Raw genomic sequence first — 62,520 nt, 5'->3', positions numbered from 1 at the left:
TTTTTTGAGACGGAGTCTTGCTCTGTCGCCCAGGCTGGAGTGCAGTGGCGCGATCTCGGCTCACTGCAAGCTCCGCCTCCCAGGTTCACGCCATTCTCCTGCCTCAGCCTCCGAGTAGCTGGGACTACAGGCGCCCGCCACCACGCCCGGCTAGTTTTTTGTATTTTTAGTAGAGACGGGGTTTCACCATGTTAGCCAGGATGGTCTCGATCTCCTGACCTCGTGATCCACCCGCCTCGGCCTCCCAAAGTGCTGGGATTACAGGCTTGAGCCACCGCGCCCGGCCTCCCAGTACTCTTGTGAACAAAGTATGCCTCAAGACTTTGGTGAAGGGAACGTCTTCAGGATCCTGCCAGGCAGGGATAGGTTGGGAAAAGGGATAACATAAACATATTTGGTAATTTGTTCCAGAATTCTCTTAAATTCCTTTCTCCACATTATACAAAAGCATTTCTGTCATCTCAGCTTTTAGAATAGATAGGCCAATATTATGTTCAGCTTTCTCTATGAAAAACATGCCCAGCTGCTAAACATAGGACATGAAATCCAAAATCTGTGGTAGGTGCATTCGTATCAATAAATACTGCCAGACCTTAAATGACACCTTTCTCTTCTTGATTGAACACTCAGTATTTTCCTAAGAATTCCTCATGTTTTTTCCGATGACTGTGTAAGTCTCCTCGTCTGTGTGCTTCCTGTTTGCTTCCTAGTGTGATATGATGTACCCAAAATAAACTGATAAATTATTGAGAAAAATATTTAACTTCAACCTAATCAAGTTTCCAGACCTAACTTCCAGCTTCCAGGAAGATTAAAAAACATAGAACTTTCTACCAACTAATTGGCTTGAGCCCCTCAAAAAGTCATTGTCACGAGGAGAAAAAAAAAAAAGTGAGAGACACTGTTCGAAACTAAAGGAAACCGAATAGACATAATAACCAAATGCAATGCATAAAGCTACACTGTATCTTGGTTTAAAAAGAAAAGCATCAAAAGACATTCTTGGGATAAATGGCAAAATTGAAAATGGACAGATTTTAGGTGATATAAAATTTCAGGGTGCAGGCTGGGTGCAGCGGCTCACGCCTGTAATCCCAGCACTTTGGGAGGCTGAGGTGGGCGGATTGCTTGAGGTCAGGAGTTTGAGACCAGCCTGGCCAACATGGTGAAACCTGGCCTCTACTAAAAATACAAAAATTAGCTGGGTGTGGTGGCACACACCTGTAGTGCCAGCTACTCCGGAGGCTGAGGCAGGAGAATTGCTTGAACCTGGGAGGCAGAGGTTGCAATGAACTGAGATCGCCCCGCTGCACTCAAGCCTGGGCCCCAGAGCGAGACTCTGTCTCAAAAAAAAAGAAAAGAAAAATGTTTTTCAATCTTCCTAGAAGCTGGAAGTTAGGTCTAGAAACTTGATTAGGTTGAAGTTAAATATTTTTGTTAAGAATGTCACAGTTTATTTTGGGTACAACATATCACACTAGGAAGCAAACAGGAAGCACACAGAGGAGGAGACTTACACAGTCATCGGAAAAAACATGAGGAATTCTTAGGAAAATACTGAGTGCTCAGTCAAGAAGGGAAAGATGTCATTTAAGGTCTGGTGGTATTTACTGATACGAATGCACCTACCACAGATTTTGGATTTAATGTCCTATGTTTAGCCACTGTGCCCGGTCAACTGTAGTTTGATCATTCCCATTACTGTATAGTATTCTATTGTAGGAATATACTATAATCTATCCATTTTCCTGCTGATGGGCATTTGGATTGTTTCCAGTTTGGAGCTATTATGAATGCTTCCAGAATATTCTTGTGCATATCTTTTAATGCTCAAGTACATCTATTTCCACTTGGTATATACCTAGGAGCAGAATTGTTGGGTCATAGGGTTGTCTATCTAGCCAATGATACAATTAAACCATTCTCCAAGTAGTCATGTCAATTTACACTCCTACTAGTTTCTGTTGCTCCACATTCTTGCCAACACTTAGAATGATCTTTTATTTTAGCCATTCTGGTAGGTATTTCATGATGTCTCGTGATTTGTTTTGTTTTGTTTTGTTTTAATTTCCCTAACTACTAATGAGATTCAGCATTTCTTCAACGTTAGTCATTCTTCAAAGTCTTCAGTGTTAGTCTTCTTGAAGTGCCTATTCTGGTCTCTATTGCATATTTTTCTAATACATTGTCTTTTTCTTATTTTGCTGGCATTCTTCATATATTCTGGATACAATGCCTTTATCATATGTGTTTCAAATATCTTATCTTACTCTGTGGCAAGCCTTTCTGCTCTCTTAGTGGAATCATAAATGTTCTTAATTTTAATCTAATCAACTTTATCTATCTTTCCTTTATGATTAGTGCTTTTTAATTCCTAAGGCTTCTCCACACGGGCATGAAGATAGTCTCTCCTATTATCTTTCAGGAGCTTAATTTTTTTAAGTTTCACGCTAGATCTACAATCTATGTAGAATTTATTTATTTATGTATTTTGTTGATTTATTGAGATGGAGTCTTGCTCTCTCGCCCAGGCTGGAGTGCAGTGGTGTGATCTCAGCTCACTGCAACCTCTGCTTCCTGGGTTTAAACGATCATCTCGCCTCAGCCTCCTGAGTAGCTGGGATAACAGGCGCGTGCTACCACACCTGGCTAGTTTTTGTATTTTTAGTAGAGATGTGGTTCACCATGTTGGCCAGATTGGTCTCAAATTCCTGGCCTCAAGTGATCCATCCTCCTTAGCCTCCCAAAGTGCTGGGATTACAAGCGTGAGCCACTGTGCCCGGCCTAGAATTCATTTATTGTTATGATATGAGGTAGGGGTCAACTTTCACTTTTTCTCTATGCTTATCTAATGTCCCAGTGTCCGTTCTTAAAAAGACTACCCTTGGCCGGGCGCGGTGGCTCAAGCTTGTAATCCCAGCACTTTGGGAGGCCAAGACGGGCGGATCACGAGGTCGGGAGATCGAGACCATCCTGGCTAACACGGTGAAACCCCGTCTCTACTAAAAAATACAAAAAACTAGCCGGGCGAGGTGGCGGGCTCCTGTAGTCCCAGCTACTCGGGAGGCTGAGGCAGGAGAATGGCGTAAACCCGGGAGGCGGAGCTTGCAGTGAGCTGAGATCCGGCCACAGCACTCCAGCCTGGGCGACAGAGCCAGACTCCGTCTCAAAAAAAAAAAAAAAAAAAAAAAAAAGACTACCCTTAATCCATTGCATTGCATTGCCCCCTTCATAAATCAATATGTGCCCGGGGCTGTTTCTGGGTCCTGTATTCTATTTCAGTGGTTTATATGTCTATCCTGCACTGATTCCACACTGTCTTAATTACTGTAGTTTCATAAGAAATCTTAAAATCTGGTAGTGGAATCCTTTCAAATGTATTCTTTTATTTATTTACGTATTTATTTATTTTTAGATGGAGTTTCGCTCTTGTTGCCCAGGCTGGATTGCAATGGTACCATCTTGGCTCACCGCAACCTCTGCCTCCCAGGTTCAAGCAATTCTCTTACCTCAGCCTCCCGAGTAGCTGGGATTACAGGCATGTGCCACCACGCCTGGCTAATTTTGTATTTTTAGTAGAAACGAGGTTTCTCCATGTTGGTCAGGCTGACCTCAAACTCCTGACCTCAGGTGATCCACCCGCCTCGACCTCCCAAAGTGCTGGGATTAGAGGTGTGAGCCACAGTGCCCTGCCCAAATTTATTCTTTCTTTTTCCAAGATTGTCATGGCTATTCTAGATCCTTTGCATTTCCATATAAATTTTGGAATCAGCTTTTGAATTTCCACAAAAAAAAAAAACAAACCTGGTGGAGAATTTTCACACAATTACGATGGATTCTTTTTCCATGAAGTTCTATAAATTTGTACTATGAGGCTTTAAGAATGCATACTGGTTTAGAACTGTAATATTTTCCTTGTGCACTGAACATTTTATTACTACATAGAGTTCTTTTCTAATACAGGATGAGTATCCCTTATCCAAAACGCTTGACCAGAAATGTTTCAGATTTTGGATTTTTTCATATTTAGGAATATTTACATATGCATAATGATAATGAGCTATCCTGGGAACAGGACACAAGTCTAAATATAAAATTCATTTATTTCATATACATCCTATACACATAGACTGAAGGTAATTTTATATAATGTTTTAAATAATTTTGTGCATGAAACAAAGTTTTGACTGTGACCCCATCACATGAGGTCAGGTGTGGAATTTTTCACTTGTGGTGTCACGTTAGTGCTGATATTTTAGAGCATTTCGGATTTTGAGTTTTCAGGTTAGGATGCTCAACCTGTAATGCTTTTTGTCTGAAAGTCTATTTTGAAAATATAAATATAAATGATATAAAGGATCCCCATTTACTTTTGGTTTTGCATTTGCCTGATCTTGCTTGTTCCATTCCTTTATTTTAAACATTTTCCTATCCTTATGCTTCAGGAACAACTCAAAGAGACCTTCACTAAAGAAACTTCCAAAGGATCTACTTCAGGTGAAGGAAAGTGATCTTAAAGAAAGGTCGAGATGCCGGAAGGAATGGATTTTTACTTTATTTTACTATTTTATTATTTTATTTTATTTTATTTATTTGAGATAGGGTCTCACTCTTTCACTCAGGCTGGAATGCAGTGGGGAGATCTCAGCTCATTGAAGCCACAACCTCTGGGCTCAAGCAATCCTCCCACCATAGCCTCCCAAGGAGCTGGGACCACAAGCACACGCCACCACATTCAGCTAACTTTTTTAGAGAATGGTTTTTGCCACGATGCCCAGGCTGGTCTCAAACTCCTAAGACTCAAGTGATTGGCCTGCCTCAGCCCCCCAAAGTGCTGGTATTACAGGTGTGAACCACTGCACCCGGCTAGGAATGGGTTTTTAAATTTAATTTTATTTTATTTTGGGACAGAGTCTCGCTCTGTCACCCAGGCTGGAGTGCAGTGGCGAGATCTTGGCTAACTGCAACGTCTGCCTCCCGGGTTCAAGCGATTCTCCTGCCTCAGCCTCCCGAGTAACTGGGACTACAGGCGAACACCACCCCGCATAGCAAATTTTTGTGGGGTTTTTTTTTTTTTTTTTTTGAGACGGAGTCTCGCTCTGTCGCCCAGGCTGGAGTGCAGTGGCGGATCTCAGCTCACTGCAAGCTCCGCCTCCCGGGTTCACGCCATTCTCCTGCCTCAGCCTCCCGAGTAGCTGGGACTACAGGCGCCCGCCACCTCGCCCGGCTAGCTTTTTGTATTTTTTAGTAGAGACGGGGTTTCACCGTGTTAGCCAGGATGGTCTCGATCTCCTGACCTCGTGATCTACCCACCTCGGCCTCCCAAAGTCTGGGATTACTGGCCCGGCCTTTTTTATTTATTTACATTTATTTATTTTTTTATTTAAGATGGAGTTTCGCTCTTGTTGCCCAGGCTGGAGTGCAATGGTGCGATCTTGGCTCACTGCAACCTTCACCTCATGGGTTCAAGCGGTTCTCCTTTCTCAGCGTCCCGAGTAACTGGGACTACCACCTGCCACCACGCCTGGCTCATTTTTGTATTTTTAGTAGAGACAGGGTTTCACCATCTTGGCCAGGATGGTCTCAAACCTCTGACCTCATGATCCACCCGCCTCGGTCTCCCAAAGTGCTGGGATTACAGGCGTGACCCACCGCACACAGCTAGGAATGGATTTTAAAAGTGCAATCTGACAATGTCAGTATTCCAAATGGATTTATTCCATTTACATTGTATTTTTTGTATTTAGACTTGTTTCAATCATACTACTTTTTAATTCAGTTTAGTCCACTTTTCTGAGCTTTAAAAAAAAAAAAAAAATTATTACCCTGCCTTTTTCTTGGGGGACAAGAGGATGGTTGATATTTTTGCTTATTTGCATTTTCTAATTTTTCCCTCTTTATTGGCTTGGAATTTACGTACTCTGTTTCTGTTCTTAAATCTTACGAGGTATATTTAATTTTATAGCGCCTGTTTCTCTACTTTACAACTGCTTCAATTCACCCTTCAACTCGCTATAATCTGGTTTCTGGCCCTACCATTCCAACTGAAGTTTACCGTTTCCAAATGCTAAATTCAGTAGTCCTTTTACCAATCCTTATCTCTCTAGATTTTCCTGCTGATTTGATGTTTGTGATCATCCCTTTTCCTAGATAGTATAGTTCCTAGGGTTCCTTGACATTGTACTTTTCTAGAGTTTTGTTTTGCATAACTTTCTGACTATTCCTCCTCATCCCCATTCCACCTCCTCTCCTTCTTGGGCCTTTCCTCCTTAACTTCTATTAAAAATAAATATTTCCCCACAAATTGTCCCAGCCCACTGCTGTTATTTTACAAACCCACCTTATGTGATTCCCTTCCATCTCCTATGGTATCAGTTACCACCTCCATGGGCTAACTCACAAATTAATTTCTCCAGCCTGACCTCTTCCTTGAACTTCAGACTCTTAAATCCAATTTAAATCCAGGTCAGCCAGACCTGGATATAACACAGGCAACACAATTTCAACAAGCCTAAAACCAAACTCCTAATTATCTACTTCTTCCTTCCTAGAGAAAAGCCAGCTTCTCTTCCTTCTGTAATTCTTTTACATAATCTAGAAACATGGGAGATTTGACTGCTTCCTCCCTCTCCATCCCACATCTTATCCAATACTGACACCTCCCAACTCTACCTCCTAAAGCACCTTGTCTAGCCCTCGGGCCACAGTCTGCATGCGGCCCAGGATGGCTTTGAATGAGGCCCAACACAAATTCATAAAACATTATGAGGGCCGGGCTTGGTGGCTCATGCCTGTAATCCTAACACTTTGGGAGGCTGAGGTGGGTGGATTGCCTGAGCTCAGGAGTTCGAGACCAGCCTGGGCAACACAGTGAAACCCTGTCTCTACTAAAATACAAAAGAAATTAGCCGGGTGTGGCGGCATGCGCCTGTAGTCCCAGCTACTCGGGAGGCTGAGGCAGGAGAATTGCTGGAACCTGGGAGGCAGAGGTTGCAGTGAGCCGAGAGTCAGCCGGGGCGACAGAGTGAGACTCCATCTCTACAAAACAAACAAACAAAACAACAACAACAAAAAACTATGTTTTTTTTTTTTCTTAGCTCATCAGATATCACATTTTATCAGTATTTTACATGTGGCCCAAGACAATTCTTCCAATGTGACCCAGGGAAGCCAAAAGATAGGACACTCCTGTCCTAAAGTATTCTTCTGGTTGCTTTTCCCCAAATAGTATTCTATGGTTATTAGATATACCAGAGAAATTGACTCCATGGTAAAATAAGTATTGGTAAGTGCTAGAAAACTACAAAAAAAGTCTACTACAGGACTTTTCAAAGAGATTACTTTGTAGATATTATATTCTAGATATGAAGTGATATAACCTAGTCTTTTCCAAGACAAATAAAATGCTTATTTTATTTAGCATTTCTGTAGAACACCTTTTAGCATCTCACATGCCTCATGATCAAGCATTAACTGCTACTCTAAGCCCCTCCATTCTCCCCTACCCCCACCACCACAGCCCTAGGTCAGCTCTTGCCATTTCTGGTTCCCTACCTCTGGTCTTGTTTCCTCAAATGTGCTGTTCACAGTGATGCAAGAGTGAGCTATCTAAGACTCAAATCTACCAAGTCTCTCTACCACTTACACTTTGGGCTAAGCTCCTTCATAGGGTGTGGAAAGGCCCCCCAACCTAGTCCAGCTCCACCTCTCCCACAGCGCACCACACTTACATCATACCCTAGAAATACGTTTGTACCTCTCAAAATGTTCCATGCTCTTGTAGGTTTCTATATCCTTATTCACATGACACTATTTGTCTGGAATATTCTTCTCCACACCAATTCACTGGTTAACTGCTACTTCTCCCTTTAAGACTCAGCTCAAGTGCCACTCTCTTCAGGAAGGTTTCCTGAATGGGCTAAGTCCCCCCTCACCTCAGCTCCCATTATTCACCTGTATGGGAAATTACAGGCCGGACACAGTGCCTCATGCCTGTAATCCCAACACTATGGGAGGACAATGTGGGAGGATCACAGGAACTCGCCTGGGCAACATAGGGAGACCTTGTCTCTACAAAAAAATAAAATAAAATTAGCCCAGTGTGGTGGTGCACACCTTCGGTCCCAGCTACTTGGGGAGGCTGAAGTTGGGAGGATTGTGTAAGCCCAGGAGGTCAAGGCTGCAGTGACCCATGATCACACCACTGCACTCTAGCTTGGGTGACAGAGCGAGACTCTGTCTCAGAAACAAAAACGGAAAAAAGAAATTATAAATTTGCTGCCCCATGAGACCAAGAGCTTCTTAACCAGAAACTATCTCAGATTCATCTTATTCATCCTTCTCAACCTCTAAACGCTGATGGGTTCCCAGACTCAGTTCTCTTCTATTTTCTCAAGTGACTTCAACCACTCTCATGGCTTTACATAACACCCGTATCCTCACGACTCCCAAACTAACGCCCCCAAACTATTTCCAACTCTTTCCAGATCTCTACGGACTGGCTGCGTATTCAGGTCTCAGTCCAAATGTAACCTTCTCGTGACCACTCCATCCAAATGGCCCCATACCCACTCTCTCCCCCTGTCTTATACTGTCTGAATTAGATCTATTTGTTTATTATCCATTTCTCCTACCACATTACCCTATGAGATTGGAGAGTTTTTATTCACTGCTTTGTCTCTAGAGCCTAAAACAGTGTTTGGCACATTACTGACACTTATTAAATGTTTGTCAAATGAGCTACTGCCTAACACAGATCTGGCATGCAATACCTGCTAATACCTGAGTGCTTACTAAGTGCCCAATAGTGTGCTAAATATACCACAGGAACTGCTTATTATCCTAACTATTACCATCATACCCATTTTACCCGGAGACACAGGAGTTCAGTAGTTTGCTCAGCGTAGGAAGGGATAGGAACACTGGCAGCCTGACCCAGAGCTGACTTTCCTAGTCACTGAGCTGTCCTCCCACTTACATCTGTAAGGACTCAAAGCGTGTACTCAAAGGAAAGAAGGGAGGAAGGGTCCAAAGATCACATCTGTTGAGAGCAGAAAGGGAGTCAAAGGGAGAGAAGGAAACAGACCAAAGACGGTCTTCTTCCTTTTGTATTTCGTACTGCCCCCAGGAATGAGTGTCCTGTTTCTCATTCCTGACACTGATTTGGAAAGCCCAGTTCCGACAGCTCAGAGAGGGGTGAGTTACCTTTACCAGCTAAAGCTACTGCTCTCTCGGCAGAGAGGAATTTCAACTCACTACTTAATTGCCATGGCATAGGGAAAGAACAAGGGGCTGGAAATCCAGACACTTGCGAGGCTACTGCCGGCTCTGCCCAGGGTTCTCTAGTGGACATCAGCCAACCATGTCCTTTCTCCGTGTCTCAGTTTCTCCATCTGTGGGGGAAAGGCATGCCGCTCTGATGTTCTGACTCTAGCAGGTGCTGATCTTCGGAGTTCCCTCAGTTCACAGCTCTAGACGCCAGTGGAGAGAGGCCCCCTTTCTGACTGCTGGAGCCTGGGCCTCGCCCTTGGGTATGAGAAGTACAGAATTTTCCAAAATACAGTAAGTGAAAGAATTGCCTTTGGAAAACAGAAAACCTGAGTGTAACGCACCCTCCTCCAAGAGTGACGCACAGTAATGGCCAAGCAAACAGTCCTTCCCTGCAATATTTATTAAGGAATTTACACATACACAGGAGAAAGGCAGCCAGGAACTGTAGTTCCCACACATGAAATCTTTTAAGCAAAGTTTTCTTGTCTGAATTTTCAAGTGGGGTGAACAATGACTGAGAGGAAAGCTGTCCCGGCCTCTGCCTCGTACACCTGGGAACGGTGGGGAAACAGAGCACCCGGATACACAGGCATGAAAGAGTCATCAGCAGACTGGGAGAAGGGAAGGGAGAAAGGGAGTTATCAATGACATGGCATTTTTTAAACTGTAAGAAAAACACAACAGTTTTAGGCTGCTGATAAATTAACTCCTCTCTGTTGTAAACCTAAAACTAAACAAAAACAAAAATACCCAGAGCAGATGGGGAGAGGATGGGAGGCAGAACACACATACACACACACACACACATACACACACTCTCACGTGCACACACAAGCAGTACACGTTAAGCTCTGCATTCCCACTCTAGGGGTTTGTCCTCCAGCCACGGAGCCAGATCCTACTGAAGGCAGGTGGGAGGCAGGAAGGGATGTGTGTCTGTGTGTGGGATCTTCATAAAGTCTTTGGTGCTAATAAAGGCTGACTGAAGCAGCAAGTCCTGAAGCCCCAGACCCGGAAAGCAACTCAGGGTGAAGAGAGTAGTATTTTTGCTCATCCTCATAGGAGGGGGCTTGCCTTACCCCAGGGCTAGGGTCAAACTGACCCAGGGCCCAGGGAGTATTTAGTTTGATTTCAGTACTTGCTTCATTCCCATAAATCATGAGAACATGATGCTTCCCCTTCAAAATTAAACACTTAGAAACAGCTTACTAACATATATAGAAGGACCTCTACGCTTTCCCGTTTGCCTAATACACAACATCTACAGACCCTTCTGAGAGTCTGACAGGAGCTTTAACCTTGAGGGAAGGTACTCAAAGGTGTGCACGTTTCTCCCACAGTTTAAGTGCCTTCTGCCAACAACTTCTAAGGTGCTGGTGCCAGGAGAGGACTGGGGAGGACGTTGGGATGGCTATGGGGCATGTACAACATAAAGCAACAGAGAGGTCTTCATGTTTGGGAAGTGGCTGGGCAGGATGCCAAACCCCAAATGACTTATTGAGCAATTTCTAAACCAAACAAAGAGGTAGGAAAAGAGGATGGGGGTCAAGGGTGGAGGCTGTGGAAAGGGGAGAGCGAGGGCTGAAGAGAATGGCAGCCATACAGGTGTTTTGTTTTTATTTCCACATCTGAGGACTGAGAGTCTGATTTGCTGCCTGTCCACTTCCGCCGCTCATTGACTGTCCATAGTTCATCATGCCATTGGCTCCATAGAAGTTCATCCCAGCCATCTGCTGGGTCATCTGAAAGGGAGAGAGGAGACTTTCAGACCGGGCTGTGGGCATTCTGCCAATTAGTGCAAAAGGCAGAGTGGGAGTCCCTTTCTCTGCCAGGATGGGGAGAATGAGACAAAGGGAAACTGTTACGGACAGTAAACCCTGGACCTTCGCAGTCAGATCATTTCAAGGCCATGTACATGAACGACTTTTTGGGAGTGCAATGTTGACAGAGACTAAAGCTCAGGGAGGGAAAGAAGGCATCCTGGCATCTGGATCTAGTTGACAGAAAATCAGCATGAGTTCCTCTCTTTTTCCTTTCCAGTCCCTCATCGTAAATAAAAGGGGCCTATTGTTAACTTGCCTGGCCAATCCTAAAAGCTGAAAGGCAAGCCCCCTCCCCAGTGCTCCCGCCTCATCTTCAGCACAGCTATTACTGTCAGTGTCAGGGAAAGCGCTTGGGCAGCCTCTTTCATTTGCAGAAGGGGGAAAAAAAGGAACGGGACTGTTCGCAATGAACAAAGGCAGGGGGTAAAAAAGACTAATGTGTCTTCGGTGTATGAGAAGGGAAGGAGCCGGAAGAAAAGTCAGTGGAATAAGGCCTCGGGCAGGATAGGGCGGGGGTCCTTCATGAATTTGATGGAAAGACTGGCCCCCTAGCAGTGAACAGAAAAATACTTTATGGAGAAAAATGCCTTGAATTTCCTGAGCCTAGTACATTTTCTATATAAATTCTTTTTCTTTACCAACTTTCAAAGTAAATTTCAAACTTACATAAAAGTTGAAAGAATAGTACAATAAAACCCATGTATCTTCTTCCTTAAATTCACCAACTGTTAACATTTGCCATATTTTCTCTCCCTCCTTATATAAAAACTTACATTTTTTTGATGAGCATCAAAAGCCGCAGATTAAAAAAAAAAAAAACAAAACTGCAGCTATCGCAACACTTCACTCCTAAGTCAGGAGGCACTTCATAAGAATGAACACTTTAACAGAACCACAAAACCATGAACACACTCCAGAATTTTAACATTAACACAATATTCTAATGTACATGGCATTTCATTTCCAGATCTCTGTAGTTTCCTTTAATCTAGAACAGTTTCCCTACCACTTCCTCCCATTTCTTCCTGACACTGACATTTTTAAGAACCCAGGACAGTTATTTTGTAGCATATCCCACAATTTGGATTCATCTTCTCATAATTGGATCCAGGTTAAATATTTTTGGCAAGATTCTATGAAGGAGATACGATGTCTTTCTTAGTACAAAATATCAGGAAGCACATGGTATTACTTTGTTCCATTGCCAGTAATTTGATGTTTGATCACTTGGCTAAGGTAGTGGCTATATTTCTTTCATTATAATTAATAAATAATCTGAAGGGCATTTCTTTGCAAATGTGGGAATCCTTTGTTCTTTTTACAATTACTATCATTCTTCTGTAAAGAAAGCTTTTTCTCCTTCCATTCCACACCTGGTTTTTAAAAAATATCACCATGGACTCATGGGTTTTTTTTTTTTTTTTCCCATTCAGTGTGTCATAATCCATTACTATTGTTACTCTTTTTGATGTTCAAATTGTCTCACATTTGGCCAGTCAGAGCCATTGGAAGTTGGCTCATGTATCTCTCTGACATATTCCCATCAGACTTACAGCATTCCATTACTTATGTAAATAAAAACGAAACAATGAAAATAAGTAAATTAAAATCTCCACTACGAAAGCTAGAAAATAACAAAGTAAACCCATAGAAAGCATATGGAAAGATACACCAAAAATTGAGGTAGAAAACAGAAAAATGTAGCACCAATAAATCAAAATCCTGGTTCTCTGAAAAAAATTAATGAGACTGCTTGGCATAACTTTTGATAAATTTGAAAACCTCGGTGAAATGGAAAATCTAGGTAAATACAGTTTTCCAAAATTGACTTCCATAGAAGAAACAGAGAAATGTATCAAAGATTTGCTACAAAGGAAAGCAATAGGAACCACAAACTTCACACAGGAATTCCACAAAACCTTCAAAGACCAGTACTACGTAAATTATTCCGGACCACAGAGAAACAAAAACATAAAAATACTTTTTATAAATAAGTATAACCCTGATAAAGATAGCATATACATGTACATGTGCAGTACACATGCACCATACCACTTCTCTGGTATTACTTTGCCTGTCTCTTGGTTTTCACATTAAATCACTTTGTATTTCTTTGTACCTAGTACAAAACTAGTGTTGCGTTGTGAGCCAATTTGAACATCATTTTCTTTTGATAGACGAGTTGCCTACTGATATGACTGGTATGTTTGGTCTTTATTCCATCATATTATATTTTAACTGTGTTTATTGTATTTGCTGCACTTTGTTGTCTGTTTTTAAAAATTTTCAGTGGGGTGCAGTGGCTCATGTCTGTAATGCCAGCACTTTGAGAGGCCAATGCGGGTGGATCGCCTGAGGTCAGGAGTTTGAGACTAGCCTGGCCATCATGGTGAAACCCCGTCTCTACTAAAAAATACAAAAAAATTAGCCAGGTGTGGTGGTGGGTGCCTGTAATCCCAGCTACTTGGGAGGCTGAGGCAGGAGAATCACTTGAACCCGGGAAGTGGAGGTTGCAGTGAGCCGAGATTGTGCCACTGCACTCCAGCCTGGGCGACAGAGTGAGACTCTGTCTCAGAAAAGAAAAGAAAAAGGCAGAGGGGAGAGGGGAGAGGGGAGAGGGGAGNAATCTATTGTTCTTTGGCTAACTTGTAACTCAGTCTTTATAAGAACATTTTGGCTTTTTCTTCAATTTCTTTTCTGAGTTCAGTAAACTTTCATTTCACAACATTCAGTTTTTTATCCATTTTGGCTTTAAGTTTTTGAATTTCTGATTTAAGGTGTTTTGTCTTATCTGCAAATGTTTGTTTAAGGACATTTAATTCAGGTTGATAAATAGTGTAATGATTTTCTTCTGCTTCATGACTGTTTTTTGAGGGAGAATATTCATTACGTGAAATGTTTTGATTTTCATTTTCTATTTTCTTCTTGTAGTAGTTTTGCACAAATGTCAGCTGCCATGTTTGGTTTATTTTGTAAGGTCTTATTTTTTTTCTCAATCAGCAATAATAAGTGTGAGGGTTTGGCGAGGCTTACTAAATTTCTTAGATTAAAAGCACCATCTTTTATTAGTGAAGTGGTTATTTTGGAAGAGGGAGGAAGGTGTATATTTGATTTTGTGGTTCTCATTTCCATTTCTTGTGTCTTTCTTTCCCTTCACCACCAGTCCTCCAAAGGGTACCTCCTCCTTTTAGGCCATGCCCATCTCCCCGAGAAGCAATGCTTTCCCAAGGTTACTACCTATACTCCTATATATCTCAAGTCTCCTATTTTTGATCCTCCAAGTAAACAGAGTTCTAATCTGCCACATCTCAGACCTGTTCTCAGGATGTCTTTGATGAGGGTAGGTCCTTCTCCTTCTGGGGAGTTACTTTATCTGTGGTATTACTGCTAGGCCCCTGCTCCATCTTCTGTTTTTACAGCCTCCTCTGTGATGCTGGCTCTGCTAGATTTGGTGTTTATATGCCCATTGCCATGCCATTTGAACCTTGTCTACCAAATGAGATTGTTGTGAGAATATCTGCATTCATTGTTTGTATAGGGTTTTTTTGTGTGTTTGTTTTTGCTTTTGAGAATGTGTGGAGAGATTCAGATTTAGGCAGTTGCACTTATTCTACAGGAATTCTACAGAACTGAGGAGTTCTTCCTCAGAAAGGATGACTTTAGACAGACCTTCTAGGGGGAAAAAAAAGCAAACCTAACAATGTCTCTGGCATTATCTCATTTACATGGAAAGGACTCAAAGGATAGTGGAGAGGTACAAAGTGAAACAAACTTGAGGAAGGCTCAAAACTCTTGCTGCAAGTAAAATGGGATAGCTTACCTGAGTAAGGTTCCACTGCAGCTGCTGAGCTGGCTGGACCCCATACACAGTCTGGGGCATAGCTGCCATGCCTGCCATGTAGCCAGCCTGCTGGGTGGTCATCATTCCATTCGGCACACCCATCATTGATGCCTGCATGCCACCCATATAGCCTGCAGGCATGGCCATGGGGGCAACCATCCCAGAAGCTCCTGGCTGAGCTACCATGCCTACTGGTGGAGGCATCATGCTCCCCATTATGCTGTTAGGAGGTGTAACCCCGGGGAAGCTGGGGTAGGCTGTGGGATATGCCATCTGAGCGGGAGCCATGAACATTGCTGTCAAGACAACACACATACAGGTCTGTTAAAGAGTGAAAAACATAGTCAGCCCAAACTCTCCCTGGCTACCCCTTTCCAGCCGGAATTTCTCAGGATTACTCTACTCACAATGCTCTTTACACAGCAAAGTAGTCAGAGTCTCTACAAGGCCTGCTATGGCTTACCAATGGGCTGCTGACTGAGTCATTTTCCCTTTAGGGTCCAGATCCAGACCTTGAGTTAGACTTCACCGAAGTGTGACCCCAGACTCCACAGAAGTATGACTCGGAGTTACATTAATTTCTATCTGCTGATACTTTGGTCATGTTCAGGTTTGTTTGCTGTATGACATCCTGGTCCCCAAAGTATCTATCCTCTGTCACAGTAAATAATTCCTGCATGGAAGCCCTCATGTCTCTATCTGGCACATGGCCATGATACCCAGGAAGTCTACCTTGAGTAGGCATTTGAGGCGTCTGGGATCCATAGAGTGAAAGAATGGAGTCTTTAGAGAGCTGTTTCTTGCCTATTTCTTCTGATTTGCTCCCTGGCTCCGGAAACAGGTTCAGGTTTTCAGGAACAGAGCCAGCACTCCCTGCAGTTGGCATGGAACCTACAACCTTAGGGCAAAGAGGGCAGGGGAAGAATTGAAATGGTTCTCATGGGGGTCTCCTTAAGGATCTCCCTTCCCTCTCTGCTGTTCCTAACATCTGCAATAAGAATTCATGGTTCAAGTTAATAGCTTCCTGACATTTTTACCATTGAAATATCTGAAAACACCTGATAATTAAGCTCTGTTACAATTCTTTCCTTTCACCAAAACATGTGATTTGGTAGGAACAAACAAACAAAACAACCCACAAATGACGCAGCAGGGGGAATTGAGTTTAGATCCCAGTGTAGCCATTTACTAGTATAACCAGAGGCTAGTGACATAACTTTTATGAACTAATGTTTCCACACCTGTAAAATTCCCACTTTGCAGGTTTGTGGTGAAGATGTGAAATTATTAATGAAATACACAAAATGATATACAAAAACCACCTCACACTGTGCCCGAGACATAGCAGGCATTTCACGAATGGTAGCCATTAAAGGTTTCAAATCTTCCTACCCACAATTCTCTGGCAGTAACTCAGGCCTAGGAGCTAGCCTCAAGTATCAGCCTTCACAATATCACACACTTTCCACAGAAGCAACTCAAAGGGCCCACTCTTTTTGAGCAGGAGAAAAAAATGGCATGAACAGCAATCTTAGATTGTGACAGAAATGACACAATGTTAAGGGAAGAATGAAGAATAAAGAAAACCAAAGTCCAACTCCACCAAGGAAGCATGACTTGGTTCTATAATTAAGATATCAAAATCACCCATTTCAGAATGTTCTTTAATCCTGAGGAGCCCACAAGACTCACCTTTCTGGAACCTGAAGAAGAAGGGGATGGAACAGAGGCCAAGAGATCTAAATCCTTCTCTAGGGTATTGCCGGTCTTACTATTTGCAATGGAGCAGGACACAGGAGCATCTAGAAAGAGAGATTGAAGTTAAGATGCAGCATTGCTTATTAAGCCCATGCCTTCCTTCTATTCTAGACAAAAAGCAAAGGTAGCCCATAATCTCACGGACCTAGAAATCTAGACTTCTAGAACCATCTAGCATGGATGGGGCTTCTCAAAAGAGGCTTCACCCCACATTCCCAGGGTGCTCTGGGAAAGCCTGTAGCCCAGCTATCAGGCACAGGGCAGCAGAAGCCCAGGCCTGAAGGCTATTTCAGCACCGCAGTGAGGGGCTGGCTGGCTCCCTTCTGGCTATTTAAAGGGCAAGGTATGAAGGGTTCATTTTCAGAGAGCAAGGAAAGGTACAGAAATTAGAAACCTAAGTAGCCAATAACCTAAGTCAGCAGAAGCAGATGGAAACAAAGTGCAACCATCAGTGCTGTGAAAGGCAGACAATATGCTTTCTTTCTGAAACGGTACAATTACTAGTTCAGGATTTCAAAGGTTTAGAGAAAAATGACCACAGGCCATCTCAGAAACAGCCTGCATCTGAAAAATGAAAGGAATGCAGGCAGGGAGTGGAGTACAGGGGAGTGACATGAGGCTCAAAGGTGCTGTTTAGCAAAATTGCTAACATTTATGGAAGGTTCAGTATGTACCAGGCATGGGGCTAAGAGCTTTAGAGGCATTATCTCATTTAATCCTTCCAACAACACCTTTGAAGTAGAGACTCATTCTCACTGCACAGATTAGGAAAGCAACATTAGAGGTTAAGTAAACTACCCAAGGTCACATAGACAGTGAGTAACACAGCGGGACACTGGCTCCAAAGGCCATGCTCTTAACCACTACACCATACTGTCGCTCTGAAAAGTGTCATGGTAAACACTTCCTTAGAGCAACTGTTCAGATATAAAACAGATCAGGAAGAGTGTGAGAGAACAGTCTTAGCAATGAAGACAAAACTGGAGAATCCCATCTCTACCTATCTTCCAGGGTCACTGAGAATTCATCAAAATTTGTAAGAACATGGAAGCTGAAAAGTCCAACTCTTACCAAGGCCCAACAAATCCATGACAGGCGCTGTGGATTTCGGGGAGCTTTTCCGAGGTAGCTGTGGGTCTTCTTTTTTCTGTGGCTAAGGTGAAAATATGTTATAGAAAGAAATAAGCAGGTGTTTTTGAACTCTTTATTACCATCTCCACTGTAAAGCCACGGTGTTCTTGTGGGTAGGGCTACTGTTATTCGAAAAGAGTTACCAAAGAAATGAAACTCAGGAAGTGTCAGGTGAAAGAATCAAGTCAGGAGGCAGAAGTGCATAAACCAAACCTGAAGCGAAAAACAAAGATATCGCCTGTGATTGTCTGGCGTCCTGAAGAGACAGATCTTTCTGAAACCAAGACAACCACAGAACAGGGGATCCAACAGAAGCAGCAGTTTTTGGTCCCAGGAAAAGCCAAGAATAAAGGTAGGTATCTGATGGTACAAGAGCCAAGAGCCAACAAATCTCCCAGTGGTTAGAAAACCTTTTACTTTAACACCGAAAGGGAGGTCGGTTTAAAGATTACCTAATTCACTCTGCCAATATCACTAGTGACTGTGTCCATAGACAATGTGATTCAGAATGATGATAAAAGACTCTTCCTTAAGCAATAGTAAGTAAAGTCCTCTCTCCCAAGATTCCAAGCTTTTATATTAGAGATTCTACTACTACAGCCACAATATGTCCTGTGGAAAAAGAAGCGTGTCTGTTTCAACATGACAAAGCAAGAATATAAGAAGGGATCATTTAAAATGGTCTAGTATGGCCTCACTTCTGGACTGTTCTTCATTGAAATCGGAAAATGGGGTACAGAAGGTCTAACAAGAGAAGGACTAATGTGGAAATAGCATCTGCTCAGAAGGTGTCCCACGGCCTTGGCATTCTGGCTTGGAACGTGCCTCTTGCTTAGACGGAACAGATGCACTTCCTAAGTTCCCATCTGACCCCAAAGAGAAGCTCTTACAGAGCAGATTTAGGCAGCAACTGGTAATGGGAGAGCAGAGGTGATAGCAGGCGATCCAATCCAGATGCAGAACCCTCTAGCCCCAGCTGTGATGGCGCAATGGTACTCACCACGAGGCCTCCTACTCTCCCTTTCACAAATATACACATACCTGAGGCTGTCCATACAGTGCAAATACTTCCCAACTTACCATTTTCACCTTCTCGAAAACAACAGGTTCCAACTTTTTTTCTGGAACTGGTTCGCTCCCTCTTTTCCACTTGTCATCTTTTTCTTTCTATAATGATTTAACAAGACAAAGAACACAGGGCCCTAGGTGACTAATAGTTTGATAAATCATAATTCCAAGTGTCCAAAAAGGACAGCCCAAATCCCTACCGATTCTGATGCAAGCTTGAGGGCCGGGGTCTTGGTGTGGAGCATGAGAGTTGACCTCTTCCACATTAGCCTCAATGCTGTACGATGTGTCTTCCAAACACCTTAGGCACCCGCCCTCCTAACCCACTCATGACTCTTGATATTTGCAGTCGAGGCTATGTACAGATGCTAAAACATTTTACCAGTATGCTACCCATCTGTGCCCCAAATTTAATTTGCCCATGCTTTGAGAGGTCTCCCCTCATCTTGGTATACTAGTGAATAAGTTCATCTTACTCAGCTTATGTCCTTTGTGATATCATAAATTCAATCATAGGTCCTCTCAATAGTCATTTCTTTTTTTAACAGTCAGAAAATAAACCTTAATTTCAAGTTTACAGATTAGAAGAACAAAAATTAAGTTTTAAAGTCAAATAAACATCTAAATGTAAAACAAAACCACAAAGTAATCTTAAGAATACAGAGTACAGCATACATATGAAAAACATGTTTGGTCTTGCCAGTGATAAAAAATGCAATTTAAAATGCACTTTATGCAGAGCGAAAGATCTTTCTATAATGTTGGTAGGGATGAAGTGAAACCAGTACTCTTATACAATGCTGAGGAGAGAGAGTCAAATGGTACAACTTCTGGAAAGTATATTGGCAAAACTAGGAAGAGACAAATGTTGAAATCCTTTGACCCAGATGATACCATATCTTGTAATGTATCTTACGAAAATAGTCCAAAATATGAAAAAGGTTAAATGCACCAAGAAGTTCACCCCAGAATTATTTATGCTAAAAAAAACCTTAAATAACAACACTTATGCCACAGAGGGGAAGTGGTAAAATAAATTATTACTTTCAGTGATTTAGCTACTCACTGAAAGATGATGCAACAATCAAAAATTATAAATACCATATAAGCGACATAGAAATATATGTTAAGTGGAATGAAGGCAGGAGAAGTCTATGTAACTGTATTATAATTATGCCTCCAAAAAGAAACTATATAGAAAGAAAGAGGAACACACCAAGAAGATAATTATTAGCAAAGATAGTGAGAGTATGCATGGATATTTCACTTTAATTTTCATTTTCTCTAAAATAATCTTATAATCAATACATGCAGCTTTTTCATATGAAGTGTATGTCTTTAATACAGACATTTCATTTAAGTTAAAAATGTTTTATCTGTCCATTATAAAAAGAATAGTTTTTAACAAAGCCAGTTTCTTTTCATTTGATATTAATTGTCTTCACTTAGCAAATATTAATTATTGGCATAAAAATCTTCACAAGAATATGAAAAAAATCTAAGTACATTAAATAACAAATTCTGAAATAGCTTTTTGGTAAATGGGAGGTTATTTCCTTCCTAAGAAAAACATCCAGTAACCGGGCTTGCTTTCATGGGTACAGGACACCAGCATCGTAATCATGAATACCCTGAGGGCAGAGCTGCTGTTTCTACAATAGCTGTGTACAAATAACAACTCTACTCCTTCACCATCTGAATTATCTCAGATACCCTTGGCTGACCTCATCTGAGTTCATATCTTTAGGCACAATGAACAGAGCTGGGCAGACAGACCACAGTTTTCTACAGATAAAAGGAAATGTGTGTGCTTGGGTTCTAAACTGTTTTTGATGATGCCATCCAAGCTGTAGCTGCACACTGGGTTAATTCTTTCTTGGCACAGATATGATACTGACAAGTCCCTTTTCTAGATGACTGCAAGATAAGAGTCCTTCATACAAAGTTGAGAAGGAATCATTTTTACCTAACTATATGTATTACCTTACACTTACTTCCCTGTGTTGAAATTCACCTACCAGTTAAATGCCCCTTTCACACAGCTTCATAAGATCAATCTGATGCGGATTCCAATTAGCTTAACTTTTAATTACCCAGAAGGGCTTAGAGCTCCACGCAAACAGTGATTTCACTGTCTATGATATCATTATTACATAACTAGAATAGATAATAGATAGGTAGGACCTGTGCTAGAAGTGAAGAATCCCTTACTCTCAATAATTCTGTGACTAGAGAAATAGCCAATTATTCCTAAGAGAATTTTCTGTAGAATCTTGTTAAAGGTTATTTAAAGGTCTAAATAGTCATATCTATTGGTTCTCCATTAGTTGTCATTAGTTAGGCATATTTTCCTCTTTCAGAAACAATGCTGTCGCTGTCTGTCCCCCGTGTGTTACATTTGTTCTAGTTATCATACACTGTATTGCAGATTCTCAACATGCCTAGGGTGGAATGTGTTCTTGGAAACTGGTAGTCAGCCTCCCTCTGAAACCCTTCTCAGAAACAAGGGTCACATTGGCAATCAGTCCACCAACACACTGGTTATCCGCAGGTAATGCTGGAAATATACATTGGTCAAACTGAAGGAAACTGGTGATTTAATTGCACCTACTTTTGTTGATTTCATTTACAGGAAAAAAGTATATATGTGTGTATATATCTATGTCAATAGATATATGTGTAGTACATATACACTTATATTGTTTTATTTGATCTACTATATGTAACATGTCCATCTCAAGAAATAATTCAAAACTGGGAATCATCAGTAACACCTTCTAACTACAGGTTAAGGCAAAGAATTCACTGATAGGCAGAAGTTTTTTTCATGATATCTCATGGTCTTGACTCAGTAACTGGCATTTTTTACTTTTGCTTAAATATTTATTTTGAGACAGGGTCAAACTCCGTTGCCTAGGCGGGAGTGAAGTGGTGCAATCATAGCTCACTGCAGCCTCAACCTCCCTGGCTCACGTGATCCTCCCACCTCAGCCTCCCAAGTAGCTGGTTACTACAGGTGTGTATACCACCATGCCTGGCTAATTTTTAAATTTTTTGTAGAAATGGGGGTCTTGCTTTGTTGCCCAGGCTGTTCTTAAACTCCTAGGCTCAAGTGATCCTCCCAGTTCAGCCTCCCAAAGTGATGGGATTAGGGGATGAGCCACCACACTTGGTCTACTTTTGCATTTTTTAAAAGATGGTTTTGGAGTGTTTTGGTAGCAGTTCTTCAAAGTGTTCTCTGGCCTGATTTAATAAGCAAATTACTTATTATGGACAAAACTTGAAAGATGTATAACCAACCCTAAAGGCATTGATGTCCAGACTTCGGTCCATGTATTTCTTCTTCTCATATTTGTCTCGAATAAATCCTTCGACAGCTCTGCAAAAAGCTTATTAAGGATGAATCAAATAAGCCTCTCAAACAGTAAGAAGATAAAAGGTCAATTGTGTTCCATGGAGCATTGTTCTCCTCCTTCCCTCTTGCCTGGTTTCCCCACATGGCTCCTGCCTGTTCATATGCAATTTCTCTGACCAAAGCCTTAAAATGCTTCCTTCACAGTTACAGCAGGGAATCCTTACTTCCTATGCTTTTCCTTCAGCATAATGATAGCAGCAAGTGGAATTAATCTACAAATTGACATTGGAGGTGGCTATACATCTGTGGCTGTTCTAGAATATAGGTAAAGCAGTCAAATGTCTATTTTAAAGCACTTAGGTCAATAGGCCTCAAACAAAGGCACGTAAGTACCCCTTGAAAACATAAACTCTTGTGCCCCACTGCCAAATTCTGACCAGTGGGTCTTCTGCAAGGCCCCAGATCTGCGTTTAACAGGTTCCACCTGAATCCATCAAAAAAAAAAAAAAGAACCTTAACAAGATGATCTATAAACCACATTTTGAGAAGCACTGCCTTTAGGGGATTTGGTTTTGTGTCCTAGGTGCTATCTCTGTTGAACAGATGGTGGAAGAAAGTTATTGGTTATTGATAAACTGGTAAACAACAGTTAATTCTTTCACCCAAGACATAAAAAGATGATAAAAATGAATGGCCATTTTGCTGACTGCCAGGGTTAACAGAGCACAATAAACTACTATTTTTAATTAAACAATAGTTTCAGAGGTCCAAAATAAACTAGTGGAGATGTAACTTTATGGAAGAATACACAGTGAAATCATGGCAGTCTTAATTCCAGAGTGAGTCTTCTTCAAGTGACACCATATGACAATTCTGGCATTCGCAAATACATGTGCTTTTTGTGCATCTTGGCTGCAGGACAGAGGACAAGCAAGGACACTGACTAATCCACATAGAGATGACCCAGTCACATTACAGGACTGGAGTCTTGTTTGACTCTCCCCAAACATCAGAATACCACTCAGCCTTCTAAGTTGCTCCAGAAAAGATACGGGTCTATCTGAGGTCGCCGAAAGGTCTCAGGAAGATAGGCTTCATAAAGTCGGTTTGCCTTTCCATTTCCCATCTCTTGCATGCACTGTGACCAAAGAGAATGTAGAAACATGGCATGTCAGATCAAGAAAGAACTGAAAAACTTCTCACCCAATTCCACTACTGTACAATTGAAGAACCAACCTAGAGAGTGTCAGAACCAAGATTCTGATTTCCAATTCATGATTCTCTCTACCTTACTAGGAATTCCCAATCATTTGCCCCAAGCTGTCTTTCCCCCTACTCCATAGGTTCCTTTTACTGAAATACCTGTGTACCAAGATACATTTAATTCAGTAATAAATCAAGATCTCATTTGACAGTCTTAGATACACAGCTACCAATTAAAATGTCTACTTGGCAGGCAATGATCAGTGTTACCATTCTGAGTTTATACTATTAATCAATTCCAATAAATGTGTTTCCCATTAGGCTTTTAAGTAGACTCCTAAACACTTGTGAGGGATAAATCCCAAGAGCTTTTTAAGTCTCCAAATCCCCAAATATCTTCATGGCATACAATTTCCTTCATAAGACAGAGTAAAGTGTAACTGAAAAATCTAACTCACCTTTTTAGACCTTTAATACAACTATAAATACAGTCTAAAGCAATTTCTAAAGCCATTTTCTCGTTAAGAGTAACCTCTTTTTCCATTACCAACTTTAGCAACTGGATTTGGGGGCGGGGGGGCTTCCCTTTTACTCCCAAGAAAGAAATAATTAAAATTAAAGCTTTTCAATGTAGGAAGAGAATAAAAAATAATGAAGCTATATCAAGGTACAGCTCTTAGGTCAGCCAGACTCATTAACTTAGGAGTCTCACTCCAAGCCCACCAAGCTAACAGCATGCAAGATTCACGTATGCATTCCAGCTGTTACAGTTTTTTTAAGATGATAACAATAAATATAATATATACATTGTCTTATTTAATATACTTTTAAGGTTAATTATGTTTAAATTTATTTAAAATTTTTGAAATTTTAAATGTTATCATCTAATTCCATGTTTGTATGTGTCTAAAGATATATTAACAATCACAGAAAAGATGAGTTCACAAAAATGATATCTTTTTAATATTATGTACCATTAAAATATTTTCCATGTCTAAAAGATTCATGTATGCATTTTAGCAATAAAATATTTCCATAAGTCTATGATTTGGAGGTTTTTTTAAAAAGTGATTTTTTTTTTTTTTTGAGACAGGGTCTCACTCTGTTTCTAAGCCTAGAGTGCAATGGCATGATCATGGCTAACTGCAGCCTCCACTTCTGCAGAGGCTCAAGCAATCCTCCCCCCTCAGCTTCCCAAACTGCTGGGATTACAGTTACATACCACCAGGCCCAGCTAACTTTTTAATTCTGTATTTTGCAGAGACAGGTGTCTCACTCTGTTGCCCAGGCTGGTCTTGAACTCCTGGAGTCAGGCGATTCACCCACCTCGGTCTTACAAAGTGCTGGGATTAAGCCACCGTGCCCGACCAAAAGTGAATATTCAAAACTATAAATTTTAGACCTGCAAGTGCTAAGAGTCTTAGAAAATCACCCAAAGATCCCTCTTAATACTTTTGTGGACCCATGGAGTCCTAGATCATAGACTGTTTTAAGGAGGTAAAATATAGGTAGAATAACTTGTATCTTAAATAGAAAGAATAAAAATTTCTGTTAAGGTACAAGAATTTGACATAAGTGTTTAACAACTAAATTTTCCTTTATCTTTGCCTTTGGGCCCGGTTTGACTGAAATTCATCTGGAATTCCTTTTACATGAATATATGGGAGCAGCTGACTCACTCTTGGGCTAAGTACCTGAATCTGTTCTTGAGTCCACTGGTCGAGGTTAACTGACTTTACCCTGGATATGTGCACCCCCAGATTCCTGTGGATTCCAGCACATCGAATGCAGATGAACACACCAATGTTCCAAGAGGCCCATCGCGGCCCTGTGAAAGTCAGGAACAGGGCAATAAAGTAGAAATTACAACATTCAATGCCTAAACTGCAATATTAGATTATCAGACATTTCTGCTAGAACGTAAGTGAAATAATTTTTACCATAACCACCTGTTTATTGACTCTACTCATTCCTCCACGTGTCAGCTTTTCTTTAGTTTAAAATTTTTAAGTGTACAATACAGTGGTTTTTAGTATATTCACATAGTTGTGCAATGATTACTATTATCTAATTCCAGAACATTTTCATTACTCCAAAAGAAATCCCAACCCATTAGCAGGCACTACCCATTTTCTCCCAACTCTTCCCTCCCAGCCCTGGCAACTATGAATCTACTTTTTATCTCTATGGATTGCCAATTCTGGACATTTAATACAAACAGAATTATATAATATGTGGGCATTTGTGCATGGTACAATTTTTTTACAGTGTCTGCTAATATGAGTGTTGAAACGCAGATGTTACAAGACTGTTACTTATATTAAGAAAAATCCGGCCGGGCGCGGTGGCTCAAGCCTGTAATCCCAGCACTTTGGGAGGCCGAGACGGGAGGATCACGAGGTCAGGAGATCGAGACCATCCTGGCTAACATGGTGAAACCCCGTCTCTATTAAGAAATACAAAAAACTAGCCGGGCGAGGTGGCGGGCATCTGTAGTCCCAGCTACTCGGGAGGCTGAGGCCGGAGAATGGCGTGAACCCGGGAGGCGGAGCTTGCAGTGAGCTGAGATCCGGCCACTGCACTCCAGCTCGGGCGACAGAGCGAGACTCCGTCTCAAAAAAAAAAAAAAAAAAAAAAAGAAAAATCCCAGGAGTGCAAAGCCATATCATATTCTATTTGGCTGAGCACCTTATATAAACAGTCCTCTCCCAAGAGACGTTTTAGTGGTGATGGGCCTGTATTCACCACTTTTTAGTGGTGGCCTATATTCGGTTTTCCTACCAGGAAGAAAGACAGATAAGGCATGATTGTCCACGGCTCAACCTGTAATTGAAACTGTGTTTATCCTCCCCCCAACCCCAGGCCTATAAAATATGCATTCGCATTAACTTAATAGGATCCTTTCCCCTTAGGTTGATGTCCCTACTTTACTCAACTACTGAAGTATCTCATTTCTAGATTGCCAAATAATAAAGATGCTTATAGCAACAAAAAAGAAATCTCAAATATGAATTTTAATTCAAAACTGTTACAGAAGCTCCCATCCCCTGCCAGCTTTACTCATCCTAATAATCACTCTGAAAAATTATCACACTCCTCTTCATAATTTTCACCCAGGAAAAAAAAATGACTCATATGAAACCTGCCAAAAACTTACTGAAAACTCAGAAATATTTCCTTCTCCATTATCCCACTTGGCAGAAATTTACCACATAAAATAAGCGTGACATAAAAATTAGAGGATGCAATAAAGAGGTGAAAAGACACCGATTTTCTATAGAGATAAACAGGACCTACGCTTGGAACGACAAGGAGTACAAGACTTCAGTTCTTTAGGACACAGACAATTATTTGGTTAGCCAGCAGGTTTTTCAATTTTTATTTTTAGAGGCAGTCTCGCTGTCACCCAGACAGGGAGTGCTGTGGCACCATCATAGCTCACTGCAGCCTGGTCTTCCTGGGCTCAGGCAATCCTCCTGCCTCAGCCTCTGGAGTAGCTGGGACTATAGGCGTGTGCCATTCTGCCTGGCTAATATGTTTATTTACTGCAGAGACAAGGTCTCACTTTGTTGCCCAGGCTGGTCTTTAACTCCTGGCCTCAAACACTTCTTCCACTTCAGCCTCCCAAAGTGCTGGGATTACAGGTGTGAGCCACTGCGCCTGGCCAGCCTGAAGGTTTTGACAGCAGTTTTAATGAAGGAATGCTAGAATCATGTGGCAGAAAATTAGTTTTAGAAATTTGAATACATGATTATTACAAATAAGAATGTAATTTTTTGACAAAGATATCACTTATTTACTATGGCAAATACTGCAACAGAACGCTCACATTCTCCTTATTACCACCAGGTGGTGCTCTCTGCCTGAAATTTTATCCCAATGCCTTATCGTTATCACAAGCTCAGATTTATCTTCTAAAACGATATTTAGTCCCTTCACATTCCTAGATGGATTTACATAGTTGGTCTACCATGTATCTTATAAACACAAAAACGATCTGCACACTTGTTTCAGGTGGGAGAGTGTCACGTCAAACACAAAATGAAAACCCTAAACTGATGTAAATGGGGTTTCTTAGCATGCTGTCTATCCATTTTAGGTTACAGTTTTCATAAAGGAACTTCAATAAGATCTAAGTTATATAAGATTTAAAATGGCACCAAGTTAATATTTCATGTTTCTTAAAGCATTTTTTCTTTGCTCTAGATTCCAGAGTCTAGAACTCATAAGACAGTTAAAATGTATTTGTTTACTAACAAAGTCAGAAGCCAAACGCATTCATTAAAAATTGAAAGTCAGCTGTGAAACGTTACACTGTGTGCTTCCTGGCCTTAAGATGGGAAAAGGCAATTCCCAATCATCTAAGCCACTGTCACAGCTCCCACTCCAGAGTACTTAAAGTCGTTTTGCTTCTGAGGAATGCAAGGCTAAGACTTCGAGCCTTGGGGTGACTCTGAAGCCACTGACAAGGCCTCAGTACAGAAATACAGGCAACTGTATTTTCATGAAAAGCCAGAGAAGAGCCTCTTCTCCCCTGCAGATCCCCACCTGACATCCCTTCTGAAACCTTTTCCCAGTGAATATAGGGATAGTTATATCCCAGATACTCAGTCTCTTTTAGTTTTGAGACACTAGATTTGTTAGTGAATAACTACATGTTCCACAAAAGATTCTGAAACTAGAGAAAAGAAAAATAAAAGAGACAAATGTTACTTATATGGCTGAAAACATGGGGAAATGGTGTAGTTACTTTTATTTCATTTTATTTTTTACAGACAGGGTCTCTCACTCTGTTGCCCAGGCTGGAGTGCAGAGGCAAGATCATGGCTCACTGTAACCTCAAACTCCTGGCCTCATGAGATTCTTCCACCTCAGCCTCCCATGTAGCTGGGACTACAGGCATGCACCACCATGCCTGGCTGATTTTCAAATTTTTTTGAAGACAAGGTCTCCCTATGTTGCTTAGGCTGGTTGTGAACTCCTGGCCTCAAGGAATCCTCTCACCTCAGCCTCCCAAAGCACTGGGATTATAGGTGTCAGCAACCATGCTCTGCCAGTTGTAGTTATTAAAAGTATAATCTTTGCTGCCAGTAAGGACTTAGGTTTGAGTGCAGTTCCTTCAATGATTACCTGTGTGACCTTCTGAGAGACTGAGCTTTAGTTTCCTCATTTATAAAATGGGTACCATAGCATTCACCTCACAGTGCCTAAAACACAGAGGGACAATAACTGAGGACTATATATAAGGACGTGGTATCGAATGAGGTTTCCAGAACCCACTTCCCATTCATCTTCCTGATATGGGCCAGTTAACTCATTCATATATGTAATATATACCTACACTCTGTGCAACACCACGGAGTGCTTCTTTTTATTTTAATTTTATTTTTTTGAGACAGAGTCTCGCTCTGTCACCCAGGCTGGAGTACAGTGGTATGATTTTAGCTCACTGCAACCTCTGCCTCCTGGGTTCAAGCAATTCTGTTCCCTCAGCTTCCTGAGTAGCTGGGACTATCGGCACATGCCACCACACCCAGCTAACTTTCATATTTTAATAGAGACAGGGTTTTGCCACATTGGCCAGGCTGGTCTCGAACTCCAGACCTCTGGTGATCCACTCGCCTTGGCCTCCCAAAGGGCTGGGATTACAGGTGTGAATCACCACGCTCAGCCAGAGTGCTTCTTTTTGGAAAGGAATATGAGTTCTGGTCCTAAAATACCAGAACCAAAATGAACTGAATATTAGAGAGAAGAAATTTACCCTAGACCCAATTTCAAAGTCTTCTAGAAAACATGAAATTTTAAGCAGCTTCCTTTATTGATCTTAAAATATTTCTTGAAAATGCACTTTTTAAACCCTCACCTGTTCCCTTTCTCTGCTACACACCCCCACCCTGCCCTTGTGCTTGCATATGCCCCCACTACACAGGCAAAGAAAGAAGGCCCAAGGCTGTCAGCCTAAGTGGTGGGTACTTGGATTCCACAGTACCTGGTATTGCTGCTGCAAGGCCAGCCTACTTTAATCTGGTAAACTTGCAAAAATGCAAGCGAAACCAATTGTTTTAACATAATGATCTCCAATTCCATCTGTGTTGCTGCAAATGTCAGTGAGTTTAAAAAAGGTGGATCTCATGAAGAGAGAGTAAATCGGTGTTCTAGAAGCCAGAAAGGGTAGGGGGATGGAGGATGAAGTGAGGTTGATTAATGGGTACAAAAATATAGTTAGCTAGCCTGGCCAACATATTTGTAACTGGCCAACATAGTAGTGAAACCCCATCTCTACTAATAATACAAAAAATTAGCCGGGCATGGTGGCACGTCTGTAATCCCAGCTACTGGGGAGGCTGAGGCAGAAGAATTGCTTGAATCCAGGAGTCAGAGGTTGCGACGAGCCAAGATCACACCACTGCACTCCAGCCTGGGTGACAGAGCAAGACCCTGTCTCAAAAAACCCCAAAAATACAAAAATACAGTTAGAAGAAATAAGACCTAGTGTTCAATAAATCAGTTGAGTGACTATAGCAAACAATAATCTACCATATATCTCAAAATAGGTAGAAGAGAATAATTCAAATGTTCCCAGCATAAAGATAAATGTTTAAGGTGATGGATATACCATTATCATGATTTGGTTATTACACATTATGTGAATGTATCAAAATAATCATGAAAATATATATATCTATTATGTATCAATAAAGAGAGATAAACCAATTGTTCAATACATATTGGTCATGGTAATCAAGGAAAAAATATAAAAGATACCATTTTGAAATTTAAAATGAAAAGAGATGCTGAGAGGCAATATGCCAAACAATTTTGAAAGCAAAGAGGATAGGCAAGTGATGTAAACTGGTAGTGACTGACACAACACAAGAACAAGGTCACAGATAAGTGAACATATTCAACAGGAGCCTAAGAGCAGGCTTGGGCAGCCTTAAGCAATACTAAAACTAACATAGAATCACTCTGTAATAAGCGATCAGGGAAAATGAAAAAAGTAGATGGAAATGGATTTGGTTGATCAGTCAAGAAATCAACTGTCCTAAGTACCAGCTCAGTATGGGAAAAACCTGGGTTTACATGGACCTGTTGCATGTATTTTGACAAGTTTATTTAGGGCTTATGTCTCCATTTGTAAAATGGAAAGCATACAGGTAATATCCAACTTATATTCAACTTCTGGACAGCTTCTACATACTGAGTAACTACTGCTGCAAATTCCTCTTGCTGCTGAAACTTTCCCCACCATCAAACGCCAGGATTAGAAAGGCTTTGGAAGACAGAAAACTCAGCAGACAGAAAACGGGAACTAGAGTGATGGAGGGCTTCAAGCTACTATTAATATTATAATAATTACCTCATTGAGTTCTAATCTATGGCATTCCAAACAAATAAATGTTGAGGAGAAAAAAAAATTGATAAATTGATGGCTACCTATATTTAGACCTGCTGGCATAATGGACCTGTCAAAAAGTTCAACGGCAGGGTAAGAGAAGGGACAGAAAAATCTCTCCCATCTTCCATCCAAATCCTGTTGAATCTATCTTGGAAACTTTTCCACAATCTATCCATTTCTACCTAGACCTTCTCATCTCTCACCTATAAGCATTCTTTTTTTGTTTTTTTGTGTTTTTTTTTTTTTGAGACGGAGTCTCACTCTGTCGCCCAGGCTGGAGTGCAGTGGTGCAATCTCGACTCACTGCAAGCTCCGCCTCCCGGGTTCACGCCATTCTCCTACCTCAGCCTTCCAAGTAGCTGGGTGTACAGGCGCCCGCCACCGCGCCCGCCACCACGCCCGCCTAATTTTGTTTTTGTATTTTTAGTAGAGACGGGGTGTCACCGTGGTAACCAGGATGGTCTCATCTCCTGACCTTGGGATCAACCCGCCTCAGCCTCCCAAAGTGCTGGGATTACAGGAGTGAGCCACCGCGCCTGGCCAGCATTCATTCTCTTAACATTATTTATTGTGTACCTATGTGCCAAGCACTTTGTCTGCTAAGTACTGGGGATACAAAGGCAGAGAAAATAAAGATGAGATACCTCAATTCAAAAACCTCACAGACTAACAAGCAATTAGTCTCCAGAATCCCACTAGAATAATCTTTCTAAAACACAAATCTGTACAGATCAGACCTCTAAATATAAATACCTTCCATGTAGTCTTATACACAGAGGTAAATATGTAAATTGGTGTACATTTTCTGAATAGCATATTCCAAACTAAGCTCTCAATCTCTTGCTACAAAATCTCTTCCTTTTTCCTTCATCTTAGTCAACTACACCTCCATCCATTCCATTGCGTCAGCCAGAAATTTATGCATCATAAAACCTCTCTCTCCTTCAGCCCCCACATCACCAAGCCAAAAATATCTGTCAAATCAGTATCTCTTCTCTCCATCTGTATAACTATTTCTGTAATCTAAAACCACCAGACTCTTTTGGACCACTGCAATAACCTCCTAATAGCTCTCTCTCCACTTTTACATTCTCTTCTCCCTCGAGCCCAAACCAAAACCATTCTCCACCAACAGCCAACTTGAGCTCTTAAAGAAGCAGAGCTACCTCGTGCTACTTAAAATTCTTCTATTACTATTGGATTAAAAAACAAAATCCTTAACATGGTTTCCAAGGTCTTAAAGGTCTAGCCCATGCCTCCTTCCGCAGCCTCTCAATTCCTATGACAGCAGCCTTCTTTCATTTCCTCAAGGCACCAACATGGTGCCTCAGGGCTTGCTGGCCTTTGAACATGCTGCTCCTGCTGCCTAAAAAACTCCCTAACTGCCAAATGCCCCTTGCAGCCTGGCCAACTCCTATACATCACGAGGGTCTAGATAGTAATAGACCCTCTGAAATGCTTCTTCCTCAAAGGAGTCTTTCCTTGGCTCCCCAGTCTAAACACGACTGTAATCTCTCTTCTACCCTTTCTTTTGGCTTTTACCTTATAGAAAATTTCAAACACACAAAAGCAGAGCATAATTAACCATGGGCTTCAGCAATTATCAACTCCTAGCCAATTTTGTTTCAGCTCTACTCCCACCCACTGCCCCTCGACTCCAACCTTGGATTATTCTGAAGCAAGTCCTAAATATCATACCATTTCATCTGTGTATACTTCAGCATATATCTCTAAAAGATAAGGACTTCATTTACCCTTTACTCTTTCTTTCCTTTCTTTTTTTTCCTCGCTCTCTTTTTTTTTTTTTTTTTTTTTTTTGAGACAGGGTCTTGCTGTGTCACCCAGGCTGGAGTGCAGAGGCACGATCATAACTCATAGCAGCCTTGGGCTGTTGGGCTCAGGCAATCCTCCCACCTCAGTCTCCCAAGTAGCTGGGACCACAGGCATGAGCCACCACACTCAGCTGAATTTTTTATTTTTGTAGAGATGGGTCATTGAGTGCTGTAAAGAGTCAGGAAAAAAAAAAAAAAGTAAAGAAAAAAAAAAAAGAAATAGGCCAGGTGCGATGGCTCATGCCTGTAATCCCAACACTTTGGGAGGCCAAGGCGGGCGGATCACCTGAGGTCAGGAGTTTGAGACCAGCCTGGCCAACATGGTGAAACTCCATCTCTACTAAAAATACGAAAAAAAAAAAAAAAATAGCCAGACATGGTGGCACGTGCCTGTAGTCCTAGCTACTTGGGAGGCTGAGGCAGGAGAATCACACGAGCCCAGGAAGCGGAGGTTACAGTGAGCCGAGATCCTGCCACTGCACTCCAGCCAGGGTGACAAAGCAAGGCTCCATCTGAAAAAAATAAACTAAAAATAAATAAATGAAATAAAAAAGAGACAGGGTCTCACTATGCTGCCCAGGCTGGTCTTGAACTCCTGGCCTCAAACGATTTTCCTACTTTGGCCTCCCAAAGCACTGAGATTACAGGAGTAAGCCCCTGTGCCTGGCCACCCTTTACTTTTTCTAAATCATACCACATTTTGTTACTATCTAATTATTTGATTAAGATTCTTTCCCACTAATGTGTGCCACAAGAGCTGACACCAGACCTGTGACATTCACTATCATATACCCACAGCATAGCATGCTTCCTTGAACACAGCAGGGAGGCAACATTTGTTTAAAAATTAATTAAAACTAAGTGTGCTAGGTGCAGTGGCACATGTCTGTAGTCCCAGCTATTCAGGAGGCTGAGGTTGGAGGATCACTTGAGCCCAGGAGTTTGAGGACAGCCTGGGCAACATATTGACGCCCTAACTCAAAAAAACAAAAGAACTAAGTAAATCCTTTGACCCCACTTGTAAGAATTCATCAGGGAAAAAACAGGTCAAGTACACAAAGAAATATGTTAAGAATGTTCATTATTACATCTTTATAAAAATTAGAAACATCAATAGGTTACATTAAGGAATTATGGTATCACCATTTAATGGGGAAAAATTTTGGAGCCTCTATTTGATACAAAAGTATCTCCATGATATAGTAATTTTTAAAATCCAGTATTAAAAGAGTATACATGAAACAATTCCATTTTTGTTTAAAATATGAATAAATGAGCTGGGTGTGGTGGCATGCCTCTGTAGTCCTAGCTACGTGGGAGGCTGAGGTGGGAGTACTGCTTGAGCCCAAGGATTTAAGGCTGCAATGAGCTATGATTGCACCATGGCACTCCATCCTAGGGAACAGAGCAAGACCTTGTCAAAAAAAAGAATAGAAAAGAAAAAAGAATAAATGTACAGGTATGCACAGAAAAAACATCTAGAAGAATGTATGTAAATTATTACTATATCTGGATAATGGGATTGTGAAACATCTATTTTCTTCTTTATATATACTCTCTGGATTGTTTGCAATGAACTTTCTATTAAGTTTGCAGTGGGAAAAACCAGTACAGATATCATAAAAACAAAACAATGCGAGCATCCAGGGCTCCTTACTGGCTGTAGGATAAGTTGAAACTCCTTAACATGATATATAAAGTCTGTTGAGAGCCTTGTGCTTTACATGTGCTGAGGAAGTCATAATTCTGAAATATGCAACACACTCAAATCTCTTTGACTACACCATTCTTTCTACCTGGAATGGCTTTCTCCCTCATTCCCTGCTTGACAAACTTAAAAATCCAGTTCATCTGTGACGCCCTCCAGTGGAATAAACCTTAACTTTCTCTATCGCTAATAGCCCAGATAATAGCTTTGTTCTTCTAATACTTAATATCTTGTTCGAGTTGCTTACAGGTCTCTCTTGTCCTCAACAGACTATGAGGTCTGGAAGGCAATGACCATGTTCCTTCATCGTTTATCCCAAACACTTGACACAATGCTAGCAAACAGAAGATGGTACACAATAAATGTGTGTTAAATGAGTTAATCAACAAGCAACATAAATGTATATATTCTTCCTGTTTTGCAAAATGAAAGGAGAAGAAGTTTTCACATGCCTTAAAGGATAGGCTATAACACAGAAAACGGATTAGGCTACTTTGGAGAGGCTTCAAAAGCAGAACTGGCATTAAGGAATAGAAGCTGATTTTAGCACACTCTGGGGAAAAATTTTCTAACAATTAAGGTTGTGTAAAAACAAATGCAGCATATCCAGAAATTGTAAAATCCCAGTTAGTGCAGTGTTCAAACAGAGGCTTGGTAATCAGTTCTCAGGGATGGTGGAGAAACGATCCCCATGTGGTGAATTGGGTGAACAACGAGCCCTACGGTTCTTTCTACTACTACAGTCCTACTACTACAGTAGATGGTTTGCAGTAATTTTTAGGTCCCTTCCTGCTTACCATTCAATGGTTCTGAAAATGTAAAATGAAATAAACAATTTATGAAGATGTTAGGTCTTGAGGAACCTAAAACACAAATTAAATTCAGTTCCTGGAGCCTACAGTAGTCACTGAAAACTGGTTAAATACAACATACACATGAGGAAGAACCTAAATCAACAAACTTGGATTTTATAAGAGATTAATTCTACATGACGTAGCTTGTCATTAACTCTAACCTAAAATTTGGAAGTCAAAGTAAAAAAGCAGCAGTATTTGTTTTAAAAACAAATCTAGTGCCAGTTACCTCAGTTCCACTCATTATATCCTTCCATTCTCTGATTCACTGAAAAGAATAATACACAGAAACACCAGTGGGATCTTGGAAAAATTATGTAGGGCTGCTGAGAGGTATGTTTACCTCTATGTTTTCATCTACACAAAAAAGAGTTCATCAAGTTCCTTATTCCAAAATAACAATAAACAGTAACTTTGAACTTCTGTAAGTACAAACATTTTAAGGAACTATGAGACCAAAATAAAGGCTTATGCAATCAACCTCTGCTTTCAGAACTCTTGCAAGAGAAGTCCCTTTCCATCTGGGCCATCTTGCAAGAATGTTGTTTCCGTTTGTCAAAAAGAAACACTGTCCACATTTGTACAGTTGAAAAAAGAGCATAAGTTAAGCTTAAAAATGTCTGAGACAAAATTAAAACATGTCTGAGACTGATTAGAGAATAAAGGTAAATCCTACACCAAGAAATTTAAAATGAGAACATCAGAGGTGGAAAGAACTTTAGAAGTCCTCTTGGGTCCAACTTCCCACTGAATGCACCCTCCTTGTAAGGGTGACCACCTGCTTTGTCCAACGCTAAGTCAGTTATGTACCATTTCAAAAGGTAGTCGGTTTGTCCATTAGACAGCATTGACTAGCAGAGAGGCCTTCCTTATACTGAGTCCGATTAATCTGTCTTCCTACCATTTTGATATCCTGGTGCTGCTTTTTACTCCCCCCATACTTATATATCGAAGTATGCAAGATAAAGATGGAGGTTTAGAGATTCTAGCAGAAGAAAGCAGCCACTTATATACTCAACCAAAATACAAGCCCACTGAACCAACTTGATCCAGGAGCTCAATGATAGAACAGACGTAGCAATCAGACAGACTGCTGTGATTACCAATGGAGATGAAGCAAAGCAACATTATCTTCCTAAGAGGTAACCGGAAAAAGGAGGTTAAGGGAAGTAGAACACTGCTAAGTACTCACTAATGAAATGATTAGTCAATCTATATCTAAAGCTAATTCAGTAGTTAACTTAAAATGGCTTTTCTCAAAAAACATTAAAGCCTGTAACACAAAGAAATCAACAGGGAAGCAGACTGAGGTCTACTAGGACAAAGGAAGGAGTCATTCTTCATCTTTCTCATGTTATTTAACTGGCCCTTCTTATCTACAGAGCTAAAGATACGGATTATCTAAACTACAGCACTAATTTCCTGTGTGACTTTAGACAAGTCAATACACCTCTCTGACAAGTCAATATACCTTAACCAGATTATCTCAAATCTACCTCTTCTGAAAGACAGTAACTTTATCTCAAAAATTCATTAAACTACTCCAAAAAGGTTGAAGGGAAGGCAATTAACTTTTAGTAAATCTGGCTCCACATAATCTTACTGCCTTGGGTTTTTTATTATTATTATTATTATTATTATTATTATTATTATTTTGTAGAGGTGAGGTCTTGCTATGTTGCCCAGGCTGGTTTTGAACTCCTGGGCTCAAGTGATCTTCCCACCTTGGCTTCCCAAAGTACTGGGATTACAGGCAATGAGCCACTGGGCCTGGCCATTGGTTTATTATTAACAGGTAGAGATTTACTGTCACTCTTCCTTGTTGTCTCTCCCACCAGTGGAAGGTAACTAGTTTCTACTTGGGTGATGTTTCTGGGAATAAAGAACTATCAATCACTCATCCCGTATCATTATTGTCAACTCAATTCCCCAGGTGACTTCAGGAGGGAAAGAATGGGATCCTAGTTTGGACCTTGTTGGCTTTGAAAAGGACATTCTGCCAACATATGTTCTGATAATGTCATCACCTCATTCAAAGCTATGTCAGTGGACCCCCCACCATCAACTGAACTCCAAACTTCAAAGTATGGCTTAAATTCTCCCATGATCTGGGTCTTTCTTTAATTCTCATTACTCCTCTTCTCACTTCTATATACCAACAATGACATCACTTCCTCTTAAAACTGTGTGTAGAGATGTCACTTGTCATGTTCCTGACTCACAGAGAAATCTGAGAGAGTGAATCCTACCCACAGAGACCCACAGGCCTCTTTCTGATTTGGGGATGGGATACAGACAGAGGGACTCTTGGGTGTGGTGAGTCCCTGTTCCTATTAGAGGACCTCCTGACTGCCACAAAAATCAACGTACATATATGTCAAAACACCACATTGTATACTGTAAACATATACAATTTTCATTTGTCAATTATATCGTCATAAAAAAAATTTATTTCCAGTTGGTCCTGGGAAAGCTATGCAGAGATCTTGGTAGTTATGTCTGAGAGCTGAGACAAGGCCCAAGTCTTTGGGGGTTTCCCTAGGAGATTCTGGTATGTGCTGCTATGATTGTTTTTATAGTAAAGAGCCAACGTATTTTAAGGAAGGAGAAAGAGCTAGCCAAGAGATTTTCTGACAGTATTGAAGAACCCTGTAAAGTCAGTGAGATGAGACTGATTACATAAGCCAACGAGGCCCCCCAGTTGCTTCCATTAGAGGCCAGTCCTTTGATGCTACAAACACTGAATAAGACAAAACTTAAAAATCTGATCAGGTTCACCTCCTTCTTTGAGGACAATAGACTTTTTCAAAAAAGAGCAAAAGTGGACCCCCTTAAGCTTTCATTTCACGGAGTGAACTGATGATGGCTAACCTTCAAGACACGGTCACTTGAAGATCCATCAAAATCCTTCCAATCCCTAGTGACTGGTGCCCCAAACACCCTAAACACACCCCATAAGAAGAGAACAACTTCTGAGGAAAATGGTAGATGGTGTGGTTAAAACACTTATCTTAAGAAAGCTTAGAACTGTGCTCCCAAGAAACCACAGGATGGAAGCAAAGAGTTCTGGAACTGAAGGAAAAAATTCTTGAACGCTGGAACATATGAATGAACTCAGTTGCAAATGATAAAGAGAGCCAGCTAAAAATCTATGACCAAAACTGCTGGAGAAGATAGATTTGCTTGCTCTCTTTAGAGTCAATTACATGGATAATGGCAATTTGGAATTGGAAAAAAGGGTGAATCAGAAATGGAGACCACTTAGACTACTGTCAGAAGTCAATTTGAAGAAACTCATTGGTTCTGTTCACGCAAATACTCCTTAAAAAGGTTAGAAGAGGCCGGGCGTGGTATGTCATGCCTGTAATGCCAGCACTTTGGGATGCTAAGGTCGGTGGATCACCTGAGGTCAGAGGTTCAAGACCAGCCTAGCCAACATGCTAAAACCCCATCTCTACTAAAAATACAAAAATTAGCCAGGCATTGTGGCTCACGCCTGTAATTCTAGCTATTTGGGAGGCTGAGGCAGGGGAATTGCTTGAACCTGGGAAGCGGAGGTTGCAGTGAGCTAAGATTGAGCCACTGCACTCCAGCCTGGGTGACAGAGCAAGACTCTGTCCCCCCCCCCCAAAAAAAGGGAGAAGAACTACTTACACTTTGTTGATCAACTTATAATCTCTCACAAATAGCTTTACAGGGCCTATTTCCTCTATTTGCAAAACATCTTTTTGTGCAAATCTTGCTCTGCCCACTTTCCCCTTGAAGCTTTTTCTCCTTCCTATTCCAACTCCCACAGCACTCTGCTGCCTCTCCTGCTGCACTCACTGATTTGTGGTTGTTCTGTTGTTGGGTTTTTTGTTTGTTCTTCTAAGATAGGGTTTTGCTTTGTTGCCCAAGCTAGAGTGCAGTGCAGCCTTAATCTCCTGCGCTCAAGCAATCCTCCCACCTCAGCTTCTTGAGTAGCTGGGACTACAGGCATGTGCTACCATGCCTGGCCAGCTTTTATTTTTGAGAGCTCCTTTAGGTAACAACAACAAATAAAAGTATACTAATTTAGTATACTTTTTTTTTTTAAGACGGATTCACGCTCTGTCGCCCAGGCTGGAGTGCAGTGGCATAATCTTGGCTCACTGCAAATTCCGCCTCCAGGGTCCACGCCATTCTCCTGCCTCAGCCTCCCGAGTACCTGGGACTACAGGCACATGCCTACCATGCCTGGCTAATTTTTTGTATTTTTTGTAGAGACGGCGGGGTTTCACCACGTTAGTCAGGATGGTCTTGATCTCCTGACCTAGTGATGCGCTCACCTCGGCCTCCCCAAGTGCTGGGATTACAGGCGTGAACCACGGTGCCCGGCCTAATTTAGTATACTTTTTTAAAACCTAGTATGAGTATTTTGCTTATGTGGATTTAAGTTTTTAGATCGCTTATTACAGAAAATCACACAAAGGTAATTTAAATACCCTAAATAGAAAGTCAAGGGAAAGGGTGTCCTTAATGCTCCTTGTCTCCTGGTTAGCCTATGATATTTCAGCTCTAGCCAATTTCTTTTACACAAAGACCCTGCTTAAAGCATTTATGAATAAGCTGGAAGAGTGGTGGATGAGACATGGCTTCTCTGAATAGGGGAGGGAGGACACAAAAAATAGCTGCTTTCATTGAGGGCAGGAAAGAGATTATTTCATTAGGAGCCAAACAGTGAGACTATCTCAGTACAAACAATTGTTTGGCTTGAAGACTCCATGTGGGTAATTACTCCAGCAAAGGCTCAGCTGGAATGGAACACGGAGCCTGCCAGGACCTAAGGATAGGGACTGACACAGGCTTAAGTGTCTGAATCATGGCTTTGGAATCCCAGAGCATCCCAGCAAAGATGCTCACCCTAATCAGCGAGAAGCACCATTCTGCACCCGACTGAGTGAAGAATGTGAATTTAAAACAGATGAGAAAAACTAGGGGTACTGGGAGCAAATTCAAAGTTATTAAAACTAAACTGATATTTTATAGCAAATGTAGCAAGTCCAAAGATTAGATTTCTTGGGAAATCGAATGCATTTCAATCACCACTTCAATGGCTAATAACAGGCTGGGTGGAGTTGGTGTGCAGGGAGGGACTGCTGAGCTAACAGCTGGGCAAATCATTTCAAAGTCAGGCAGGTGGACCTGATATTTTAAAATTTGATATTATAATTTTTTTTTTTTTTTTTTTTTTTTTGAGACGGAGTCTCGCTCTGTCACCCAGACTGGAGTGCAGTGGCCGGATCTCAGCTCACTGCAAGCTCCGCCTCCCGGGTTCCCGCCATTCTCCTGCCTCAGCCTCCCGAGTAGCTGGGACTACAGGCGCCGCCACCTCGCCCGGCTAGTTTTTTGTATTTTTTAGTAGAGACGGGGTTTCACCGTGTTAGCCAGGATGGTCTCGATCTCCTGACCTCGTGATCCACCCGTCTCGGCCTCCCAAAGTGCTGGGATTACAGGCTTGAGCCACCGCGCCCGGCAAAACTTGATATTATAATTAAACCAATTTCCTAGTGACCTCACTTCAGGTAATATATGCAAACTTGGTTCTCAAGTTAATGTCTTCATCTCCTGGGGACATTTAGTTCTTTACATTTTTAGGTTACTTCAGGTTAACTTCCTCTTTGCAACAACCAGTATCTACTCATATATTTAAAAACAAAAACAAAACAAAAAACTAAAGCTGCAAAGTGAGCCTGCCCGCTGCAGGAGGGAAGGGGCCTGTGTTTAGAAGAAGCTACTCAAAAGGGTGATATGGTCATTGTCCAGTGAGATTGCTCTTCAACCTCCATCCCTAGGATAGACTCCCCACCCCACCACATTGACGAGGGATTTTTTTCCCCTAGAAAGCTGAAGGGATAACTATCATAATACTAGGTTCTGGATGCACACGACCCAGTCCCAATCCATAACTCACAATCCCAGGGCCTTCCTAAGTTGCTACCTGATAGCCTTTGCGAGTAAATGCTTTCATACATTTCAATCATTACCCTGACCAAGGCTAACAGCAGGCTGGTGGGTGTAGGCGTATAGGGACTGCAGAGCTAACAGCTGGGCAATCATTTCAAAGTTGGCCAGGTGGAGTCAACATTTATAAATTTGACATGGTCATTAAAGTCGCTCATAATCAAGTGTCGGCTCGGTGTATAGTACACACTTGATACATGCTTACTGATTAAACAGGGAATAAGCAATAGTGGAACAATATGAAAACTGGTATTAAAAACAGCCCATATTCAAATAGTCTCATCTTTGTCCCTCTAGACCAATGGCTCCCAACAGAAACAATTTCCCCTCAAGGGGCAATGCTGATGTCTAGAGACACTTTTGGTTGTCACAACTGGCAGAGGGGTGGGGAAGTCCTACTGGCATCTAGTGGGCAGAGGATAGGAATGCTGGCTTCTAAACATTCTAAAATGCCCTGGACAGTGCCCACAAGGAATTACCCAAAATGTCAATAGTCTGAGGTTGAGAAATCCTGCTCTAGAGGAACCATTTTTAAGCCATTTAGTTTGAAGTGAGACATAAGAATATGTCAGTTTTGTGGAAAGGCCTCTTCTCTTGTTCTGTAACAAACAGATACACATTTAGAGTATAAAATTCTAAAATTGTAACAAACCTTAGGAATGATCTAGTCTAAGCACAGTTGGAGAAACTAAGGCCTAGAGAGGTCAAGCCATTTGCCCAAGTTCACAGAAGAAAGAATCCGCTGGACTGAACTTAGAATCACCTTTACACACCCAAATGTGTGTTATACATAGTAGATGCTCAATAATGGTCACGAAATTGATATCTTGTTCTTTAGGTGTTCTTTTTTTTTTTTTTAAGTTACAACATACAATTTACTCTCTGCTCCTGAGAATCTGAGACTGTTTGTGAAGACGAAGTTCCTCCCATCCACACTCCCCTTCCTCAAAAAGAAGCCCAGAAGGGAAAAACAGTGTAACGTACTAGAGCTCAAGACAGAGTGGCCAGGCAGAAAATGTTTTTCCATTGTTTCCAGGGAAGCTCATGTCTTTCACCCAGGCAGAGGCTCTACACAAAACCTTCTAAGTAAGCAAATGAGCCCTTGTACAAGACCACGGACATGCGAATTTCTCTTCGCAACTCAGCACAGCAGCTTTCCTAACACACTGGGGAAGTCCCAACCAACGGCAAACAGATGGAAAATCAGTGCCAGTTTCACTGAATCACAACCACATCCAAACAAGCTAGAGAGCTTCCAGTTCTAAACAAACAGCAGAATCAGAATGAATTCTGGGATCAAAGTACAGATGGTTGGTTAGTCCAGTGGGTGCTGAATATCAGTCATCAAAACAGCCCTGGCTTAAGGGAGGAGAGCAAAAGATGGAGATTTGCCCTTTGAAAAGGAAAACATTCACCACGATGTTTCAAAACCTAGGTGTTTCAGAATAGAATACAATGAGGTAGAGGTCAAAGATATGGCACAAGGGGGTGGGGCAAAGATACCAGTGAATAGAAAGATCCTGCAAAGGGAACATTAGGCAGATGAACCCAGGGAAAGTCTGGCGGGGCAGGGTAAGGGAAAGGCAGGGGGAGGGGTATCACAATTTCAAAAAAGCCCAAGTAAGATTCTTTAAATTAAACAAACCTGTTCCATTGGGCACAAGGAGAGTTTCTAAAACTGCTGCAAGGCTATTAAATTCCACAGCACCTGAGAACAATGTCTAAATATTTACTTCCATCCCACAAAAGGGCTAAAGGGCTGCTATTTCAGCCTCCTGTTTCACACTTCATGCTACATTTTTCCCAAGACGATGTGTCACACCAAAACCTCCTACTGAGAGGGCAGAGGATTCGCTTCATGTCTAGCTCCAGCTTTCAAAGCAGCACAGGTGGCAGAAGCACAGAAATGAAATGGCACAAAGAAGCAATTACCACAAAGCAACCATGAGATTCACCTGTTCAGCTTCTTGGACTGTCACAGATCTTCAGCTATCTGGGCTAATAGTATGAGGGTGACTATCAAAAAACAAAACAAAGTAGATGACCTGAACACACATTAATAGAATAATGCTGCTCATAACAGGGACACAGACACTATGTGCCAGACACTGTGCACTAGGTATGCAGATAGATGTGAAAACACAGTCCCTGTCTTCATTTCCAGTCTAAGGCCCTTCTTCAAAAGAAATAATAATGCAGTAGCTGTTACCTCCTTTCTACTAATGTAGGACCTCTAATCCATCTTCCTAGAGGACTAAGTTTAAGTCAATGAGGACTATATCAACAACCTAAGATGCTAGTCATTGGCACAAGGGTATTTCCGCACATCAGGTATATGATGTGAAAGTGCCGGCCCATCTTGCTGTGATATGACCCATAAAGCTGTTCTTTATGCTCCTTATGTCCCTTATGTTCCTTACGTCCCTTATGGAGAAACCAGGGTTCTCCCAAGTTCCCCATTCCTTGCCTTAGCAGACATCTACTGCAATGAAGCAGTTCAGAATAACGCCCAGAGCAAAGCCGTCTCTACGTGGGCTCAACCCAGAGAATCCCCCTGGTAACTTTTTCAATTAGAGGGCCCACTTGACTACTCAAATCTGAACACATAAATAACCCATCACTCTAACAACACCACAAAAATTTATACTTCCTTATTTGTATTGTTGAAAAGTTGAAAACTCAAATATTAACAATTGGGCAAGAGATAATAATGACATATTCTAATGATGGGATACAAAAAAGATATTTAAATGTTTTTAACATCATGAAATAAGCTTATAATAAATGTTAAGCAAAACGAATGATATAAAATCGTTATGGTATAAGCTTAAGTAAATGGGTGATAAAAATTATGAAAAATAAGGCTGGGTGTGATGGTTGACGCCTGTAATCCCGGCACTCTGGCAGGCCGAGGCAGGCAGATGATGTGAGCTCAGAGTTTGAGACTAGCCTGGGCAACATGGCAAAACCCTGTCTGTACTAAAAATACAAAAATTAGCTGGGCGTGGTGGTGTGCACCTGTAGTCCCAGCTACTCGGAAGGCTTAGCCAGAAGAACTGCTTGAGCCTGGTAGACAGAGGTTGCAGTGAGCTGAGATTGTGCCACTGTACTCCAGCTTGGGTGACAGAGCGAGAGACCTTGTCTCAAAAAAAAAAAAAGAATTATGAAAAATACCTTCAGCATCATTATATTTTTCATACTTTCCAGTGATTTTTATCATGGGGTATAGGTTTCATAATCATAAAAGATAAAGTTGTTGTTGTTGTTTAAAAAAAACAACCAGCATTTACTGATTATAAGCACAGGGATCCTCCCATCTCCCCAGCTCCTAAAATCCCGTAAGACAGAAAACAACTATGGCAACAAATCTTTCTTTCCTTAAATGTATGAGAAGTCTAATGAAACTGGGACCTATTTTTACTCTGCCCATAATATGGACCCTTGATCTGAGCCACTTGTGTCAGGCTACTTCTGTTGAGACTAGACTCAGAACAAGTTAGAATGCTCAGAGGAGCCAAGCTGGAGTCTTCCTGATTCCAATGTTGCATTTAATGAAGCTTCCTTTCTCTTTCATATAATCTGGGAATATTAATACTGTAGTCACACTACAGGCAAGACCTTTCCTCAAGTTTCTCCTCCATCTGTAACAGTTCCTCTAACCGAACTCTTCATGCCTACTTTCAGAGAGACAAAGTCAATCCCTGTTCCAAACAGCTAATCTTTCAGTAAAAATGATTTCAACATAGCAGAAGCACCTGCATCTCTTAATTCTTTCCTTCTCAAATCAGCTGTCACACTCAAATTGGTTTCCGTCAGCTCTGCTGTTTTCAGCTATTTTGAACAAAAGCATCATGGTAAGAACAGGGAGTTTCCTTCCTGTTTCTCTTCTCAGGGTTTGTGTCAGTTACAAGGAGTGATAAAGTGTCAACAACAACAAAAATACACCGATGCCCCCTTCTCTACAAGCTTTACACTACAGCATATGATGTCACCAGTTCACACAGAAAATCCTGTACGAAATTATTTTTGAAGGCATAGAACAAAAACAACCACCTAAATAATATTCAGACAAAATTTCCTTAACTCAAAACTAGAAACACTAGAGAACTATTTTCTAAATCCACACATTTGGGGACTTCCAGTCAGACAAGAAAAGAGGAAGTTAAACAACAAAATATACTGTGTGTGCACTTCGGACCAATGAGGTGAAGTAACACTGCAGGATTAACATGTAAACCCACATCTAAAGATGTAAGCTCTGTGGTAGACAGAGCCTGGGGATTTATGGTCTTCCATCACCAGCAACTGCTGCAAAAGACAGCATGGCTATTTGAAGAAAAGGAAAAGAAAAGGTGCTCTAATTGCTCAAATCACCATGCTAGGACACGCTTATCAGCTACAGCTGAGAGTAGGTCTCTCCCCCTCTCGCATTTGCTTCACTGTTTCAACACATCATAAAATGAGAGCATTACACATTTGGTTTGTGGGTGAGGGGAAATGACATGAGGCCTGAGGAACCCAGTTCTCGTTGTTTCAGATTAAGAAATTTCTTCTTGGAAGCTTCGACCTGAAATTTTTTTTTTTAAAAAAAGCATTTTCCAAGTGAGCTTATGAAATCCAGAACTTAAATAAACTGTATTCTATATGTATTTAAAAGCAAACCAGAATTCCTACAGGAAATCTGTAAACTGAGGGGAAAAGAGGGCTATGTCAACAAAACTTGTCAGAGAATCACTTAACATTAATTGAAAATGAAAAGAAGCAACAATAATAAAATTCTACTACTACCCAGTGACATGCTACAAAGGAGGGATTCCAGGGCAAGCTTCAGCCACACATGAGGGAGGATGGGGGATAAGGGGAAGAGCTGGACAAACTGAAGACGACCACCAGAGCAACCTTACGCTGACGGATGGCCACAGCTGAGGCAGATCTGGCTCATCTCTGGGGCTGTCCACTGGGGAGAGACCTGCAGTTCAGCCATCAGTGGACCGGCATTCACAAAGCCTGTGGGGAAACAGGATCCAGAAGAGTGGGGTAGGGAAGGAGAAAGTGTAGGAAACGGAATAGTCAAACATAGCAGTGAAATATTATGTTTATTAAATGTGAAGCTTCAAAAATGCATAGATGGATCTCTTAAGTTGAAATGGACCAGTTGAAAAGAACCGGTACTCTGGAAAGCAGTCTGATACGCTTTTTCAAATCCCAAATTACATTTTCATTACACCTGTGAATTATAGTAACCGCCTGCCAAGAGGAAATGAGTTTTTTGGAGAAAAGAAAGAAACAAGGAAACCTATGCAATTGTTACAGTTGGTAACTTCACTCAAACAATGAGAGTCCTTTATCTGTGGCCTCCGTGGGAAGTAACAGCCTAAAAGCAAACATACTCACACTGCACTGAAAACTCTGCTGGCCTAATTCCACCAATTCCATTAATATAGCAAGGGCCCAAATGCAGGTGACCTGATTGACAAAAAAAGCACTTCTAGAAAGGGCTGAACTTGTCTCATATAACTCATTAGACACTTTTATAATCAAGAAGAAAACAAGTAGCCACAACTTGGAAAGCTCTGCCCTTAAATGGAGCAGCAGCAACATTCCTTACAAGACAAAATATTTTTTCAGGTCAGGGTAGAAGAAAACAGACCCAGTGATCTTGCCTGCCTCACCCACTGCAAACTTATCTGAAGTTGTGGGGTAAAACAAACAAATCAGTAAGACTAGTCAAACTGACATGCAGCACAAGATAAAACAGCCACACCACAGTCACCTTAACTATAAAGAAAAGACTGAGCTGAGGCCCGGGCTTGGTGGCTCACGTCTGCAATCCCAGCACTTTGGGAGGCCAAGGAGGGCGGATCACTTGAGGCCAGGAGTTTGAGACCAGCCTGGCCAATGTGGTGAGACCCTGTCTCTACTCTAAAAATACAAATAATTAGCTGAGCATGGAGGCACACACTTATAATCCCAGCTACCTGGAAGGCTGAGGCATGAGAATCACTTGAACCCGGGAGTCAGAGATGGCAGTGAGCTGAGATGGCATCAAAGCACTCCAGCCTGGGCAACAGAGCAAGACTCTGTCTCCAAAAAAATGAAAGAAAAAAAAAAAAAGAGTGAGCTGTACCATGTTTTAAGGCTGCAATCTTCAACATTCTCTGTGTATGGCTTCTGTGTTATTAATTCAAGCTGTCCAGTTGTAGATGTACTCAATGTGGATACACCATACCTAAGACTTCTCAGAATTGACAGGGTGGGAACTTATTTTCTGAGTAACCTAAGTTGCTCCTGGCAGCAGCCAACAGTCAAATATATTTCAATATAGGAGCCAATTTGCCTAGTCATACCCCCTAAGTATATAAACTATGACTGAGTTGTTACATTACTTCCTGGGACTAATAATTGTTTCACCAACAGTCAAGATCCTTTAGAAGCACTCAATGTTGTATCCGCCGGAAAACCTTCTGTTCTCTTGTCCAAAATAATTCAAATACTATAAGGGGAAAGAAATTACATCTTGGAGAATTCAGTGCCTTTGTGTCTTTGCCTGTTTGCGCTGGGATCACAGGGAACTACATCTCCCAGGCTCCCTTTGCCAACTGATTTCGGGATAAGTTCCATCAACGGGAGGCACTGACGAGGATAAGAGGCAGGAGCAGGGAGCAGCCAGGGTAATACACTCTCTCACTCGGCCTAGTTCCAGCTCTCACCAGACAGCTCCTCTTTCCATGCTTCCGCTCACACCAGACCACAGGGACTTCCAGCCCTTGGTGACACCAGTGCACCGTCTATTTTCCTTGTGGGCACAGTAGTTCCCAGGCATTGCTAATCGATGGGGTGCCTCACCAGCCCGTTTAGCTTCTTGGCTTTTCTAGCAACTGTGTAACCTATTCCCTATTTTAAATTCCCTCTGCTTATAAGACCAACAGTGGCTTCTGTTCCCAACTGGTCCTTGACTGACATAGGGCCTTCCAAACATATTTCAAAACTTATTTTTCAGAAAATTAATAGCTTTCCTAAGAATTAAAACAATTATTCAGATAACCTAGAAAAGGTATCTTCTAATATGAAACAAAACATTTACAGATGACAAAATCAATTCATGCATTCAAACAAATATTTACTGAGAGCTTGGTCTGTGCCAAGCACTGTTCTAGGTGCTGGGAATACTACAGTGAACAAAACAGGTATAGACCCCTGTCCCCTAGCTTACATTCTAGGGACGGGTAAAGTGTGGCACATTACAATTTTTAAAATTAGCCAATACAGGACTGTTGCTTTAACAATAGAGGAATTTGATAAAAGTGGATTAACTTTAAGGTGTTCTACTCTACAAAGACTTGGTTCTTACCTTTTCAATGTGGTATGAACTGTCACATTCCAGGGGCCAATACAGAACTTCTTCAAAGCTAGTATCTAGTTAAACTGGCCACTTGATCAAACAGGAGTACAACTGTGATAAGGATTTAAACAGACACAATAACAAAAGATAGGCACTGTGTGCTTACAGTGTAAAGCATATGTATGTTTTATGCAGATTCTTGCTTGGCATCATTTTTACAGGAAATACCATTTGGAGGAACTGAGTCTGACTCAATTTAATAAGTCACTTTATTCCTTCTCTGTAGCGCAAGTAGAGTCCATCAGCATAACATATACAGCCAGTGGTAATGTACATAACAAGTAGAATGTTGCAGTCACTGATTGCATGACACAATTTCCAAGATGGAATTTTCAGGCAGAAGAACAGAAACAGACAATGACTCATGTGGTGAACAGTTATATAGACAACTGTGCCCAAGAAAGCTGCCACCTACATACCATAATGACATCAGATGAAAAATGCAGAAAGAAGGTAGTTTTCTAATTTATCTAGAAAAAAAAAGATTTGCTGAAAAGTATATATACTGAGAGATGAGACTGCTGCTACCTGTTTATGCATCCTAAGCACTGAGCAACCAGGAGCACACATCAGGTATTCCAAATATGACCTGCTTGAGCCTAAGAGCATGTTCAGCCTCAAAAATCAACATCATGAGCTCCAGAAATAACATAATATCTACTTCTGGCACTTCACTAGACTTATGCTAAAATAATTTAACGTACCCACAAAGGTACATTTCAATGGAGAATTTATGGGCACCGTGCTCAGACCTTTCTTACTATTCAGCAATTAGGAAGCGTTTCATGCCTGCAATATTTATAACCCCATGTGAATAGCAGGTGGACCTACAATACTATGGGCTTCTTATACAACAGGAAGTCTAAAGCATAGTGCATATTCAAAATCTCTATGTCACGGAGCAAGTCAACCACAGAGCTCAGGTTTTAACCTTACAGGATCCTAACTACCTATCAAACTCTACTCCTCATCACTCCTCAAAATGCAGTCAAAATATACTAAAGAATCCCCCCACACACACACACACACAAAACAGTGTACCTCGGAGGCTTTACACATTTTGTTCCCTCTTCCTAGAATGCAAAGTTCCCTAAATTCACTTGGCAAATCATGCTTATCCTTTAAGACACAGCCTACTTTTCTCTTTGAAGCCATGACTTCCTGAGGAAGACTTCTTTGCCTTCTTCAGTGCTTTCATTTCTCCCTGTATACCATGCCACAATAATTTCTATATTGCATCATTTATATTTGTACACATCTGCTTCCCCATTAGACCGTAAAATCCTTGAGACCAAAAACCTTTTCTTTTAATCTATATATCCTGGTACAATGTCTGAGAAAAAGTAGGTAGTAAGTGCTTAAGAAACATTTTCTGAATGACTATATGTAGTAGGGGATCTCAGGCTTGCGAAGTTCCCCTAAAAGATATTACATTTTCTATTCTTCATCTCACTGGCACCAAATGATATTTAAAGGGCAAGGAGAACAAATACGAAAGTATCTCTCAGGGAACAGGTTTAATATGTTGACATTAAAAGACAATCTAATGGGGATTTTGATAAATCACTTTCAGTAAAACTGTATCAATCTAAGCATGACTGTCAGAGTTACAGTGCACTAGCTATAAAAACCCAGAAATGTATGTGATCTTGGCTAGAGAAAGGCATTTAACAACTAGAAATGGAAGCAGAACTCCTTCTGTTGTTTAGCTCCATTGGAATTTTTACTTTTTAAAAGGTGCCACAGACTGAACGTGGTGGCTCACGCCTGTAATCCCAGCACTTTGAGAGGCTAAGGTGGGCGGATCACCTGAGGTCAGGGGTTCGAGACCAGTCTGGCCAATATGATGAAACTCTGTCTCTACTAAAAATACAAAATATTAGCTGGGTGTGGTGGACGGAGCCTGTAATCCCAGCTACTCGGGAGGCTGAGGCAGGAGAATTGCTTGAACCTGGGAAGCGGAGGTTGCAGTGAGCCAAGACTGCACCACTGCACTCCAGCCTGGGCAACAGAGCGAGACTCCATCTCAAAAGAAAAAAAAAGTGCCACAGATACAGCTAAAATAATTTAAAATTGATAGGAAAGTTCATTTCTAAGGAATATTTAATAAGTAATGACTTGGCTATCAACAGAAAACAAATGTAAAGCAAAGCTAAAGATTAATGTACAAGAGTTGAAATTTAAGACAACTATGAGAAAATTTCTACACAAAGAAGTTCCCTGGTCTAATCTTCCATACGAGTTTGAAATCAGGAAACATCCAGAGACCATCCTCAAGGGTACCATAAAGCACATTTTTGCAAAAATGCCAGAACTCCATATATAGAAAACGGTTTTGGCTTAAAGACTAGGGAATTACTGGGTGAGTCATTCTAACTGTGGCTTCCAGTAACCAGACTATCTTAAGGGAATAAAGTCAAAAGTAAAACTAATAAAATCAAGATAAAAAAATTTATGATCTGGCCGGGCGCGGTGGCTCAAGCCTGTAATCCCAGCACTTTGGGAGGCCGAGATGGGCGGATCACGAGGTCAGGAGATCAAGACCATCCTGGCTAACACGGTGAAACCCCGTCTCTACTAAGAAATACAAAAAATAGCCGGGCGAGGTGGCGGGCGCCTGTAGTCCCAGCTACTTGGGAGGCTGAGGCCGGAGAATGGCGTGAACCCGGGAGGCGGAGCTTGCAGTGAGCTGAGATCCGGCCACTGCACTCCAGCCTGGGCTACAGAGCGAGACTCCGTCTCAAAAAAAAAAAAAAAAAAAAAAAAAAAAATTTATGATCAGCAATGGTGAAAATAAATAATGCAGACATTTGTGTAACACATTAGCTTACAAAGCACTTTCGTTTTTCAAACTAGGAAAATTAAACTGAGAAAGTTAGGTGTATGTGGAATCAGGTCACCAAGCTGCAATAGGCAAAGTAAAGGAGTTTAACTAGCTGTTTCAACACGAAGTCTACAGACTCTTCCATTATTCTGCCTCTCTGCCATCTTAACGGTAGGCTTATATGTGTCTATGGGCCTAGGACACTTTCTAAGATGCCTTCAAAGAGAACAGAGTCCACTGGGCGTGGTGGCTTGTGCCTGTAATCCCAGCATTTTGGGAGGCCAAGGTGGGCAGATCACTTGAGGTCAGGAGTTCGAGACCAGCCTTGACAACATGGTGAAACCTTGTCTCTGCTAAAAATATAAAAGTTAGTCAGGTGCCTGTAATCCCCACTACTCAGGAGGCTGAGGCAGGAGAACTTGACCCCAGGAGGTGGAGTTTGCAGTGAGCCAAAATAGCGCCATTGCACTTAGCAAGACTCCGTCTCAAAAAAAAGAGAGAGAGAGAGAGCAGTGTCTTCCAAATCATTTAAGAATATATTTCAACTTAATCAAGATAACTTGGTCGTAGCCTTAGAAAACACCTTCAAAGAGCAAAGCACTCCTCAATGTTCATGGAAAGTGAATGCTCTCCATGTTCTGTTGATTGAAAAATGCAGATGTCAAGAGCTGTGGGTAATATGCTACTGTTTGCATAAAAGCACTGCAAAGAAACATATTTAAATGTTGTTGTTTGTCTACGCATATATTATCTCTTAAAAGTCACGTAAGAAATTGCCAACAATGGGCTAGGTATGGTGGTTCACACCTGTAATCCCAGTACTTTGGGAGGCCGAGGCGAGTCGATCACCTGAGGTCAGGAGGTCGAGGCCAGCCTGACCAACATGGTGAAACCCCATCTCTATTAAAAATAGAGGGCGCCCAGCTACTTGGGAGGCTGAGGCAGGAGAATCACTTGAACCCGGGAGGGAGAGGTTACAGTGAGCCAAGATCTCGCCGTTGCACTCCAGCCTGGGCGACAAAAGCAAAACTCTGTCTCACACAAAAAAAAAAGGAAAAGAAAAGAAATTGCCAACAATGGTTACTTCCAGGGAGGGAAAATGGTGGCTCAGAGATGAGGGACAGGAGAATGATTTTATACTGTACATATTCCCCTTTGGACCTTTTGAATTTTGAACTACATGAAAGTGCTACTTTTTTCAAAAAGTAAATTTAAATGTAAATTTTAAAATATACAATAGGAGTTGGAACACAGGCAGTGTTGGGTGGGGTGAAACATTTCAGAGATAGGATGTAGCAGAAGAAGGGAAAAGCAAAAAATTATTACACTTTCTGTCAGACTCTAGAATTTCATATGGTGTTTCAGTCTGAGGTAAATATTCCTCAAGATGATCAAATGTCTTGTACTTTTAACTCTTTGCTCTGCCGGGTATGATGTGTCACACCTGTAATCCCAGCACTTTGGGAGGCTGAGACGGGAGGACTCCTTGAGCCCAGGAGTTAGAACCAGCCTGAGAAACATAGTGAGACCCTGTCTCAATTGCAAACAATCCAGTAAATGAATAAATACATCTTTGCCCATCAAACAGCTCTTAATTTCTCACAAACCTTGACACTAAGAAAGGAGTGTCCCAATAGTGGACACAAATATTTAGGTCATCAGAAAGGTATAGTCAGCCCTCTGTTAGAAATGGATTCTGCATCTGTGGATTCAACCAACTGCAGATTGAAAATATTCGAAAACATGGCTGGGTCCTGTGGCACATGCCTGTAGTCCCAGCACTTTGGAAGGCTAAGTGGGAGGATAGATTGAGTCTGAGGCTACAGTGAGCTATAATTGCACCACTGCACTCCAGCCTGGGCGGCAGAGCAAGACCCTGTCTCAAAAAAAAAAAAAAAAAAAAGAAAATATTCAGTAAAAAATGGATGGTTGCATCTGTACAGAACATGTGCAGACTTTTTTCTTTGTCATTATTCCCTAAGTGATACAGAGTAACAACTACTGGCATAGCATTAACATTGTATTAGGTATTATAAGTAATCTAGAGATGATTTAAAGTATAAGGGAGGATGTGTAAAAGTTATATGCAAGCACTACGCCATTTGTATCAGGGACTCGAGCATCTGTGGATTTCTTTTTTTTTTTTTTTTTTGAGACGGAGTCTCGCTCTGTCGCCCAGGCTGGAGTGCAGTGGCCGGATCTCAGCTCACTGCAAGCTCCGCCTCCCGGGTTTACGCCATTCTCCTGCCTCAGCCTCCCGAGTAGCTGGGACTACAGGCGCCCGCCACCTTGCCTGGCTAGTTTTTTGTATTTTTTAGTAGAGACGGGGTTTCACCGGGTTAGCCAGGATGGTCTCGATCTGCTGACCTCGTGATCCGCCCGTCTCGGCCTCCCAAAGTGCTGGGATTACAGGCTTGAGCCACCGCGCCCGGCATCATCTGTGGATTTCAATACCCCAGAAGGTTCCTGGAGCCTTTCCCCCATGGATACCAAAGGACAACTGTAGATCCTTTCATAGTAAATAAGACAGTGTACAGTTTAAAACATAGTCTCTGAAGGGGTGGCTTAGCAGTTATTCCTGACACACCGATAAAATCTGGAACTGCAGAGCTAGAAGTTAAATCTTGGACCAGTATGACCCTAAGTACAAAGGAAGTATGATCCATATCCAAAAATGGAACCCAGCCTCAATAAATCAGCCAGAGTAACCATTCACATATCTGGAATTTTCAGTAGTTTTGTCCTCTGTTCTATCACTACCTAAGTCAATCCAAAAGCTCACCCTAAAAGTGACGTTAACCCCAGGGCTTTGGGTAATGAAGAAATCACATCGTGAGCCTAGAGCAAATCACAGCATTTCTTAAAAAGGCAGCACCAAAGAAGTTTCCTTTCCCACACTGAAATTACTGGAATGGCTTCGTGGCCCCAGAAACTGGTGAGACTCGTGCCCAAGCAAGTTAAAAACCCCAGGATCAACAAAACTTGTACAAAGTAAAAAGAACACATGCTTGATCTCTATTCTGATGCTTATTTGTTTTGTTTTGTTTTGTTTTTGAGACGGGGTCTTGCTCTCTTTCCCAGGCTGGAGCGCAGTGGCACTCGATCATGACTCACTGCAGCTTCGACCTCCTGGGCTCAGGTGCCCAGGTGATCCTCCTGCCTCAGCCTCCTGAGTAGCTGGGACCACAGATGCGCACCACCATACCCAACTAATTTCTAAATTATTTGTAGCGACAAGGTCACACTATGTTGCCCAGACTGGTCTTGAACTCCTGGACTCAACTGATCCTCCTTCCTCGGCCTCTCAAAGTGCTGGGATTACAGGTTTGAGCCACCACACCCAGCCTCTATTCTGAAGTTTAAATCACATACCTTAAAAGTCAACTAATAAGTGTTTCTAAATAAGTGTAAGAATTTAAAAATAAAAGTCATTGCCAAAGAGTTATATTTTGGAACACTGCAAAAATGCCTGCTCATAGCTCTACAGTCTATGCCACATCATCTAACTGGATATTAATAGATGAGCAATCACTTACCATATCCTATACAGTTAACTTCCAATTTTTCAGGAAAGGACACAGGAATACAGGTAAATAAACTGAAACCCAATTCTCATTTTAGCCAACACTTTTTAAATTCCTCCCCCAATGAAATGTATTTTTTTATCAGCACTAACAGGTAACAATTTATTGATCCAAACATCTTTTCCTTCAACAATGTGATAGTTGTCCAAATGATCATTATGACAACCGAAATTAGAAAATAGTAGGGGAAAAAGAGTGAGAGGGCTTTGAGAGGTGGAATGGGATAGATAATTCATAAATTGGATAAACAGAGGCCCCAACAAATGCCTATTTGTCATAGTCGAAAGATGACTGACCCATTATCATCTCATTTTTAATACAATGACCAAGTCACTGAAGCCACCCGGCAAAATGTAAAACGAACTTTTGAAAAGAAATTGTTTGAGGATCCAGGAGTCTACCATCAACAGTAGTTAATAAAGTTTACAAGCCAGCAGTTACTAGTTCTCATTAAGAATTAACAGATATTTCATAACCTGATCCCCAGTAAGCTTATTAATAAAAAGCAATGGAAATTTGGGGCTGGGTGTGGTGACTCATGCCTGTAATCCCAGCACTTTGGGAGGCCGAGACGGGTAGATCACCTGAGGTCAGGAGTTCGAGACCAACCTGGCCAACATGGTGAAACCCTGTCTCTACTAAAAATACAAAAATCAGCTGAGCATGGTGGTGGGCACCTGTAATCCCAGGTACTCGGGAGGCTCAGGCAGGAGAATCCCTTGAACCCCTGAGGCGGAGTTTGCAGTGAGCCGAGATTACGCCATTGCACTCCACCCTGGGCGACAAGAGTGAAAATCTGTCTCAAAAAAATAAAAATAAAAAATAAAATAAATAAAAAGCAATGGAAATTTGGAGGAAGAAGTAGTGAATCAGCCTCTCTCTTCTATATGCTGTATTTTATTGGAATATGAGTAAGTACAAGGGTAATATGAGAAATGGCGGGGGGGTTCTAGTCACCAAAATGGCATCTGACTCTCCAAATGCAGCAATGCTCATTCCAGTGGGTGCTTCACTGTGACTCAAGATTTGTCACATGAGGACATAAGGGAATTTGAATAAAGCCAAGATACGCTCCTAAAATCAATCGACTCTTCCAATGGATTTAACAGAAGATCTAACAGTAATCAACCTATAAGACACTAACCTACTCAACATAAATTGATTCTAAAATACTTTTTTAAATGAATTATTGCTAATGCAAAAAGTCAGGAAATAAGTCTAGGAATTTGTTTTCCTAATGGCACTTCCATTTATGTATTGGTAGAGGTCACCAAAACACATTACTAGGTGTCCATGTATCATTCCCCTGTTCTCCTTTTATAACCTTATTCTTCAAAAATAAAAGGTAATTAAGTGAAAGCATCAATTAAGTATTTCCTTCCTTTCTCAAAACATATAAATACAAATATAACTGAATCTTTGTTTTATAGTATATGCCACTACGCTATACGGCAAACAACCCTGGCAAATCCACTGCATAGTCGCCCTCAAATTATAACTATTCATTTCTCCCCAACCAAAGGGAAAATAATTTTCCCAACTCCTCCAATTATATGCCAAAAGAATTAGAAAATACGGAAAAAAAGATTCACAGCGGCTTGTATAAGTGTCAAGTGCCAACATTTCACTAATAACCAAGATTTCCTATTGTACAGACTTTTAATTGTATCAAATCATGAATCTTCTAGGGCACAGAAAACAAAGACTAAATGGTTCTGCCAATTTACAATGATCATATTTCACCTTTAGAAGTGTAATCACCATAGAAGCAACGAACTCATCGAATTCATCTTTCTGTCTCCACTGATTAAACGGATCCTGCGCTACAGGCATAATCGGCTAGTTTCTGCCACCACTCATACATAGGCCTCCAAAGCACTCTACAAGCCAGGGCTAGGCTGTCTAGAAATCCGCACTGTGTCACTGCATAAGGCAGTTTCCCACTGCACATATCCAGGAGGAATAAAACCACCTAAGCACTCTTGTCAGATCTTAGCAAGGCTGCAAAATGACAAGAGTTGCTAACCAAAGAGCAGGCAGCAACAATCACCACCTTTAAAAATCATTTAAGCAGTTTTCCTCTCCGCCATCTCACTTCCCTCCTCCTCCTCGTCATTCTCTCTCTCTCTTTCTCACACACACACACACACACACACACACACACACACACACACGCACGCACTGCAGTTCATCCCCAGCTTTGCAAGTGACATGCTGGGAGCTCTGGACTGACAGCCGGCCCAGAACTCATTCAGGGCCCTCAAATACAGACATTCTCACCTGAACACGCCAGGCAACTTCCACCCGCACCATCACTTCCATCCTCCCCGACACACACACACTCGCCCTCGCAAGCTCTCCCCACACCAATCCCCGAGCAGCAGAAAGCCCAGCAGGCTCATTGCAAGCGCAGCACGCGTTACCACTTATAAGCCGAGTTGGGCGGCCTAAGCTCCAGAAACCTCCTCTTCAAGCAGCCCACCCCCACCACCCCGACGCGGCTGGATCCCTGGCCCGCCAGGTGGGATGCGCTACCTTTGGACTGGCAATCCGCACAAAACTTGTTATCCTCCTCCAGCAGCAGGTTGGCCAGGACAGCCTGGTACCGATCCACGTCCTTCACCGACTTGCCTGTCATGGCCAGGGTGCCGGCGGGGGCAGAGGGCGACGCGCCCTCCTCGCCCCCAGAGACCCCTGCCTCAGTCCGGGGGTGAGGACTCCCGGTCCCCCGCCCAGGGGCAAATCCTGAGCGGGGAGAGCCCTCTCCTCTGGCCCCGCCGGATGCCCCTTCCCGGGTCGGCGGCGTCCGTCCCCCACTCCGCAGCCCCTCGGCGCGGCGCCCCTTGGCGGGCTTAGGGACAGGCCCGCGTCCAGGAGAGGCTGCGGGGCCAGAGACCCTCAGCCCAGGAAAAGGCAGACCACGAGCCTCCTGGGTACCGGACGCAGAAATGACCCTCTAGCCGGCCTGTCTGCTGGCCTTGCGTCCCGCGCCTCGGTTTCCCTGGCAGCTGCCGTCAGCTCCGCTACCACCTCCGCCGCCTACTTCCGGCAGCTCTTCCTCCCCACCTCCACCCTGCCCAGCCCGCGCATGCGCCCCGCCCCCACCGCGCCGCACTGGGCTCTTCCTTCAGCTCCGCCTCTCGGCAACCAATCGGTGGAGAAGCGGGGGGCGGGGCTTGGGTGGGGGCGGAGGGAAGGGGTGGGCACGCCTCCTGCGTGTCCTTGGAAGAGAATGAATGGAGCCTGGTAGAAAGGGAGTGGAGGGAATGGAAGAAAGTGAAGGAAGACAACAACTAACACTTACTGAGCTCTTACTATGCGCTAGGCACTGTGTTAAGCGCTTTACATGAATTATCCCAATATAATCCTCACAACAACCCTATGAATTACTTATCATCCTTATGTAACCTAAGGGTTGTGGATACCCCAAAGTCCTCCAGCTTGTTTTTTCCAACAGCCAACTAAAAGAGTCCAAGCCCCTAACCCAGGATATAAGAACGTCACCCCCTCCCCAAATTTTCAGAGGACTCTGGTCGCCTCTCACTTGGAACACGTGCTCCCACTAATACTCATTAGCTCTCCTCTGTGACTCCTGCCTTTTTGGATATTGTTTGGCCTGGTGCCCAGACATTTCTTTCTTCTTCCGTTTCTTAAATTCTCACAAAACAGCGAGCTTTGTGTGGCAGACTTTTACTGAATGTTATTTGGGAAGGGTGGAGGACAGTGATTAAAGCATAGCACAGAACAGGCAACTCCTTAAAAATGATTATTAAACGTCATTGTACAAAGCCACGCTTGCTACAGATAATTTCTCATTGGCTGTCCTTTTCCTTAGGGATCCACCTGCCATCTGGCTTGTGTTTTCATTCACTCATTCATTCATTCACTGAGCACAATGTTAATGAGAAATTTCTAAGTATCAGGCACTGTACTAGGGGAAAAGGAAACACCATGATCCGATTTGTGGTTTTAAAAGGTCACTCTGGCTGCCATGGAAATAATTAATCAGGGAAGATGGTAAGCAGATGCTAAGAGTTATCTAAACTCTAGTGAAACCCTCTCCTCCATTTCTTTACTTTCTCCCAAGACCAGGATCCCTCAAAGCTTTCATCTCATCAGAGGAAAATTAAACATTTCTATTACTTTATTAATCACAACAATTAAATTTTCTGGCTAAGTCTCTTCCCTTCTAGCCATGCCTAGGGGACTTGACTTTTAAAAACACACAAGTTCATTGGGGTGTTTTTCCTGAGAAAACCCATCCAAATAGGTATTACCGTAACAATTTTTCAGTTGAAACAGTCAAGATTAACCAGTTACTGGGTGTGGTGCCACATATCTGTAGTCCTAGCTACTCAGGATGCCAAGCCAGAGCATCACTTGAGCCCAGGAGTTGGAATCCAGCCTGGGCAACACAGTAAGAACCACCCCTCCAACCTCCAATGTACCCTGTTACCCTGTCTCAAAACAACAACAACAACAACAACAAAAAACCAGTTAATTGCGATGAGTGGTGATTGTACCTCAGTTCAAGCCCTCCCCATCTTCATCTCCTCACTCTGCAAATAGCCTTCTGGCCTTAGTCTAAATCTGGTTAAATTAAACCTTCACCGTGCTCTCTAGAGGGAGCTTTTAAATGCCAAATCTGATTGACTCACACTCTCCTGCTTAAAAAATCATTTAGTGGCTCTCCATTGCCTGTGGCAGGGTTTCTCAAATTTTTCCACCTAGTGAGAGATATCATGGCTTTGTGGTTAAGCACACAGACTCTGGGGCAAGAATGCTTAGGTTTAAATCCTCAGCTTTTCCCATCTATTATCTATGTGACTTTGAGCAGGTTACTTAGCCTCTTGGTGCCTCAGTTATTTCATCTATAAAATGGGAATGATGATAACATTAATAGTACCTATTTCACAAGATTATTATGAGACTTAGCTGAGATAATTCCTGTCATATAATTAAAACAGCCCTTGGCACATAGTGAATGATAGACCATTCGTGCTCTTCACTAAATATTTCTGGTGTTCTGCCTTCTGAGCACATGGTAGGATTTTATTTCCTGGTTTTCAAGTGATTGGGAAAGACCAATGGGTTTGAGCAGAAAGAATGGATCGCTTTGTCTCTGAAGCATTTATTTGCTGCTTTGAGACTCTTCTGCTTCTCTTTCCCTCTGCCATGGCAACCATCGATGCTGAAGATGTTGGTTGCTCTATTAGCCTGGATTTCTGTGTAGCTGATAAACAAGAGCTCTCTGCCAGCCCATAGAGGATAACTTAGCATAAGCAAGAAATAAGCATTGTGTTGCCATTGAGTTTTGTTTGTTTGTTTACCACTGTATAAGCTAGCCTATCCTAACAGATACATCAAGTATTAGCTTTTTATAATTATCATTACTAATAGCAGAGTAAAGTGAGAGCATAGCCCAGGGTCTGAGGATATAAACAAAGCAAATTGCTCTTCACAAGTACACATTTTGTTTGAAATCCTGAATTTTGCTTTGACAAGTCTTGCAAAAATGTTCACTCTGTTCCATCATGCACATGTTATCTTATATAAAACTATTTCACATTAGTTATAGAATTTTCTTTTTCTTTTTTTTTTTTTTTTTTTTTTTGAGACTAGGTCTCGCTCTTTCACCAGGCTGGAGTGCAGTGGTGCGATCCTGCCTCACTGAAACCTCCGCCTCCCAGGTTCAAGCAATTCTCCTGCCTCAGCCTCCCAAGTAGCTGGGACTATAGGCACGTGCCACCATGCCCGGCTAATTTTTTTGTATTTTAATGGAGATGGGGTTTCACCCTGTTAGCCAGGATGGTCTCAATCTCCTGACCTCGTGATCTGCCCACCTCGGCCTCCCAAAGTGCTAGGATTACAGCCATGAGCCACCGTGCCCAGCCAGTTATAGAATTTTCTATCTGTCCCAGTGGCTATTGAGCACAGTTTGGTTGCACTGTATCTAATGGATTTCAGAAAATTGGAATGAATTGAAGAATCCTGACACCGCATTTCATAGTCAGCTTCCAGATAATTTCTCTTCTTTATTGTTTTTGTTTTGTTTTGTTTTTGTTTTTGTTTTGGTGGCAGTAGAATTTATTAGAATGTGCCTTTTAAATAATTATTTGAAATAGAAATGGAGTCTTGCTTTGTTGCTTGGGATGGTCTTGAATTCATAGCCTAAGGCAATCCTCACACCTTGGCCTCCCAAAGTGATGACGTTACAGGCATGAGCCCAGAATGTGGCTTAATACAGGCGCCTGGGCTTGCCCACATTGCTCTCAGTATATAAAGCTCGAATGTCTTGGCAATTTTTCTTGAATAATGACACTAGGAAGTTGACAGCCAGGTGCATGTTATGTACAAGCTCATCGTCTGTCATCTTCACATGGCCAACAGCCACAGCCAGACATAACACCTTCTTCATCTGAAACTTGGTTGTGGACTTCATCTCATCCACTCTGGCCACCATGTTTTTGTTGTGCATCAGCAGGGAAGGGAACTCACCCACCTTATTTAGGCCTGGGCCAACGATTCATGGGATCTGCTTGATCAGAGACTCTGGGGCTAAAAAGACATCATACTTCTTTGACAGCTGTTTGACCAGTTATTATTCTTACTGAGCTTTTCAGTACCTTGATATCCCTGTGGAGGATATCCACAGTCTTGGACTATTTTGTTTGTTTGTTTGTTTTGGAGACAGGGTCTCACTTTGTCACCCAGGCTGGAGTGCAGTGGTTCCAACATAGCTCACTGCAACCTCGACTTCCCAGGCTCAAGCAGTCCTCCCATCTCAGCCTCCTGAGTAGCTGGGACTACAGGCGTACGCCACCATGTCCAGCTAATTTTGGGTATTTTTTGTAAAGACAGGGTTTCACCATGTTGCCCAGGTTGGTCCTGAGCTCCTGGAATCAAGCAATCCTCCTGCCTTGGCCTCCTAAAGTGCTGGGATTACAGGCATGAATCACTAGTGCCTGGTCCATCTTATTTTTCTTTAAAGAATTATTTTCTGTTTGTAGAAATAGGATCTGGCTATGTTGCCCAAGCTGGTCTCAAACTCCTGGCCTCAAACGATCCTCCCCACTCAGCCTCTCTAAGTGCTAGGATTACAGGTGTGAACCACCATGCTCAGCCTCTTTTTTTTTTTCTTTAAATCAGAGTATTTTGAAACCCCAACTCACATAAATAAGAACAAAATAAAGGCCGGGCGCGGTGGCTCAAGCCTGTAATCCCAGCGCTTTGGGAGGCCGAGACGGGCGGATCACGAGGTCAGGAGATCGAGACCATCCTGGCTAACACAGTGAAACCCCGTCTCTACTAAAAATACAAAAAAAACTTAGCCGGGCGAGGTGGCAGGCGCCTGTAGTCCCAGCTACTCGGGAGGCTGAGGCAGGAGAATGGCGTGAACCCGGGAAGCGGAGCTTGCAGTGAGCTGAGATCCAGCCACTGCACTCCAGCCTGGGTGACAGAGCGAGACTCCGTCTCAAAAAAAAAA

At 41.9% G+C, this 62,520-nt stretch overlaps 1 protein-coding gene across 3 annotated transcripts; it reads right to left on the bottom strand.

The window, feature by feature from the left end:
- Positions 1-9,651: 9,651 nt before the first annotated feature.
- SMAP2 (small ArfGAP2) lies at positions 9,652-58,118 on the bottom strand. 3 transcript variants are annotated; one of them, XM_025402133.1, is made up of 10 exons: positions 57,570-58,118; positions 25,144-25,277; positions 23,299-23,384; positions 22,192-22,270; positions 18,904-18,990; positions 17,764-17,845; positions 16,627-16,736; positions 15,667-15,832; positions 14,914-15,230; positions 9,652-11,012 (listed from the first exon to the last, which is right to left on the bottom strand). In XM_025402133.1, exons 1-10 carry the CDS (start codon positions 57,670-57,672, stop codon positions 10,887-10,889), a joined length of 1,290 nt encoding a protein of 429 aa, XP_025257918.1. In that variant the 5' UTR covers positions 57,673-58,118; the 3' UTR covers positions 9,652-10,886. The 3 variants fall into 3 exon arrangements, with proteins under 3 accessions (XP_025257918.1, XP_025257936.1, XP_025257927.1); XM_025402151.1 differs by lacking the exon at positions 57,570-58,118 and adding an exon at positions 35,472-35,561; XM_025402142.1 differs by lacking the exon at positions 57,570-58,118 and adding an exon at positions 57,088-57,160 and having other exon boundaries at positions 9,656-11,012.
- Between the last annotated feature and the right edge of the window lie 4,402 nt (positions 58,119-62,520).

This window comes from Theropithecus gelada, chromosome 1 (genome assembly GCF_003255815.1).
Source record: "Theropithecus gelada isolate Dixy chromosome 1, Tgel_1.0, whole genome shotgun sequence".
In the NCBI taxonomy this organism is placed as follows: Eukaryota; Metazoa; Chordata; class Mammalia; order Primates; family Cercopithecidae; genus Theropithecus; species Theropithecus gelada.
This window is presented reverse-complemented; position numbering and strand designations above follow the sequence as displayed.

Excerpts from the sequence above, each read along its gene's own strand:
- SMAP2 (XM_025402133.1), bottom strand. The coding sequence starts at position 57,672 with ATGACAGGCAAGTCGGTGAAGGACGTGGATCGGTACCAGGCTGTCCTG. Across the intron at positions 18,991-22,191 it reads TGGACATCAATGCCTTTAGG|AAAGAAAAAGATGACAAGTG; the intron begins GTTGGTTATACA and ends AAATCATTATAG. Across the intron at positions 17,846-18,903 it reads TTTTCGAGAAGGTGAAAATG|CCACAGAAAAAAGAAGACCC; the intron begins GTAAGTTGGGAA and ends TTTTCACCTTAG.